Here is a 72,089-nt window from a genome sequence, read left to right as displayed (position 1 = left end):
TCACATGGCCCTCTTTCCAAGCCTATTTTGGCACCGGGGATCCCATTGATCAGGGCCTCTAGTTTAAATAGGTGGATGGCTTGATGCCAACTTGGGGCACCCACCAAGCACCACATTTCGACCAGCAGGGGGAGCCCAGGACCCCTGCCAGCTCCCTGTATAGTGCTGGAGAAGGTATTGCTCCCAATTACAAGAAGCAGTTATTTATGCTGCTCCCTCCAGGTGGAAGCAATCTGTTGATCTGTTTCCCTGCCCACATCAGGGCAGGCAGGGAAACAAATCTGAAGTCTGCTTCCAGCTGGTGGGAGAATTTCTAAAGCTACCGCCCACTGGGAGCAGACTGAGTTTGCTTCTGTTTTGTTTCCCTGCCTGCTATGGTATGGACAGGGAAACTGCTGTGTCCCGGGGGTGGGCTCCCTGGGACACAGCAAGTAAGCCAGTCCTAGGGGGTGGATTCCTCGAGGACAATAAAGGCCCAAGGATGGGGGCAACATGCCCGCCGTCCCAATTTCGAAAAGAGACAGCTCAGAGGGATTGGGTCCCCAGGACCTTTTAAAGGGCCTTAACAATAAATTGGACCTTGGGGATGAGGTACCTGGGACCAAATACAGCTCTGGGAGGGGAACTGTGCAACCTCCTCCCCTTATTCAGTAACTATAGTCCCAGGGTCCCTGGTCCCTGGGGATGAATATGGCTTGGGGAAGGGGCCTATCCCCGAGACCCAATTTAATAAATATGAAGATGGGGGCATGGCTCCCTCCCCGAGCTGGAACCTGGCTGGGTCGAGGGGGCCACCAAATGTGTTTATTGTGGGTGCCCCAAGTGGGCAGGGGAGGCATCAACTTATAGTAAAGACCGGTCCCGGTAGTGGGATCCCCGGGGTCATAATATTTTGGAGGAGGCAATGTCGTCAATGATGTCATTGATGACATCATCAATTATATCATAAATCATGCAGCTCTTGATATCATTATTCCATAAACACCCTTTCACATTATCTGGGTAATCTTTATTCATAGTGTCTTTTCTTTCGATCCACCTTACGTATTGCTATCTGCAAACCTTAAACAAATATGCCAGGGACACTTTTAGTATCAAAACACTGGTTTAAAACAGATTAAAACCCATACAATCTAATAAAGGCTGGATAGATCTGGCTGTTGAACAGAATCATAAATGTATATACATTGCTTCCTCCTGGTTTAAACCTTTCGGTTCCATGCAATCCATTATTAAAATGTAACAAGATTCTAATCTGCACAGTTGTTTTTCATGGTCTCACTCTCCTCTATTATTAGGGATACTGTCTACCACCTTGTATTTGAGTAACTCAGTTGCCCCGCCATGAGCATCAAGCAAACGTCTAGAGACATTTTAACTGCTGCCCTTATTTCTGATTGCTGTGAGATGTTGGAGGATTCTCTTGTGAGCTGGTAGGTTTGTGCTCCTTATATAGATCTTGGAACAGGGGCATTTCAGCATATACACCACAAAAATCACTGTTACCTGTAAGATGTTTCTTGATCTTCACCACTTTGCTGTATAGGGTGATAAGTTCATTTAGATTAAGCCCTTGCCTACACACCCTACATTTACTTTGTTCAAAAAAGGGTTTCAATCACTTAGTATCTTTCTTTTCTGTCACAATTTTACTCTTCACTAAAGTTTCTCTAATAGAGCATGCTCTCCTTAATGTAATCAATGGTCTTCTAGATATCAATGAATCTATAACTGAATCGCTCTCAGCGGGTGCCAATGTTTCCCTAGTATCGAGCTAATGTACATGGTGTATGTGAAAATCCATAATAAATCTACACTCTGCCTCATTCTTATTACTGTTGTTCTTCCTGTTGGGTCTGAAGAAAATATCATCCCTTTGTCTCTTTGCCACCCTACTTACTGCCCCATCCAGTAAGGCTTCTGTATAGCCTCTCCTTTTGAATATGGCCACATGTTCCTTTTCATTACACCTATATTCCTGATCTATGCTTCATACTCTCTTCATTCTCAAGAGTTCTCCATACAGTATACTTGCTTTCAAAGGTTTTGGGTGACAGCTGCATGTGCGTAGCAGGTTGTTTCTTGATATTTGTTTCTGCAACATTGTTGCAATCAATTTCTTTGTTCTAAAATTATCTTCAAATATATGCATTCTATGGCCTTAGAACTGATAATACAGGCACAATTCAGATTCAGATAATTAATGTCCTGAACAAAACCCTCAAGTTGTTCCTTAGTACCTCTCCAAATGATAAAAAATCTCATTGATGTAATATATCCATAACAAACTGTGGCCCACCCATTATCTCTTACCCATTCCATTGAGCGCCTACTCCTCCCACCAGACCATATGCAAATTCACATAGCTAGCAGCAAAGTATTTACCCATCACAGTCCCTAATTAAAGAATCATTGTTCAAGAGAAAACGTTTTTTATTAGACTCCACTAATTCATCTTTCAAAGCATACATGTGTGTGCATTAAATTTGATGGGTCTCACCTTAAAAAATGTCTGACAGCTTGCAAGCTGCCCCTTTGTTGTATGGTAATGCATAAAGCAGAAAACACCTAGCGTCACACAAAGCATGTCTTGTCCCTAATCAATATCAAATACCCTTTTGAGGAAACCCATGGGTTATTTAATCTATGATGGTTAAACTGATACCATGATCAGGTCCTCTAGTTTAAATAGGTGGATGGCTTGATGCCAACTTGGGGGACCCACCAAGCACCACATTTCGACCAGCAGGGGGAGCCCAGGACCCCTGCCAGCTCCCTGTATAGTGCTGGAGAAGGTATTGCTCCCAATTACAAGAAGCAGTTATTTATGCTGCTCCCTCCAGGTGGAAGCAATCTGTTGATCTGTTTCCCTGCCCACATCAGGGCAGGCAGGGAAACAAATCTCAAGTCTGCTTCCAGCTGGTGGGAGAATTTCTAAAGCTACCGCCCACTGGGAGCAGACTGCGTTTGCTTCAGTTTTGTTTCCCTGCCTGCTATGGTATGGACAGGGAAACTGCTGTGTCCCGGGGGTGGGCTCCCTGGGACACAGCAAGTAAGCCAGTCCTAGGGGGTGGATTCCTCGAGGACAATAAAGGCTCAAGGATGGGGGCAACATGCCCCCCCTTCCCAATTTCAAAAAGAGACAGCTCAGAGGGATTGGGTCCCCAGGACCTTTTAAAGGGCCTTAACAATAAATTGGACCTTGGGGATGAGGTACCTGGCACCAAATACAGCTCTGGGAGGGGAACTGTGCATCCTCCTCCCCTTATTCAGTAACTATAGCCCCAGGGACCCTGGTCCCTGGGGATGAATATGGCTTGGGGAAGGGGCCTATCCCCGTGACCCAATTTAATAAATATGAGGATGGGGGCATGGCTCCCTCCCCGAGCTGGAACCTGGCTGGGTCGAGGGGGCCACCAAATGCGTTTATTGTGGGTGCCCCAAGTGGGCAGGGGAGGCATCAACTTATAGTAAAGACCGGTCCCGGTAGTGGGATCCCCGGGGTCATAATATTTTGGAGGAGGCAATGTCATCAATGATGTCATTGATGACATCATCAATTATATCATAAATCATGCAGCTCTTGATATAATTATTCCATAAACACCCTTTCACATTATCTGGGTAATCTTTATTCATAGTGTCTTTTCTTTCGATCCACCTTACGTATTGCAATCTGCAAACCTTAAACAAATATGCCAGGGACACTTTTAGTATCAAAACACTGGTTTAAAACAGATTAAAAACCATACAATCTAATAAAGGCTGGATAGATCTGGCTGTTGAACAGAATCATAAATGTATATACATTGCTCCCTCCTGGTTTAAACCTTTCGGTTCCATGCAATCCATTATTAAAATGTAACAAGATTCTAATCTGCACAGTTGTTTTTCATGTTGTCACCCTCCTCTATTACTAGGGATACTGTCTACCACCTTGTATTTGAGTAACTCAGTTGCCCCGCCATGAGCCTCAAGCAAACGTCTAGAGACATTTTAACTGCTGCCCTTATTTCTGATTGCTGTGAGATGTTGGAGGATTCTCTTGTGAGCTGGTAGGTTTGTGCTTCTTATATAGATCTTGGAACAGGGGTATTTCAGCACGTACACCACAAAAATCACTGTTACATGTAAGATGTTTCTTGATCTTCACCACTTTGCTGTATAGGGTGATAAGTTCATTTAGATTAAGCCCTTGCCTACACACCCTACATTTACTTTGTTCAAAAAAGGGTTTCAATCACTTAGTATCTTTCTTTTCTGTCACAATTTTACTCTTCACTAAAGTTTCTCTAATAGAGCATGCTCTCCTTAATGTAATCAATGGTATTCTAGATATCAATGAATCTATAACTGGATCGCTCTCAGCGGGTGCCAATGTTTCCCTAGTATCGAGCTAATGTACATGGTGTATGTGAAAATCCATAATAAATCTACACTCTGCCTCATTCTTATTACTGTTGTTCTTCCTGTTGGGTCTGAAGAAAATATCATCCCTTTGTCTCTTTGCCACCCTACTTACTGCCCCATCCAGTAAGGCTTCTGTATAGCCTCTCCTTTTGAATATGGCCACATGTTCCTTCTCATTACACCTATATTCCTAATCTATGCTTCATACTCTCTTCATTCTCAAGAGTTCTCCATACAGTATACTTGCTTTCAAAGGTTTTGGGTGACAGCTGCATGTGCGGAGCAGGTTGTTTCTTGATATTTGTTTCTGCAACATTGTTGCAATCAATTTCCTTGTTCTAAAATTATCTTCAAATATATGCATTCTATGGCCTTAGAACTGATAATACAGGCACAATTCAGATTCAGATAATTAATGTCCTGAACAAAACCCTCAAGTTGTTCCTTAGTACCTCTCCAAATGATAAAAAATCTCATTGATGTAATATATCCATAACAAACTGTGGCCCACCCATTATCTCTTACCCATTCCATTGAGCGCCTACTCCTCCCACCAGACCATATGCAAATTCACATAGCTAGCAGCAAAGTATTTACCCATCACAGTCCCTAATTAAAGAATCATTGTTCAAGAGAAAACGTTTTTTATTAGACTCCACTAATTCATCTTTCAAAGCATACATGTGTGTGCATTAAATTTGATGGGTCTCACCTTAAAAAATGTCTGACAGCTTGCAAGCTGCCCCTTTGTTGTATGGTAATGCATAAAGCAGAAAACACCTAGCGTCACACAAAGCATGTCTTGTCCCTAATCAATATCAAATACCCTTTTGAGGAAACCCATGGGTTATTTAATCTATGATGGTTAAACTGATACCAAACGTCTGAAAAAAATTCATCTACTTATCTTGAAGTTTTTTCAAATAGGCTTTTCTTAACCTGCTATAATAGGTCTACCCAGTGGTACTTTAATTGTTAGAAACTGGGTCTTTGGTTGGCAGTCAGGTTACCCCCGTCCAAGTAAGGACCCTCACTCTAGTCAGGGTAAAGGAGAATCACCCTCAGTTAACCCCCGCTCCCCCTTTGGTAGCTTGGCACAAGCAGGCAGGCTTAACTTCAGATATCTAGATGTAAAGTATTTGTACCAACACACACTGTAACTCAGTGAAAACACTACAAATGGCATAACCCTGGTTTAGAAAAATAGGAAATATTTATCTAAACAAAACAAGACCAAAACAACAAAAATCCAACATACACAAGTCAAGTTATTAATGTTAAAAGCAAAAGAGTCTTAAATCCTTTAGTAAACATTAAAAACACTGTTAGCGTTGAAAAGTACCTGGGTAGAGTAAAAATAACATGCACGGGAGAGTGTGCGTCGAAAAAGGCTAGCGATGCACTGATTTCTCATCCGCAATCGAGACCGTGCGTCGTTTCTCCTTCTCCGGTCGGGTCAGCGTGCGTCGGTTTTCCTCTCTGCAGGAGAGCGATGAGTCGATGCGGGCAGCACTTGGGTCCAGGCAGGCATTGCATTGTTTTTCCACGCCCAGCAACGTTTGCGTCAAAAATCCTACTGCATGGTATCAGCAAAACCGTGCAATGTGGATTGTGACGTTATCAGCCTCCGTCAGTGGGTGTTGCACATCGTTCTTCCAGCTATGTGTGTCTATTTTCCAGCCAGTATGCCGGTGGAGCGTCGATTTCTGGTGCGAAGCTGGCGTAGCATCGTTTTCCAGCTGTGTCTCGGATGGCGTGTCAATATTTTCCCCGCACCGCAGTCTGTGCGTGAATTTTCAGTCTTGGTCTGCCAGCTTTACCTTCCAAGGCCCCAGGAACTGGATAGGGCACCACTTGGCAGGGCAGGAGTCTCAGCAGAGAGTCCAGGTGCTGGTAGAAAAAGTCTTTGATGGCCCTGAGACTTCAATAACAGGAGGCAAGCTCAGGATAAGCCCTTGGAGATTTCTTCACAAGCAGGAAGGCACACAAAGTCCAGTCTTTGTCCCCTTACACAGGCAGAAGCAACAACTGCAGGATAGCTCCACAAAGCACAGTCACAGGCAGGGCAGCACTTCTCCTCCGCTCTTCAGCTCTTCTCCAGGCAGAGGTTCCTCTTGATGTCCAGAAGTGATCTAAAGTCTGTAGTTTTGGGTGCTCTTCTTATGCCCATTTTGGCCTTTGAAGAAGGCCTACTTCAAATGAAAGTCTCTCTTGTTTGTGAAATCCCAGGCCAGGCCCCAGACACACACCAGGGGTTGGAGACTGCATTGTGTGAGGGCAGGCACAGCCCTTTTAAGTGTAAGTGACCAATCCTCCCCTCCCTCCTAGCACAGGTGGCTCATCAGGATATGCAGTTTACACCCCAGCTTCCTTTGTGTCACTGTCTAGAGAGAGGTGCAAACAGCCTAACTGTCAAACTGACCCAGACAGGGAATCCACAAACAGGCAGTCACAGAATGGTTTAAGCAAGAAAATGCCCACTTTCTAAAAATGGCATTCTCAAACACACAATCATAAAACCAACTTTACTAAAAGATGTATTTTAAAATTGTGAGCTCAGAGACCCCAAATTCTACATGTCTATCTGCTCTCAAAGGAGCATCTAATCTACCCTTTAATCAAATTTAAAGGTAGCCCCCAGGGTAACCTATGAGAGAGATAGGCCTTGCAACAGTGAAAACCAAATTTGGCAGTATTTTACTGTCAGGACATATAAAACACATTAGTATATGTCCTACCTTAAACATACACTGCACCCTGCCCAGGGGGTTACCTAGGGCCTACCTTAGGGGTGTCTTACATGTCAGAAAAGGGAAGGTTTAGGCCTGGCAAGTGGGTACACTTGCCAAGCAGAATTGGCAGTTTAAAACTGCACACACAGACACGGCAGTGGCAGGTCTGAGCCATGTTTACAGAGCTACTAGTGTGGGTGCAGCAGGCCCACTAGTAAGATTTGATTGACAGGTCCTGGGCACCTCTAGTGCACTGTACTAGGGACTTAGTTGTAAATAAAATTTACCAATCATGGACAGCCTATTACATACACATTTTATACAGAAGCACTTGCACTTTGGCACTTGATAGCAGGGGTAAAGTGCCCAGAGTAACAAAAACAGCAAAAACAGAGTCCAGCACACATCAACAACCTGGAAAACAGAGGCAAAAAGTTAGGGGAGACCATGCCAAGGATGAAAAGTCTAATAGGCATCCTTAATAATTTGGGAGTTGCCAGGAGGTAGTTACAGTTAGGACTCAGATTCCATAGAAGAAACATTTTTTGTTTTGCTAATAACTTTTCGTTGTTTGAAAATCTTCATAAAAGTTTCAAAACTAGTTTGTCACTCACTTACGCTGCTGTCTGGAAAGTTTTGGAGTCATTCGTCAAGCGAGGCCTGAGAAAAAAGGGTTTCAGAAACTTGTTTTCACCAAGCAATTTCCCATAGAGATTTTAGACATGACTATAGCCTGAACCGCTGAGCGCATTTACACCAAATATGGCACAAAGGTATATCTTGGTCAAGAAAGAATGTTTTTTGTAATTTGGTGTAAATCTGACCAGAAGTGTTGGAGTTATTAAATAGAAAATATTTAGGTAATTAAATAAAAAATAAGCATGTTTTCCCAAGCTTGTTTGTTTCTATGCCCCCCCTCCGTTGGGCCAGGTCATGGTTGGGGGGAATATTTGTATTTGCAGGCCCCTACCCAGCAAATTTTATCACCGGGACCCCATCCCTCAGGACTCGGCTATGCATGAAATGGGAGGTCGGCCACGCAGCCCTCTAAGCCATTACTCATGCACTGCATGCCCCTCCCCCTTTAGAATATGGCTAGGCCCTGGGAGATGGGGACCCAGGACCAAATGTGGCCCAGAGAGGTCAGCTACAACCCCTTCCCCCATAAATATAGTGGTGGGTCCCAGGGGATGAGGTCCCAGGAGCCAAAAACAGCCCAAGTAGAGGGGGCCACGTACCTCCTCTCCTAAAAAAAATGCACTGCAGGATGGGGGACCCAGGGCAAAAAGCAGCTTGGGGATAAGAGCCACATACTCTCCCCCGTAAAATATGATCTGGGGGATCAGGGGCATATGGAGGGGGGTGTGTGGTGGCTGCCTTTGGGGGGTAGCTGCTGGGCCCAGCCACTTCGGCCATGTGTGGCGTGGGGTTGGCTTCATGTGGGGGGTTGGCTGCAGGGCCTCACACCCAGAGAGACAGGCCCTGTGGCTAACTCTCGCTGTGCCCAGAGTGTGTTTGGCGTGGGTGGTTAGGTGGTTGGCCGCTGGGACTGGTAGCCACGCCCGAAGCACACGGCTTTTCGCATAGGAAAAATGCCTGATCAGTTCATCCATAGAGCATTGCTTATGGATTGTTGGTGCAGAAACCAGGAGGAGAAGCTTGGGCATTTTGTGTTTTCGGTGGTGGAGAAGAGGTCTATGTTCAGAAACCGCCACTGACGGAAGTTGGACCTGTAAGTGGAGCTCCCACTCATGAACTTGTTGCTGCATCCTCCTGAATAAGTCACAAAGTAATTGTCCACCCCCTATAGGTTCTTCGCCTGTAGATTAACTTTGTGATGGCATGCCCCCCACCAAAAGCCCTGTGCTAATGCCAACAACTATGGCAAGTGTGTGCCGCCCTGCTCCTATAGCTAGAACATGTTGATCTTGTTGTCTATGCCAGCGAGAACCACCTTGTGCTGAATGTGACAGATGAGCGCTTTGAGTCTGAATTGGATATCCAGTAGCTCCAGGTGTTTGATGTAGATACCCTCTAGTTGGCATGGCCACATACACCAAACAATCAAATTCTGTAACCTGGCATTGACAACTATAGTAGTGCAGGAGACCACCATGCCAAGGAAGTGCATGACCATCCTGACTGTTGTTTGGGGATATGGCTGAAAAAGGGGGACCAACGATCAAAAAGCTTGAACCTGTGTAGGACTGAGCTAGGCATTCCCTGTGACTGAGCTGAGAAAAGCCCTCAAGAAGGGCTGGATATCAAGAGGCTGGAGGTAGTATTTTGTGGTATTGTTGGTGAACCCTCGATCATGCAGTAAGTCTATGATGATTTGAGTCTGAGCCAAGAGCTGCTGTTTGGTTGCACCAGTCATCTAAGTAAGGGGAGTGGTGGATGCCAGTCCTCCTGACATTGATGGCTATCATGGCAAGACACTTTGTGAACACCCTGGGGGAGGTGTTGACCCTGAATGACAGCTCTTTGAATTGGTAATGCTGGCTACTTACCATGAACTGGAGGTACTATTGTGCAGGGTCGATTGGCATGTGAAAGTAGGCGTCCTTCAGGTCGACGGTGGTCATGCTGCAGTACTGGAGTGACATCTTGGAGTGTCACATCACATCATAGTCAAGTCAAAGGTCATCCAAAGGCTCTGGGTTGAAAGGGGCCTCAGAGGGGTCCAGTGGATAGGAAGGACTCTGCCCCCACTTCAGTGAGGAGTGTGGGGAACCCCCAGGTGAGTCTTGTGAGGAGTGACCCTGAAGTGGAGGAGAAGGTGGAGGAGGAGAAGATGGGAGTGGTGGAGGAGGGAAAGGAGAAGGAGGAGAACAAGGAGTAAGACTGGGTCTGGCTGGAAGCAGGCTAGTGGTCTGGTCCTGGAGCTTCTTGGCCTTCAGCCATGTTTTGGCCGCCTTGTCGACAGCCTCTTTGAAAGTGTGCTTCCTCTTGCGAGGAACAAAGCCTTAGGGGGAGGTTGTATGAGGATTCTGCCAGTTTGTTGAAAATTAGGGTCTGATTTTGATTGGTGTCAAGCTCCTGCTGCAAGCACTGTAGAATCGGATGCTACTGTCATTGGAGGCCTAGGAGGACTGAGCTTTCGGCATTAGCTTTTTTTAGCACCAAAGATGGTTTCTACCCCACTGGAACCAATGGGTTATTGGTGGCAATGGAGTTTCCAGAGCCGAGGGCAACATGGAGTGCAGTTTTGATGCCATAGGAGCTGGCGGAGGAAAGAGTGCTGCTGGTGCCAGATGCTGGGTAGTGCGGTTTTGGTGCTGAAGGCTAAATTTGTGTTGGATCTGAAGCCTTCTGCCAGTACAGACCATGGCCCTCGGCTCGAAGCCAGATCGCTTAAGGGCAGGCTCGATACCTGACCACTTTGAGGGCAGTGTTCAGCCATAGAGAGATGCTGGAGTAGGGGTGGAGGAGTGGTAGTAATGCTCATGGTGAACGTGTTCCTCAGATTGACTTCAATAACCTGAGGTTCTTGCACCTCTGACTCAGATTGTGAGCTGGCTTCAGGGTTGAAGTGAATGGTCTGCTTACCCGAAGGTCGAAGTAGTTCTTTGCTCTCAACGTCGACGGCTCTGAAGAGGTCAGGGGTATCGTTCTCTTAATGCTGAGTCATGGTAGGCCGAGTGACGCATCAATCGTGTTGGTACCGCAAGGACTTTTTGGATTAGAAGGTGAAACAAGAAGCTCAGGAGGCCTTATCGAGAGGTTGCATACCTGATGGAGGGCTAAGCAGGAGTACCTCATTCTATACCGTGGGCAGTGCTGCAGAGGGGTTATTTCAATTACAGTGTACACATTTGCAAAGACCCAAGAAAGAGGGCAAGGGCCCTGAAGGGTGCAGGCACCGAATGGGTGTCAAGAAGGATCTGGCCACCAAGCCCATCGGAAGTTGCGATGATGTCGAAAATTTTGCAGAAATATCATCTTTTTGCCTACGAGAATGGTGACACTCGAAGACGAAAGACACCATACACCAAGGGACATCAGCCAAGAGCTCTATTCAAACAGCAACAATTTAATTACCAGTGATAGGTGGAGTCGCTATAATTTGTGACTCTAAGGCCCTGATTTATACTTTTTTATGCTCCGCATTACCGTCATTTTTTGACGCAAAAGCGGCGCAAACTTACAAAATTCAATTGTATTTTGTAAGTTTGCGCCACTTTTACGTCAATAAATGACAGTAACGCGGCGCAAAAAAAGTCTAAATCAGGGCCAAGGACTTCTTAGAAACATCCAAGTCAACACTAGATGGCAGGATTATGCCCAGCATGTGTATCTGAAGCTACACATGCCACAAACATATTATCCACCAAAATTGGCCCTCATTTACCAACCTCAGAATGATGAAAGGCAGAGCCAGCGTTTGTCAGGATTTCAACCTGCTGATCACAGACAGCTATTTCAGTAAAATGCTCACCTAGTTTTCCTACACTTTTAAAAACGATAATCGCAGAAAGTGTAAATAGGTACCAATATAACAGTATCATGTATTTTTGATTTTAGAAAGGTTACATTTCTGCAACAAAGACAAATGCAATGCGCCCTACAGCTGCTTTTCAAAAGCTGTAAGGCCGAGTTGGAAAGAAAGAGAACTGAACAATTTTCAAGTGGGAGATTTAAATTCCTGAGGATTTCTTTCTTTCAAACCCGCTCCTTAAAGCCGATTAGCATTCATGGTTCTTAGAAGTTCGCCAACGGCTAGACAGATTGAGTTTTTAGAGCACAGTAGCTCTCTGGAGGGCGCTGGAAGGGGCTAACACCGTGGGCGATACTTTCAAATATTATGATTAACCATGCATGTCATTTCGTTTTAATTGCGCAATTAAAGTATGTTAAGTAAATGTCATACAGCTTACTTTTAAGTATAGGTTTGCTCATCTGCATTCTAAATACGATTGCGTAAGCCACATATGTGAGGTGAGTTCTTCATTCTACAGCACGAAGAGATGTTTCCTAAGTATTAATATATATAAACAGCAGGCAGCTCTTTCTGTAGCCCCCACGGTTTGTTCCTAATGTAGTCATCACTTACGATACATTTATTTAACCAATTTGTTCTCTCGTTCATATAAACCATTTCAACTTAACCTAGAATGTGTTTCTCTATGCTAACCAAGGTTGGTCTGGCCACTCTGGCTTCTACATAGTGGGCTCCAGGTTCGGAGCTACTTTCGTGGCTGGAAAGACACATTTATTCTGCTGCACTGAAAGCACCAAGGTTCACATTTCGCGACATCTGCCTGACAGTACATGCACCCAACCAGCAGGTTTCTTGTTCCTCTGACACAAAGCAGAATCTTCTGCAAGATGCTTGTTCTTGTGGCCAGGAGAATTAACCACTTTTAACGGTAAATGCGCTGCAGAAGGTGTCATCCACTGACGTGAGGCTGGAGAAGCAGAGGAAAGGCACAGAAAAAGAAGTACCGCAGAGAAACAAGGATGCGCCGTTTCTACCCCTCTCTTCAGCAGGATACTAAGCAACTGACCTTCTGCTATGAACTTATGTGGACAGCTATGCAGCTCGAAGGGGGTGCAGCCACTGCTTCCAGCACACGATGTCGCAGAGACCCCTCTGAGCAGGAGCAGGTCGTTAGGAGGAGGAAAATGGAGCAGCGTGTGAGATGGGGTCTTCGACATATTGAAAATGGTGGTCAGATTAACATGGGTCTGAGAGAGCATAAAGGAGTCTCACGGAATGCAAAATAAAGGAGTGGTAATTTTCCTATATAAACGTGTGAAAATGTTTTTTGATATAATGTGGTGCACTGAAATTCATACAAGTAAAGTGCACGTTTGAATATAATTTATTATGTAAACCATATTTATTCATCGTTTTGCAAGTATGTTAATGTTATAGTATTTTAGGAATGTTATTTTCATAATTATTTATATATTCGCTATGAGAAACGTGTGGAAAATCCTTTAAACTAAAAGTGCGTTCATGCTTATTTTAGCTTGGCCCGAGTGAAGGCCCGAGTTTTTTTCTTCATAAGCTGCAGGTGCTAGGGTACCAGTCTTTTGCTAAAAATGATACCATTGTGTAAAAAAGATATGAAGGCCTAAAAAGATCCGTTACAGAGAGGAGTAACTTGGAGATGGCAGCCGAACTCCCATCTGAAATTCCAGAGCATAGGAGTAAAGCAAGGCTGAACTGATTTTATTTCAAAGGCTCAACTGGCAAATGATTTACAGAACTGTTGCTCAGTAGAAGGTTTTGGCTGTGATGTCAGCTTCTGCAAGAATCAAGATGTAAGTGTGGTGTAGATAGTTATAGATTCAGATTCCATCATGGCTTCCAGAAGGCCTAGCTTGAAAGAGCCAGTCTGAGGGTCATCTAGACAGCCCAACAGTCCAATCGAACACTGAACGACATGTGTAGTATGCCATATTGAAGTATTGTTTCCAACAGTGTAAAACCGAATGGAAGTCTTCCATATTTGTTAGGCATTTTCAAATAATGTTTACACTTTTAAACTTTTAGGTTTTGAGAAAGCACATTAATGAAAATTATAGCATAACATGCCATTGTTTAGTTGCTAGATAACAGTAGGATATAACACATCCTAATAAAAAAAGATATAATGGCATAACAAAATAGCATCACATAACACAGAATAATTTAAGGTACCATAACATAATGCAACATAAATAATATTAAAAAAATGTAAACATGAAATATGTACCAAAAACATAATTGTAAAATAACATCACACTTTAAAATCATATAGGATTGGAATTAAGGTTATTGGTTAGTACACCATACACCTGGAGGTTTATCGGTGCCATTGTGGTCAAAGTGGAAAGACAAGTTAGATGTTATTTAAATAGTAATGTTTAGAATGTTGGAGAGTTCCTCTCCGTATATGTACTCGGCAGTTTCCAACTGACATTCCACTGACATTACCCTTCCAAATAGGAATACATACAACCCAGGGCTACGCTGATATCCGCGACGTCCTCTTTTAGAGAACCCCGTACTTTTGTGTGTATTTTGAATTATAGGGAGCTAAGTACGGAGTGTTCCTCCATATTTATCCCCCCTCCTCCCTCTTCCTCTCTCCATGTGTAATGATAGTTGAGCAGCTGCTAGCTGCGAGAGTCCCCTCTAGTGAGTAATTATTGCTCCTTTGTCCAGGACCACACACCAACACTAAGGTTGTTTGTCTTCTTCCTTTTTTTTCCCCTCTCCCCCTACTGCCTCATACCGGTGTTCTTTCTTCCCCAGTATGGCGGAAGGACTCTCCTTCAGTGATGAGGATCTGACAGCCATTCTGTCGGCCCCCTCACTTCTTGGTGATACAACCCTCTCCAAGAGTTTATCCCAGTTGGGCGACTGGGACACACTAGTAGAACTAAAACGATCTCATGTCAAAACTATTCTCCACGGGGCCGTTCTGACTGAATACCTCCGGAGCAATACAGCACCAAACGGATTGTTGGTCACCAATGCCCCACGTATATTCCTTGAAGATCTAGAATTTAGAAAGGATTGGGCTTTGATAGCATGGAAGTGTACCAGAGATTGGCTCATCCTGATCATAAAAACAGCGACAAGGTTATCCGAGGCACTTCTAATTCAGATAAAAACGAGTGAGAATAACCTAAAATCAGGGATGAGCATTCTCTCCTTTAAAAAGAAACTAGAGGAGGTAAACAAAAATATGAACGAGCATAAGGAATATCTCACTCAGCGAAAGATTTCTAAATTCCAAAAAGATCTCGATCGGTTCTCCCACGAGAAGATATACCCTTACACCAAATCGGATTATGTAGCAAAAACTAACAACATATCCAACACTTCATCTGGTGGTAACACCAGTTCAGATAATGATAGTTCATCATCAGATAATATGCGGCAACGTCGTGGACGACGTGGGCAACGCCGGGGAAGGTGGAATCACCCACCTATGTTACCCCCCTGCCCACCATACCATAATCAACAATGGGGTTGGCCTTCCCAATATGGACTCCCACCTCAATACCAGGCGCCCTTTTTCCAACACCCTGCACAATGGTCTTTTCCTGAGCCACCGCAGCCTTTTTTAGACAGAGGCAACAGGAGGGGAAAAGGAAAAAGGAAAGAGGTACATTGGAGGCCAAGAGAGGACACCCCAGAGAATACTGCACAAAGGGAACCCCTCCCAGGGACAAGCAAAACACTGTAACGAGCCTGACGGATAATCAAACAGATAACATTATCAATCTGAGTGAAATTGAAACTAAGGCACTAAACAAGGGCTTAAACTTTGTGCCCACGCCCAAAATTGACTTATTTAAAACCCGAACAGAACTAGCGGGTTTGTTCCGAAAAATACGCTTGAAAACGTTCTTTTTGGGTAAACATTACGAGGCCTCAGAAAAAAACACTGGTCTACGCCCCAAGTCCACTTTCTGCCCAACCACGGGACAGATGCCCCCCGAGGTCCTGGCTTTTGAGAAATCAGTATCCCTAAAGGTCAACGCACTTACTGGGACCACCAAAAAAACATACCATAATATGAGTACGGCCGAACTTTCAGCTCTGAAAGGCCTAACATCTGACCCCATGATAATCATTAAACCAGCAGACAAAGGGGGAGCAACGGTAATTTCTCCACTTAAAATATATAGAGATGAGTGCGAACGTCTGTTGGGTAATACCCACCATTATAAACGCTTATCTCGAGACCCCACACCTGATATTCAAGACGAAATTTCCTTTTTCGTGATGAAAGGCATGGAGAACGACTGGATTACTCGACATGAGGCAGACTTCCTGATACAGGCTAACCCTAGGATTCCCTATTTTTATATTCTCCCAAAAATGCATAAAGGGAAAATTCCCCCACCAGGGAGACCTATTGTATCCGGGATCGGATCGGTTCTAGAACCCCTGTCTCAATTTGTGGATTTCTTCCTTCAGCCATTGGTCAGAAGAATTCCTACTTACCTAAAAGATACGACGGATGTGTTAGTCTTATTAGACTCTGTGGCTTTTGACACAACTAGAGAACTGTTGATCACCCTAGATGTGGAATCCCTGTACACCAACATTCCCCAGGAGGCCACTCTGCAGGTCATTAGCGACCTTTTGGAAGCCAATAGAGGAGAGTCACGTACACCCCCTGACTTCATACTGGACCTGGCACATTTGGCTCTCACAAGGAACTATTTCAAGTTTGAGGATAACTTTTTCTTGCAAATACAGGGTACATCTATGGGTAGCACTTTCGCACCTAGCTTGGCATGTCTCTATGTTGATCACTTTGAGAGACAGGTAGTCAACCACGATGATACCCCATTTTTCCAGCAGATTAAACTCTGGAAACGATATATAGATGATATTCTATTGGTCTGGACAGGAACTAGAGATGAGGCTATGAATTTTGTAAATTGGTTGAATACAGCTAACCCTTTCCTGAACTTCACCATGACCATAGGTGACAACCAACTAGCATTTCTTGACTTATCAATCTATGAAAGCAATGGGGCTCTAGCCACAGAGGTCTATTATAAACCCACAGACCGGAATAACCTGCTCCAATTCCAAAGCTTCCACCCAAGGTCCCTGAGGGAGAATCTCCCTGTTGGTCAATTTTTACGTCTGCGATGGAATTGTTCCACCCTCACAGACTACCGTAAACACGCTGAGAAATTGGCTAGTAAGCTGCAAACCAAGGATTATCCTACACATCTGGTGAAGAGAGCATACAAAAGAGCAAGGAATAATAATAGGGATCAACTACTACAACCACGCACTAGGACGTCTGACACTGAACAAATTGTGTGTGTGACTACTTTTAACCCACTATCCAATAAGATTCAGAAAATCATCAAAGATGAGTGGAAAATCCTTATATCTGGGGGTTTACCTTTTCAGCAGCCACTACATGCGTTTAAAAGAGCCACAAACATACGGGACATGGTTGTCCACACAATACCCAAAGAAAAAAACAATTCCCTAACGACACAAACCACACTATGGGGCCTCCCACCACCAAGAGGACACTACCCATGTGGCAACTGCAGTGTCTGCTGTTTCACTAAAAAATCAACCACAATAGACCTAGACCTTAAGACTCCATGGGCTCAAAGATCCCTAACCAACTGTAACAGCAAAAACGTGATCTATTTGATTAGATGCCCCTGTAACCTTAAATACGTGGGAATGACATCTAGAAAGGTCGCCACAAGAATCTGTGAACATAGGAGTACGATCCGTTGTAAACGAGAGGCTACTAAATTGACTAACCACTTCCTTCTGGAAAAACATTCTGCAGATGACTTAAACTGGACGGTCATTGAGCAACTACCTCCATCGTCCTCCAATATGACACAGAGACTGCTCCAGACCGAACAACGTTGGGTCTGGAGATTACACACGGACACCAATGGTCTTAATGATGAGATCCCCTGGTTCACACTCAATAAATGATTTCTCTTACTAATCTATGAGTCCTCCCTTCCGTCCGCTTCTGCCCTATCTTTTTCTCCCCCCCCTCCTTCTTTTCCTTCCCCACCCCCTCCCCTGATCCTTCACGGGACTTTGCCCTGGGACCACTCTGTTCTTTTACCCCCTACTTTGTTTCTATCCCCCTCACTCCCGTCATCTTGCCATTTCTGCCTCCCCTTCCTTGTACTACATATCTATTTCTTTCCCTCTTCTTCGTTTCCCCCTCCCGATTTGCCCCTTTCATCTCCTGTTCTCTTCCCCAAAACCCTCCCCTCTCTCTTTTTCTTTTCTTGGCTTTTTTATTTTTCTCCCCTTCCCCCCCCTTTTTCTACTGCCCCCCCCCTGGTTGTCACCCCCTCCCTCCCTCCCTTTTCCTTTTCTTCCCGTTCTGTCTCTCCCCCCCCGGTTGCATTTCTTTAACCACACCCAACCCCCCCCCGTTCGTTTTTTTCCCACTTCCCCCTCCTCCCTTTCTTTTGTCCCCCCTTTCCCCCCCCCACCTTTCTTTCCTTCGTCCTTTCCTTCTTTTTTCTTTTTTGGCCCTTAGGGCCACGGGACCGCTGGGAACTACATTTCCCAGCGGCCACTGGAAACGCGAGGCTTCCGCTGGTGGCGCTCAGGCCGGAATCTTCCGGCTCGGGCTCCACCATTGCACTCGCCCGCATTCATGCCGGCGCCCCGGCTCAGCTGGGGCACCCGCGGGTGCGGTAAAGCACATCGAGGCCAGCAACGTAAAGAGGCCCGCCCCTGCACTCGATCACATTCATGCCGGCGCCCCGGCTTTGCCGGTGCGCCCGCCATTACGGCAATCATATCGAGGCTAGCAACGCAACGAGGCCCGCGGCGGTGATTAACCTCAAATGAACTCCAATTAACGCGCAAACATGGCGCACCTGGAATATCTTACAGCCATAAATAGACCGTTCTCCCTCAGCCACTTGTCTCAAGCGGTCCAAGAAGAGGACGAAATAGGCGCACGGCGAGCGTCCCCTTTGATGTAGTGAGTGGCATACCGGATCACAGGCAGCACAGATAAGCCCTTATTGCTTTTAATCTTACTTTTTATGTCTATTGTCTATAGCCACTTCGGTTTCTCTTAACCAGTATTTTCTACCAGCAATAGTGGGTTCCTAATGGGAACTTGCTCCCCCCTAATGCTCCCTCTGTATCTATTCTGCCTACTTCTGTTCCTCTCCTCACTTCGTCTTTATGTTCATCTCTTTCCCTTAGTGTGTGACTATAAGGGGACACTCCCCCTCCTGGATACCAGAGGCTAGCAGCCTCTAAGAAAAGGGTAAGAACTATAATTCCCTGCAGTGATAGGACTGTCCACTTGTGTAGATATACCCACTCAGTCACTCCACGCATGTATTTTACCTTTTTGAACATATGTGTTTCGTGCATGAATGCATCCCCTTGACACGTGTTAAATTGGTTGGTTTTGCAGTGCTGTGTGCCACCAGTGTGCTAATTATTTGTTTATCCCCCATAGGCCGCCTCAAGGTAATTCCTTGGGTAAGGTAGATCTTTCATTTTTCATTTTTTCACTCTTTGATTTCCACATAGAGTATTTTCCTCCAACGTGAGACGTAGGGATCCTAGGCCCTGACGAATGCCCCGAGACCTTCATTGGCTCACTTCTGAGGGCAGAAACATGTTGGCTATTAATTAGTTAGGTGACCCTGTGAGTCCTTGTCCTCACAGAGGTGTCCCAACCCCCCTTTTTAACTACACCAGTCAGACACCACTATTAAATTTGTTGCTCTTCACAGGTGTCTGCTTAGGTGTTTTTAGTTTTTTCAGTAGATTAGCTGGATCCCGATCTTTCCAGAAACAAGTTTATTTACGCACTCCCTCCTGTTCCTTTAACAGTGAGGTTGAGTCCGCCCAGGTGGCACTGTCCTACCTGGGTGGGTCTAGGTGGTCAAATGATGAAGCATGACACTATATAGTGTGTGAGACCACCTAGTCCGTAAAAGGAAATCCCTTTTTCCCCCCCCCCCCGTTGTTCCTCTCCGTATATGTACTCGGCAGTTTCCAACTGACATTCCACTGACATTACCCTTCCAAATAGGAATACATACAACCCAGGGCTACGCTGATATCCGCGACGTCCTCTTTTAGAGAACCCCGTACTTTCGTGTGTATTTTGAATTATAGGGAGCTAAGTACGGAGTGTTCCTCCATATTTATCCCCCCTCCTCCATCTTCCTCTCTCCATGTGTAATGGGAGTAGAGAAAGGTTCAGGACGCTATGCAGTGACTTTGGTAAAGTGTTCCACAGTTCTGCTGTGGGAATGGAGAAAGCCTGAAGTGATCTCACAGAACACATCACAGCCTTCTCCTCTCCTTTTGATTTTTGGAAGAAGGCAAAGATCTGGCTTTTCGAATAAGACCCCCAGGGCCTGCCTCACACACTTGCTGGATACCCTCATCTTTGATTAGTGCGCTATAAAAACACCATCAACATAACATAACAAAACTTAACATAACATAACATGCAACCAACGAAAGTGTCTTTAATTGGGAGAAATTATTTCAAATTTCTTTATATCACAGAGCTAAAGGGCACCACTGTTCTGCTATAGTTGTAACAGGGAGAGTAAGCGTTTTGGGCAGCAAGGAAGCAGATTTTATCATTTTCGAAAACAATACAAATAACATTAACATGCAGAATTTCCATGTGGGGCTCATAAGAAAGGTGAGCGCTTTAAGCTGCAAAATTAATATAATACAATCACAGTTAACCGTATTTAGGGCCTGATTCTGACCCTGGCGGTCTATGACCGCCAGGGTGGAGGCCGGGGGTAGCACCGCCAACAGGCTGGCGGTGCTACATGGGCAATTCTGACCGCGGCGGGAAAGCCGCGGTCAGAAAAGGGCAACCGGCGGTTTCCCGCCGGTTTACCCCTGCCCAAAAGAATCCTCCATGGCGGCGCTGCAAGCAGCGCCGCCATGGGGATTCCGACCCCCTTCCCGCCAGCCTGGTTCTGGCGGTTTTAACTGCCAGAACCTGGCTGGCGGGAACGGGTGTCTTGGGGCCCATGGCATGGGCACTGCAGGGGCCCCCTAACAGGGCCCCACAAAGATTGCATAGCAGACACTGAAAATCGCGACGGGTGCAACTGCACCAGTCGCACCCCAGCAAATCCGCCGGCTCCATTCGGAGCCGGCTTCATCTTTGCTGGGGCTTTCCCGCTGGGCCGGCGGGCGATCTTTTGAAGATCGCCCGCCGGCCCAGCGGGAAAGTTAAAATGGTCCCTGCGGTCATTTGACTGCGTGGCGGTGTTTGGGCGGTTTCCGCCCGGCGGGCGGCGCCCACCGCTCGCCGGGGACGGAATAACCCCCTTAGTTTGAATAGCAAACAGCTGCATTTATTTTTTCCTGACAGCTGATCTAGTTTGAGAATGTGAAATGTAATGTTTCCTGACTTAAAAAATATGCATGTTTCAATACTATGTATTAACTTGAGTAAATCGCTGACATGTAACCTGGCAAATGTTTCTGATTTATTCAATAAGTATTGTGGAATGATGAATAAAGACCTTCGATATTAATGAGGTTATGTAGAAGCTTAAACATGAGACACAAACTCCTGAAGCAAATGAATGGTGAGAACTAGACGCAGAATTGTCCGAAGTATTGTGAAGAATGTTATCTTCCTAACAGACAATACCTATCCCTTGATAATATGAATAGGAGTAGTTATTTAGTAGATTAGCCAAGAGTGTTCATGTTAGACCTGACAGTCTTAGGGTGGTCTTTTCGAACTTTATGCCTGCTTTCCCTCATTTTTGCTGAATGTGTTTTTGTTTGCTTTAGAACTCTGGGCACTTTCACACTGCCAACTAGTGCTAAGGTGCATGAGCTCTTTCCCTAAAACATGGTAGCATTGGCTTATCCACAATTGGCATATTTAAGTTGCTTATAAATACCTAGTAAAGTACACTACCTGTGCCCAAGGCCTGTAAATTAAATTTTACTAGTGGGCAGGCAGCACTGATTGTGCCACCCACTTAAGTAGCCCTTTAAACATGTCTCAGGCCTGCCACTGCAGAGCCTGTATGTGCAGTTTCACTGCAATGTCAACTTGGCATTTAAAAACCCTTGCCAAAGCTCAAACCCTCCTTTTATTACGCATAGGACACCCCTAACGTAGTCCTTAGGTAGCCCGTAGGGCAGGGTACTGCGAAAGTAAGAGGTAGGACATATACATTTTAGTTTTACATGTCCTGATAGTGAAAAATGCCCAAATTCATTTTTCACTATTGTGAAGCCCACCTCCTCATAGGACAAAAATGGGGATTCCTTAATAGATTTATTAGGTGTAATTCCTGATTGGAAGGAGGTAAAGCCCTTATGTTTAGTACCTATGGAACTGTAATGATAATTTCTCCTTAATGGTAAAGTTGAATTTATCATTACAAAATAAAAAATGCCCCTTCTAAGAAGTTGGCATTTTTCTGCTCTTAGTCCTTTGTGCCTGCCCCTGGCTCCAATACACGTTTTGGGGTGGGTGACTGCTACGTCTTGTGCATTCCCTCTAGACAGCCACACACAAAGGAAGATTAGGTGTGACTTGATTGGCATTAGTGGGCCATTAATTGGCTTGATGGAGGGCACAGCTTAGCAGTGCCTCACTTACACCTGAATAGACTTGTCTTGGCCACCCACAATAGGGCTTAATAACCCTGTATTGTCACTCAAGCCAACTAGGAGCCAGGACAGGGGATCCGTGCATTTGTGCACTTCGAAGGCATGCCTCAAGAAGCTTCTCCCACCTTCCAGGGCACCAAAGTAGAAATATTGGACCTCAGACACCACCACTTTACTCTGCCAGGAAAAAGGACTGCTGTGCTTCTAAAAAGACTGACACTGCTACTGATACTTTGCTGGACTCCTGCTTTGCTCTGCTGACCTGTGCCTGCTGCCCTCTTGCCTGGGAGTGAGAAGGATTTGACATGCATCTCTACAACCCAGAGTGACTCAAAGGACCAGCTGACTGGCCCCCAGTTTTCTGAAATCTCTGGGGCACAAAAGACTTCCAACCAAACTGCTCCTGAACCTGGACTCTGCTATCTGTGAGTCTGTCCTGCCAAGTGATACTACCCTAGTCCTGGACTCTTGGAAGTGGGCCTAAAGAGCTCTGGCCTCTGTGGTCCTCACCGGAACTGCTGTGAAGCCTTGCAGTACAATGCTGCACAGACTGTGCACCAGGATTTAAGTTACTGTGTTCAGTGGACCTAAGTGGGACCCTGTATCCAGCCCGTGCTCTTTTGCGGTCAATCCGGTTTTTTTACTTTGTCCTGGTCCGGCGCAGCCAGATAACCACAGTTGGCACTTTGCGCTTTTATATGCTAGTCTCACCTAAATCTTTAAATTTGCATATCTCCGAATCTACTTATTGAATTTTTGTTGTTTTGGTCTTGTTTTACTCACATAAATATCCTCTATTTTGCTAAGTTAGTTTGGAGTCTTTATGTGGTATCTTTCACTGAGTTACTGTAATTTAAGTATTGTACAACTACTTTACACATTGCATCTTAAGTTAAGCCTGACTGCTCTGTGCCAAGCTACCAGAAGGTGAGCACAGGTTAATTTAGGGAGTGTAACTGGCTTACACTGATCAGGATTGTGGTCCCTACTTGGACAGGGAGCATACCACTGCCAACTAGAGACCCAGGGGCATATTTTCAAGCCCTGTACACCGGGATCACTTTATCTGACCCTCCGGCATTGTAGTGTGCAGACGCATAAATCTACAAGACCACACAAAGTCACATTTCGTAGTTTAACATGGCCTCATAAATATGGTAAGGCAACGCAGCACAAGTTGCTGCATTGCGTCAGGGTGGCGTACCATGGGTGTTGCTGTGGGTCTCCCATGCAACATTCTAAGGTTTTGATGCCCCAGATTTACAAGAATCTGTAAACCTGGAAATGATTCAAAACTGTATTCCTCCTAAGGGCAGGCACAATGAAGATAAAGAGCTTTATTTCTCCTCGTTGTTTCCTTTTTCTATAAATGCTGCATTCTGCATCACACACAGAAAGAGGAAAGTGCGTCTGTGGATTGTTTTTGTGAAGGAAGGTGTCCCTTCCTGCACAAAAACAATCCTGGTGACAACACAGACACCCTTGCACCATAGTGCAAGGGAACCTGCATTGGTGCAAGGCAGCAATTTGTGCAGGAGGAAACAACAGAAATGCACCATATCTTAAAAATACTGTGCATTTCTCCCCTTTCAAATTGATGTAGGGCAGCACAGCAATAATACTTATGGTGCTGTCCTACACCAATTCGTTGAATATATGCCCCTAATGTCTACCAGTTCACATAGGCAAAAGGTAGAAATTGAATCAAATCATATGAAGAATACAAACACTTGACGATAAGAGGTGACTGTGGTTACACATGCTTGATTTTAGCAGTATTTTATCACGGCAAAGAGACAAAGGAGTGTTCCGTTCCCAAGACCTCACAAGTTGATTAGATGACTAAAGATTGGAAGAAGAAACATGTTGCAGAAGCATAAGATTGTAATGTTTAGGGGAGTGCCCTGCAAGATTGCTGACTCGCTGCATTTCTTGCTGGCTCCGCCGACTTCAACAAAATCGTGTCTTTATCCTGATGACTGCCTGCCATCGGAACCCCGTTTGTGGCCACTGAAGTGTGGGTAATTGGATACGATGCTTGTGAGGGGTCTTAAGGCACCCTGGCTGTGACCTGATGCCGGTGTACTACGGAGGGAAAATACAGGCCGTTTAAGTCAAGATGTCGGCAGTGGACGACTGAGAAGGGGCTGTGCGGGCCCAACTGACAGCAAGAGGAGGTGTCTGTCGCCTTGGGAACCCCGGAGGATGGCACAACATCGAACACCTCGGCACCACGGGGTTCCAACTTCGGAGGTGTAGGTGGCTGCTATTGGACCCTGGCCTGCCTGGATACTGACGGAGGAGTGGTGGCTGCGGATACATTGCCATGGCAACAGATGTTGTCCGCAAGCCAGAGCTGCCGCTCCTGACCCCCTGCATAGAAGTGAGACCCAGGTGCCGCACTAGGCCTAGGGCAGCTGATCCAGGCAATAGGGCAGCAGAGGGGGACAAAGAGAGGGGGTCATACAGGCCATGCAGGCAGTAAGAGACAGTGCTGGTCATTCAAAGGCAGTGATGGGTGAAACACTGAGGTGCCCCACACACAAGATTGCTCAGCGGCACATCAACTCCTGGGGAGGGGAGCTGACACTGGTCTGTGGACCTTAGCCCACCCAGGCACTGGAGGAAAGACAGAGGCTTGGGGTGCTGACCTGTTACAGCGAACGTGCTGTAGAAGCCTGAGTTGCTGCTCCTGACCCACCTTGGAGGTGAGAGATTGCTGTGGAAATGTTTTAGAATCATACTGCTACACAACGAGGCCTGATATGACCGAGGGAAGCAGCATGGTCAGAATGTAGCTATCCCGGTTCAATGACCCACTTCATTTCTGCAACACTTAGGAGAGCACATGTATACCCGTCTTAGCAAACTCTGCAGTGTACAAAGTCTCCGGTGCTAGTGAGGGAGAACAAGGAGAACTGGGAAATACAATACAGTCTTGAGCTGCAAATTACCCCCAGCAGATATTGGCTGCACCGGAGAGACGAACTGGGCACTTAGGCTATGAGGGGGAGTGCTGAAATCGCCAGGGGGACCACCCAATGAGAGGGGTGGACAGAAGGGCCTGGTGTTGACCACCTCCTGCACTTTGCCTGGAGGGAGAATGAATAAGAGAGTTCCTTATTGGGCCTGAAGAAGAGCCCATACCAGGCTCACAGATGGGCCACCCAGCCAATCTAAACTGGTGCTCAGCAATTGTTTGTCTCTGACACACGGGTACACCAGCTGTGCTGTGGCAGAATCCCTCCAAATAGCCTGGGACAAAGGCCCACACTGATGGGAACCAATCAATGAAAGCGCACTACCTGCATCACAGAAGCCCCCCCTCATCCTTCCCCACCCTATAGGGAAGTTCAGCACCACTGGATACTATGGGCGATACGCTCCCTGCACCACATCTTATGATCTCTTCACATTAATAGCAATTCAAACATTTGGGGAAACAGCACTGAATACCTCACCATCCTTTGCGGTGGGGAACACACTGGACTGGGCTTCCCATAGGTGAATAGCCCATAGGTGCAGTAGGCCAGATACTATTTGAGACCGGACGTACAACTGGCATGAACACAATTGGAGAGACCGATTATTGCAGAGGCCCCTGTGCTGCTACGGCTCACTGCAGTGCTGGACCAGGCCTGCCACTCTGGACAGTGCTGCCCCCCTGTCAAAGCCCAGCTCACCTGAGTTCTTGTTCAGTTCTGATGGAGGTTGAAGACAATCCGACCCCACCCTGAAACTGCTTGTTCCAGCACACTAGTCTTTAAAACAGTGCACTAAGAACAGAAGCTCAAGGGAAGGGGGGAAGTGGATAAAATAAAAAAAAGAGAGACAACACCGTTCTTGCGTTTCCACTGTTGAAGTGCTGCACAAATCTGCGGCCCTTTCTGACTTCTGTAGAAACTGGTGCCTAATGAAACATAAACAAAGAACAGATAAGTGCAACCTATTCCTAAATGGGTTCCTGACTATCCCTTTATTTATTGGAAATTCTCTTCTAAAAGTACCTCTTGGATCCTGGTCTCTAGTTTCCAGGTTTGGAATGTGTTACTGCTCTGGGATGTGTTTTCTATTACTGTTAAGCTTCTAAAAAATTAAACAAATACCGTTATCAGAATTACCAATATCAAACATTCATCATAATATAACTAAAGCCTAAATTCCCAATAGAAGACTCACTTTTCACATATTTCCAGAATCTTTTATAAAACAAATACTGTACTTTTACATCAAAATACAGCATGTAATTTGTGCAAGTCCTTGATTTACTGTTTTCCTTGCTGTCAATGGTTTCCACTGTTCGATTCCCAAAAGTTCCATGAAAAAAAACAATGTCTGCTTCACAAAGTCCTGCAAAATAATCCTGCAACAAATAGCCTTAATCACAATGCTCGTGGAAGGCACTTCGCCTCAAACTGTCTATACACGAATCCAGAAATTGCCGTCAAAGCTCCCTCAGGTAATAAAAAGTTTTGCACTTACTTGTTGCTGGCAAGAGATACTGATCAGTCTAACCTTGTCTTCTTTCTCTTTTGCAGGTTACTCGTAGGAGAGAGGCTGAGGCAAGGAGGAACCGGAAACCGGAAGAAGGAAGAGCCAGCAGCTGCGCCAATTGAAGTCAAAGAAAGTCTGTAAAGAGCAGGAGTGCCAGCGCCGAGGGATCTGTTCTCAGGTAAGCGGGAGGTAGACGAGCACAAGCACTGGGTGAGGCTCGGGGGATGCCTTTTATAGACAGGGCTGTGTGTGGTTCGAAGAGCTGGGTGTGGTTTAAAGGGCTGGGTGTGGTCCTCACATGCTGCACATGTTCTTGGAAGGTGTGCAGAGCTGGGTGTGGTTTGAAGAGCTGGGTGTGGTCCTCACATGCTGCACATGTTCTTGAAAGGTGTGCAGACTTTCAGTTATTATGCAAATGAGTTGGATTAACACATGGCCTAGGGAGGAGTGTTTTAAAGAAGCCTTGGTAAAAGCAAGGCCCAATGTGTAAACAAAACAGCACATTAAACAACATACACAGAAGCCTAGGGGGGGGGGGAGGTGAGATAACAAGAAAGGCTTTGAATAGTAAGTTTAAAAGGGAGCTATTACAGAACCCACTAGTGCAGTGAGAGGGGACATGCTCTTTGCTGTGTACAAACCCTAACAGTTGCCCCCCTCAAAGGCCCTCCTACAGGACGGGGTTTTCCTGGATTTTTTAAATAAAACCGTCTAATCAGCTGTGGGGCATGTACATATGATGCTGGTTCCCATGAATTCTCAGATTCATCATATCCTTTCCATTCTACTAAATAAAACAGACGTCCACTAATTCTTTTTGAGTCTTTTATGCTTTTCACTTCATATTCCAGATTTCCTTTAATTGGTATGGGTGGAGGTGGTGGTTCAGGTCGGGTTTTTGAGTTGTACGGCTTAAGCAAGGACACATGGAATGTAGTATGTACTGGATATTCTTTTGGTAAATCTAATTTTACTGTTACCGGGTTTACTATGGCAGTTATACTAAAGGGTCCAATGAAACGTGGTTGCAGCTTTCGGGATCCCTCTATGTTTAGGTTTTTTGTGGAGAGCCATACCTTGTCACCAATTTTATACATTGGGGCCTCAGACCTGTGTTTGTCTGCTTGTCTTTTCATGCTTTCCTTGTACTTTAATAAATGTTTCCTGGCTTTGTCTTGTATGTCACCTAACCTCGTTAGTCTATCCGTTACTGTAGGCAACAGGGAATCTTCTAACAAAATGGGTATAGCTCTTGGATGATACCCCTGCAAGAAATAGAATGGTGAGCAAAGTAGAGCTGAATGCTCAGTATTATTATAAACAAACTCTGCTACAGGAAGAGCTTCCAACCATTCACTAGAATAATCAGCCAATAAACAACGTAGCGTTTGAAGTAAGGTTTGGTTCAGTCGTTCAGTCTGTCCATCTGTCTCTGGGTGGAAAGCAGTGGATAAGGCCACATCTATTTTCAGTTTTTCACATAATTTTTTCCAAAATCTGGAGTTGAACTGACTCCCTCGGTCTGACACCACTTTGCTTGGCAAACCATGTAAACGCACAATTTCCCTTATAAAAATATCGGCAAATTCTGCCGCCATGGGTAATTTCCGTAATGGTACAAAATGTGCCATTTTAGATAAAAAATCCACTATAACCAACACTGTTGTGAAGGATTTTACAGGTGGTAAACCTACAATAAAGTCTACGCTCACAGTGTGCCAAGGTTGTTTGGGTGTTGGCATTGGTATTAACAAGCCGTCAGGAGCCTTATGAGAAGATTTATGTCTTGCACAAATTGGACAGGTAGTGACAAATTGCTTAATGTCCTTTCTTATAGTGTCCCACCAAAAGTGTTTTTGCACATTTTCCAGGGTTTTTACCCAACCAGGATGACCTGCCAACGGTGAGGCGTGATGCCAAATTATCACCTGTGTTTGTAATTCAGAGGTGGGCACTAACAGCATGTTGTCGTGATACAATAAACCTCGTTGTATTGTGTTATGGGAATCCTTTAACCAATCCTGAGGTGCTATTTGCATGTGTGCATTATATAGATCTGTGATGAAATCCTTCTGTTGTACTGGTGCCAACAACTTTTGGGGAGGAATAATGGGTTCTCCTATTTTATCTTGTTTCATGTCTGAGGTATGTCTGTATCTAGATAACACATCAGATTGAATTTGTTGTGCACCTGGTCTATAGGTTATAACAAAGTCAAATGTGCTAAAACAATTTAACCAGCGCATCTGACGTGGTGTTAGTGCTTTAAGTGATCCAAAAAACTGTAGGTTCTTATGGTCAGAAAAGATTGTAACTGGGTACTTGGCTCCCATTAAATGGTGCCTCCATTCTGAAAAGGCTACTTTGATAGCTAGTAGTTCCCTTTCAGCCACAGTGTAATTTTGTTCAGCTGGTAATAACTTTTTGGAATAGAAGGCTATAGGATGTAACTGGCCATCTACTGCATCTCGTTGAGAGAGAACTCCTCCTAAAGCTACTTGTGAAGCATCCGCTTCAACAAAAAAGGGCAAGTCAGGATCAGGATGTTTCAGAATTGGGGCTGAAGTGAACTTTTGTTTTAGGAGTTGAAAGGCGTGTGCCGCCTCATCAGTCCAAAGAAATCGTTGCCCTTTCCGCAACAAGGTAGTTATTGGGGCTGCAATGTCTGCAAAATGTGCAATAAACCTCCTATAAAAATTGGCGAAACCCAGAAATTTCTGAATATCTTTTACAGAGGATGGTTCTGGCCAATCAGCAATAGCACTGATTTTCTTTACATCCATAGTTATTCCTTGAGGTGACAGGCAGTATCCTAAAAAGTCCACCTTGTTGACATTAAAAGTACACTTTTCTAACTTAGCAAAAAGATGATTTTCTTTTAACTTTGATAATACTGCACGAACATGTTGGGTATGTTCTTCTGAGTTCTTAGAGTAAATGAGGATGTCGTCTATGTATACTATGACACAAACGTCCAGGAATTCGTGTAGGACCTCATTTATAAAGAACTGAAAGGCCGCAGGGGCATTACATAACCCAAAGGGCATTACTGTGTACTCAAATAAACCAAACTTTGTCTTGAAAGCTGTCTTCCACTCATCCCCCTCTTTTACTCGGACCAGGTGGTAAGCTCCCCGCAGATCTAGTTTAGTGTATACAGTAGAATGTCTTAATTGATCCAACAACACAGTTATTAGAGGAAGAGGATATTTATTCTTTATTGTAGCCTTATTTAGTCCTCTATAATCGATACACGCGCGCAGGGATTTATCCGGCTTCGGGATAAAAAAGAGTGGAGATGACACTGGAGATGTGGAATGACGGATGAACCCAGACTGTAGTAGGTCATCTAGGTAGGTTCTTAAGTATTTGGTTTCTTCGTCAGTCAAAGCATATACTCTGTTATTAGGTAAAGGGGCCCCTGGGATAAGATCTATACGGCAGTCATAAGACCGATGTGGGGGCAGCACACTAGCCTTTACTGGATCAAAGACGTCTTTAAAGTCAGAATATTCAGGAGGGAGACTTGGTTCATCTTGTGTAACACTAGCACAGTGTAATACTGTGCTCTGTTCTGTACCTGCTTCTTGATAGCAATTGGTTCTACAGAAAGAGGAATCCAAAGTAACAGTTCTATTCACCCAATCAATTTTTGGGTTATGAGTTGTTAACCAGGGTACCCCGAGAATCAAACCAAAATTAGGAGTATCTATCAGATCAAAGCTAATCACCTCTGTGTGCCCGTTCTGACAGACCATAACAAGTGGACTTGTTTGTTTTGTGATTAATCCAGAGGTCAATTCTGACCCATCCACTGCACATACTGCTTCTGGACAAGGCTTTAGGCACATAGGAAGTCCTAAGATTTCAGCTAACTTATTATCCACAAAATTTCCTGTCGCGCCTGAGTCCAGTAGGACAGGGAGAGAATGCCTCACTTGGGTAGTAACAATTAAAACGACCTGAATTATGAAATGTCTAGGTATGTGCGGTACCCTGAAGGCTGCAGCATTAGAGGTTTGATTAAGATGTTTTCTCGAACAAGTAACCTCTCCCCTTGTCGAGCTTAATCGTTTCCCGATTCAGTTGAGGAGGTGGAGGAAACAGCACCCTTTCGTGGAGTTTTAGGCTTTACTGGACATTCTCTGGCAAAGTGACCTGCCCTGCCACAATATAAACATAATTGAAATGTTCTCCTTCTTTCTTTTTCCTCTGATGTGAGTGGACCTCTGAGTGTCCCTATTTGCATAGGCTCTGGTTCAGGGAGTTTATTATCTGTGTCTTTCTTCTCGTGTCTAATAAAAGTTAACTGTGATTCCAGTTTGTATTTATTTCTCTTTCTTTCTCCTAGTCTATGTTCTAATTTCACAACTAAATCTACAAAGTCTGAATAGTCTTTTGGCAAATCAACGATATGAGCCAGCGCGTCTTTTAACTCGTCTCTCAAACCTTTATAAAAAAGGGAGACACGCTTTTCTTCTGGCCACTGTGTCTCGGTGAGTAAACGATTAAAACTAGTGAGATAGGTCAATAAATCCTTGTTACCTTGTTTAAGATTTAAAAGCTCATTATCACTTGCCTGCATGAAAGTGTGTTTTGCAAAAAGGCTGGTCATGGTACGTTTAAATTGATTCCAATTATGGAGGATGGGATCATCTCTATCCATGAAAGGAATTGACCGATTGGCTGCTGTGCCACCCAAATAAGACAAGACGAATGCCACTTTCGTATCATCAGTAGGGAACTGTTGTGGCTTACAAATGAAGTGTAATTGACATTGATTGATAAAAACATGGAATTTGTTACTATCTCCATGAAAACGTTCAGGTGCTGCTAAGGGCACAACATTAGGAACATTAACAGTAACCTCAACTGGGGAAGGCAAAGTTGTATGTTTTGATGGCGCCCCTGTCTCTGAGGAGGTTTTAAACAAAGGCGTAGAAGCTGTGTTCCACTGAGATCCCCTAAATTTATACCTGCTTAAATCCTGTTTTAAAGAGGTATTCTCCATCTTTAATCTCTCTATTTCCTCTTGCATATGTTGCAAGATGCCAGACACTGATTCATTATGAGCCAAGTCCTCATTTAGGGCCTGCGCCATATCCGTGACGTCAATGCCCTCTATTTCTTCCCCGGTATTCATCGTCCACCAGAACTGATTTTTTTTTTTAAGGCTTGTGCTTCTGTCAAAGCCCAGCTCACCTGAGTTCTTGTTCAGTTCTGATGGAGGTTGAAGACAATCCGACCCCACCCTGAAACTGCTTGTTCCAGCACACTAGTCTTTAAAACAGTGCACTAAGAACAGAAGCTCAAGGGAAGGGGGGAAGTGGATAAAATAAAAAAAAGAGAGACAACACCGTTCTTGCGTTTCCACTGTTGAAGTGCTGCACAAATCTGCGGCCCTTTCTGACTTCTGTAGAAACTGGTGCCTAATGAAACATAAACAAAGAACAGATAAGTGAACCTATTCCTAAATGGGTTCCTGACTATCCCTTTATTTATTGGAAATTCTCTTCTAAAAGTACCTCTTGGATCCTGGTCTCTAGTTTCCAGGTTTGGAATGTGTTACTGCTCTGGGATGTGTTTTCTATTACTGTTAAGCTTCTAAAAAATTAAACAAATACCTTTATCAGAATTACCAATATCAAACATTCATCATAATATAACTAAAGCCTAAATTCCCAATAGCAGACTCACTTTTCACATATTTCCAGAATCTTTTATAAAACAAATACTGTACTTTTACATCAAAATACAGCATGTAATTTGTGCAAGTCCTTGATTTACTGTTTTCCTTGCTGTCAATGGTTTCCACTGTTCGATTCCCAAAAGTTCCATGAAAAAAAACAATGTCTGCTTCACAAAGTCCTGCAAAATAATCCTGCAACAAAGAGCCTTAATCACAATGCTCGTGGAAGGCACTTCGCCTCAAACTGTCCATACACGAATCCAGAAATTGCCGTCAAAGCTCCCTCAGGTAATAAAAAGTTTTGCACTTACTTGTTGCTGGCAAGAGATACTGATCAGTCTAACCTTGTCTTCTTTCTCTTTTGCAGGTTACTCGTAGGAGAGAGGCTGAGGCAAGGAGGAACCGGAAACCGGAAGAAGGAAGAGCCAGCAGCTGCGCCAATTGAAGTCAAAGAAAGTCTGTAAAGAGCAGGAGTGCCAGCGCCGAGGGATCTGTTCTCAGGTAAGCGGGAGGTAGACGAGCACAAGCACTGGGTGAGGCTCGGGGGATGCCTTTTATAGACAGGGCTGTGTGTGGTTCGAAGAGCTGGGTGTGGTTTGAAGGGCTGGGTGTGGTCCTCACATGCTGCACATGTTCTTGGAAGGTGTGCAGAGCTGGGTGTGGTTTGAAGAGCTGGGTGTGGTCCTCACATGCTGCACATGTTCTTGAAAGGTGTGCAGACTTTCAGTTATTATGCAAATGAGTTGGATTAACACATGGCCTAGGGAGGAGTGTTTTAAAGAAGCCTTGGTAAAAGCAAGGCCCAATGTGTAAACAAAACAGCACATTAAACAACATACACAGAAGCCTAGGGGGGGGGGAGGTGAGATAACAAGAAAGGCTTTGAATAGTAAGTTTAAAAGGGAGCTATTACAGAACCCACTAGTGCAGTGAGAGGGGACATGCTCTTTGCTGTGTACAAACCCTAACACCCCCTTCCCTCTTTCACTCTGCAACATGGCATAAGATAAGGACCCCAAACAGCCCAAACAGGGCAAGATGGACTGTTACACCAAGGTGATGCCTATATAAGCTGAGACAGGAGGTGAACAACCTGGTATGCCTGACAATGCAGCGCTTCTTCAGGCCATTCAAACTTCGAGAGACTCCCTAGAGGATAGAATTGGTGTAGTTCAATCCAAAGTCATACTTCTCAGACAAGACTTGAGTAAGGTCTCCGACAGGGTGACCGTGGCCGAGACGTGGATAACAGAGGTGGAAGACACTATGCATGCTCTTCCTTGTTATGTCAATGAACTCCATGCCACGATGAAGGAACTGCTATGAAGGGTGGCCGATGGGGAAAATCGTGCAAGACGGAACAATCTGCACATTGTGGGTTTACCCGAGGGAGTCGAAGGACAAAATATGGGGGCCTTCCTGGAGACCTAGTTAAAAGCCTCCAGGCCCCAGTAGAACATTTCTACTTGTTTTATCATAGAACACACTCATAGGGTACTGAAAGCGAAACCTACAGTAGGGTTCCCCCCCCCACATAGGACTAATGATCGCCTCCTTTATGAACTTTAAGGACAGAGACATGATATTGCGTGAGGTGCGATGTATGGGGGAAATTCACCACGAAAACTCTAAGATAATGGTGTTCCCAGATTACTCCTGAGAAGTGCAGAAACAGCAACACACATTTGAATCCATCAAACAAACACTGAGGAATCTCCACCTCCAGTATATGTTACTCCTTCCTGCGAAACTCAAAGTTCTACTGAGTAGGGACCCTGTGGCCTACCTGGACAAAAGGCTCTAGATCCGACAGGTCCTCAACACAGACTACGAACCAGTACAGAAATCGAAGGTAATTAACACCTGTTAGAAATGGGGTCTTTGGTTGGCAGTCAGGTTACCCCCTGTCCAAGCAAGGACCATCACTCTAGTCAGGGTAAGTCACAAACAATCCAAATTATCCTGTGCCCACCCTCTGGTAGCTTGGCACTGAGCAGTCAGGCTTAACTTAGAAGGCAATGTGTAAAGTATTTGTGCAATAAATCATACAATAACACAATATAGCACCACAAAAATACACCACACAGTGTTTAGAAAAATATAGAATATTTGTCTGGATATTTGCAGGTCAAAACGATAAAAGATGCAATAAGAAAATGTGAAGATATCACTGGAAAGTGATATAAAGTGTCTTAAGTCTTTTAAAAGCAAACAAAGGGGGTGATTCTGACCGCGGCGGACGGCGGTCGCCGCCCGCCAAGCGGTTCTCGCCGAAAGACCGCTCCGCGGTCAAAAGACCGCGGCGGTCATTCTGGCTTTCCCACTGGGCTGGCGGGCGACCGCCGAAAGTCCGCCCGCCAGCCCAGCGGGAAACACCCTTCCCACGAGGAAGCCAGCTCAGAATGGAGCCGGCGGAGTGGGAAGGTGCGACGGGTGCAGTGCAAAGCAGACACTGAAATTCTTTGTGGGGCCCTCTTACGGGGGCCCCTGCAGTGCCCATGCCAGGGGCCCCACGACACCCCATACCGCCATCCTGTTCCTGGCGGGTGAACCGCCAGGAACAGGATGGCGGTATGGGCTGTCAGAATCCCCATGGCGGATTCCCATGGGCAGCGGAAAGTACCTGGTTTGAGTGAAAAATCTCCGCAAAGGGGCCGCAGAGGAGGAGATGCGTGGAAAATGGTGTGTGCGTCGGTTTCGCCCCTTCACACACAGACTTGCGTCGTTATTTTTCACACGGGGAAGACTTTGCGTCGATTTCTGGCGCACGGATGGGTCTCCTCTTCGGATTGCTGGGTTTTCACACGCCCCGGGGTCTGTGCGTGGAATCCTGGGCTTGTTGACCAGCTCTGCGTCGTTCCGGTGGGCGATGCGGGGAAATTTCTCCCTCACGGCAGGCGCTGCGTTGATTTCCCCTCTGGAAGTCGGGCGGCGTTGTCCCAGGTGGGCCGTGCATTGAAGTTCCAGTCACACCACAGGTGCTGCGTTGATTTTTTCCTCGCGATGTCGAGCGCCGTCGTTCCGGTTCGGCGAGCAGTGAATGTTTCACCGCAGCACAAGCTGTGCGTCGAATTTTTCACTGCATAAGGAGTCCAGTTGCAAGAGAGAAGTCTTTTTGGTCGTGAGACTTCAGGGAACAGGAGGCAAGCTCTATCCAAGCCCTTGGAGAGCACTTCTGCAGCAAAGCAAGAGAGCAGCAAGACAGCAGGGCAACAGCAAGGCAGCAGTCCTCAGCAGAAAGCAGTCAGGTGAGTCCTTTAGGCAGCCAGCAGTTCTTCTTGTCAGGGTGCAGGTTCTGGTTCAGGTTTACTCTCCAGGAAGTGTCTGAGGGGGTAGGGCAGAGGCCCTGTTTTATACCCAAATGTGCCTTTGAAGTGGGGGAGACTTCAAAGAGTGGCTTAGAAGTGCACCAGGTCCCTTTTCAGTTCAATCCTGTCTGCCAGGGTCCCAGTAGGGGGTGTGGCAGTCCTTTGTGTGAGAGCAGGCCCTACACCCTCCCATCCCAGGAAGACCCATTCAAAATGCAGATGTATGCAAGTGAGGCTGAGTACCCTGTGTTTGGGGTGTGTCTGAGTGAATGCACAAGGAGCTGTCAACTAAACCCAGCCAGACGTGGATTGTAAGGCACAGAAAGATTTAAGTGCAGAGAAATGCTCACTTTCTAAAAGTGGCATTTCTAAAATAGTAATAATTAATCCAACTTCACCAGTCAGCAGGATTTTGTATTACCATTCTAGCAATACTAAATATGACCTTCCTACTCCTTTCAGATCAGCAGCTACCACTTCAAAAATGTATGAGGGCAGCACCAATGTTAGCCTATGAAGGGAGCAGGCCTCACAGTAGTGTAGAAAACAATTTAGGAGTTTTACACTACCAGGACATGTAAACTACACAGGTACATGTCCTGCCTTTTACCCACACAGCACTCTGCTCTAGGAGTTAGCTAGGGCACACATTAGGGGTGACTTATATGTAGAAAAAGGGGAGTTTTAGGCTTGGCAAGTACTTTTAAATGCCAAGTCGCAGTGACAGTGAAACTGCACACACAGGCCTTGCAATGGCAAGCCTGAGACAAGGTAAAGGGGCTACTAAAGTGGGTGGCACAACCAGTGCTGCTGGTCCACTAGTAGCATTTAATCTACAGGCCTTGGGCACATATAGTTTCACTCTACTAGGGACTTATAAGTACATCAAATAATCCAATTTGGTGTGATCCAAGGTTACCCTGTTTAAAGGGAGAGAGCATATGCACTTTAGCACTGGTTAGCAGTAGTAAAGTGCGCAGAGTCTAAAAAACAGCAAAAACAGTGTCCAAAAAGTGGAGGGAGGCAGGCAAAAAGTTAGGGGTGACCACCCTAAGGCTGTCAGGTCTAACAACACCAATGACCTACTCGGCGCCACCTCTCCAGACCCTTCAGAGCAGGCCCGCACATCAGGTTCCCAATCTGACCACCCACTCCTGCACAAGATCACAAACACGGAACAAGATGTTCAGGATGAACCTGAGGTGGACCACCACCTGAAAATCACGGCAACTGAAGATGTGGAGTCCTTAAGCGGAATCCCCATAAGAGACAGTAAGAGAGATGCCAAACGTTTGTGTGGATAACCCTCTTCCAGGGACACATCAGGACTACCTTGTGAGAGTGAAGGGTGCTGCCCTGCAGCCCCTGAACTGTTGTTCTCTCTTGCTAGTCTGTTTTGCTTTTCCCTGTTTTATTTTCTCTTATCTTCAAGTTGGTTTGTTAAGTTGAGCACAGTTATTTAGGGGTCATACGTTATATCACTTCAAGGGCTACAGACCTCTCGGGTTCTCCTTTTGCTCTGATTTGGTGAGAAGGATGAGTTATGGAGTGAGGGAGAGTCACGTGGGTGTGGGAAGTGGGGGTATGTTGGGGGGAAGGGTGTTTGTTTGTCTCTTGGTTTGATTTTCAACATTTTACCATGCACTTTGATTTCCAGGGGCACTAATAAACATTGCGGAGGTAATGGATGGTGGCACCACTTTGTTCGCCTCCGGGGGACAATGGTATTACGGAAGGAGCACAGATGCTTGTGTGTCCTCTTTTACAATACTGATAACGCTGGCACACATGTGAGGGCCTTCCCTCAATTGCATGGGATCGTGAGGCCATGCAAATTAGGGAATCTCTTTGTCTCTGCACCCATGGTGTATTATAGATGGGGCGGACATAGAAAAAGGCCCTTAGGAGGCACACTCACAATGCGCCATAAAAAGGTGGTGCACTGTCAGTGCGCCTCCTGAAGGCAGCCCTCTGGAGGGAAGAAAAAGTGTATCATGGATTTAACAGGCATCAGGCATCCTGCAAGAGGATGAAGTCCCCCACAGCACCCACCTGCAATGAGATCTTTCTACCTTCCTTAACGTGCAGGTGGGTTGTCACGGTGAAGAGAGGAGCGCCTTTGAAGCAGCCGCTCCAGGCACCGCAAATTTATGTTTGCCATGGGCAGCACATTCTTTCTAATAGGCGCACAGTCCCTTTTTGTGCCGAGCACACCTGTTCACAGGTTGTACATCCCGGTCCCTCCTGACCAGACACTTAGCCTTCCCCACTGCATTTTTTAAATAAACCTGTGACAAAACCTTCCTCCAATGAATGTAGTGCCCTCTCATATTTGGTCCGGATATAATATATCCATTTATGTTATTGTGTTAGTTATTTTAGGTTGGTTGTTTGCCCATGGGGCTTCAATGCAAAGCAGCTTCCCTCGTGGACGTTTTGTTTACCTATATGGCTTCAAGGAACTACGATAAATAAAGATCTATTCGTTGTTCAGTTGATGATTCCGGTATGATTGATCCTGGCTAGCAATATCTTTTTCATCCTTCTGTTCGTTTGCAACACAATCTCAGGCTCAAGATGTAGGAATATATCCATATGATGCACTTGATACATTAAAAAGTCTTACTTTTGTTGGGATGCAACTTGATGAACATTTTTTTTTATTATTCTGTTCAGTGGTGGACAGAGGTTAAGGTTTGATATTAAGGAGAAATTGCTTCCTGTTTTTTAGAGTGGGCTACGCTGAACATTTTAAGATGCAATAAAAAAGCTTATGCTGATAAAAGGTGACATTTAAGAAGCTGTGATGGTGGCTTGCAAAAATAGCTGTAAAAGCTTGCTTTATCAATATGAAAATAGTGAACACAATCGTTTGTTGATCCTCAATGTATTTGAATGGATATATCGATATGCGGGAGAAACAAATCTCAGAACGATTTGACTCTCCATATCTCTGTCTCACACTGTCTCAATTATCTCTGTCTCTGTATCACTCACACATACAGGCAGTCATTACAACATTGGCGGTAAAAGCCGCTTACCGCCGTGCAGAAGACCGCCAACACACCACCGCGGAAATCCACCACAGCTATCATGACCCACAACACGGAATCCGCCAATATTCAGACACCCACACAAGTCCGCCACACCAAAGGTCAGTGATAAACTGACGAAAACAAAACCTCCACTGTCACGCCAACAGAAATACGCCCACACCATCATGACCCACGAATCCACGCGGCGGTCTTTCAACCGCGGTATTCCATTGGCGGTACACACCGCTGCGCTCAAAATACACACACATCTCCAAAACACAGCCACATTGGACAAATTGAAATACACACACCTGATACACACACCACTCCCACACACCCAATACAATATAAAACACACACCCACATCACCCACAAACCCCTATGACCACAATTACTGAGAGAAGGCCAGAGAGAGACACCACCATCAACAATACAAGCATGCACAGGCACACAACACCATCACCCACAAAACTACCACGCACCTCACACTACACACCACTACATATCAGCACACTTATCACCCCACACACCACCCCACACATCACCTACACCACCCCATGGCACGTCAAAGACACCCCAGGTTCTCGGAGGAGGAGCTCAGGGTCATGGTGGAGGAAATCGTCCGGGTAGAACCACAGCTATTCAGAGCACAGGTGCAGCACACCTCCATTGCAAGGAAGATGGAGCTATGGCGAAGAATAGTGGACAGGGTCAACGCAGTGGGACAGCACCCAAGAAATTGGGAGGACATCAGGAAGAGGTGGAACGACCTACAGGGGAAGGTGCGTTCCGTGGTCTCAAGACACCACCTTGCGGTTCAGCGGACTGGCGGCGGACCCCCACCTCCTCCCCCACAACTAACAACATGGGAGGAGCAGGTCTTGGTGATTCTGCATCCTGAGGGCCTCGCAGGAGTAGGTGGAGGAATGGACTCTGGTAAGTCAAATCTTAACTATTACATCCCCCACCGTACCTGCATGCCAGCACATACCCCCACCCTCACCCCCATCACTCTAACTCCTCACAAATGTCCCAACATCACAAACCACACATCCTAACACCAAGCCCTGCATGCAACAACAAAGCATGGACACCCATCACTAAAGCATGGCCACTGCACATACCCATACACCCCCTAAACCATCATCACACAAGGTCCCACACAGGAATGCAAGCACTGGGGTACACGGTCACCCACCCATTGCACACCATGCCACACACAGATGTAATAAACATCCTTTTATACCCCTGCAGGACCCCTACCCAACATTACCGGACAGGAGGGTCCACACATGTCCACACCACCAACAGAAGAGGCCCACATTGATGACAGCACCTCTGTCCAACTGGATCTAGATGACCAGCCCGGCCCATCGGGGACCTCAGGACAGTCGGTTCCCCTCACACTGGCACAGGCCACCACAGACCTTCCCCCTCTAGAAACACCAGCACAGCACCCACCCAGCGGGCCCATACCTCCGACCCCAGGACACGTCAATCAGCAGTATGTCCACCACTACAGGGAACCCAGGCTAACCCACCACCCCAACAACAACAGGGACCTGGGGGCAGTGGTAGTGGGCACACGGTCCAGGGGACGGTGGCCCAGGAACACAGGGGAACTGGGAGGGCTGCTGTGCGACGGGGAGGACAGGCCAAGGGAACCCACTCTCCACGAGGCCCTCTCCAACATCATGGGAGCCTACCACCACTCCCAGGAGACGATGGCAACAGTACTGGCCAAGTTTCAGGAGACCCAGCACCTGCAGGAGGAACAGCATTTGGGCTTCAGGGAGGAACTCAGATCCATCAATTCCACCCTGGGCACCATAGTAGGGGTGCTGAAGGAAGTACTCAACACCAGGAGGGACACTGTGGCACTACAAGGGGCCCCTGACACTAGCCTGGACGATGAAGTGCCCACCACCTCCGCTGGCGCTAGTGGACAGGAGGCACAGCCACGGGACCACCACACCAGCACCCCACCCCCTGCAGAGGGGGAACCACCTCGCAAACGGTCCCTGAGATCCAGGGCAAAGACAGAAAACTATGCCAAGACCCCGCCAAGAAATTAGACCACCCTGAATGTCATCCTTCAGTCCCACTTTGTCACCCTGTCCATCCTTAAACTGCCCCAGCTCCACTTCCTATGCCCATTTGAGCAATGCACCTGTGAGACTAATAGACTGGACTCTGCCATGGACATTCCAGCACCGCCTTCCCAGCAGCCCCTCAGCCTTTGCCGTGTGCCCACTCACCGACGAGGGTGGGCATCACCTTCGCCCAGGCACCTCAGGCCCTGCCTCAGTCACCCCTGCTGCCCTCAGTGAGGAGGCCATTGACCTCCTCAGGTCCCTCACTGTTGGGCAGTCTACCATTTTGAATGCTATCCAGGGTGTAGAAAGGCAGTTGCAACATACAAATGCATTCCTGGAGGGCATTCATTCTGGTCAGGCGGCCCTTCAGCGAGCTTTTCAGACTCTGGCCTCAGCACTGACGGCAGCCATTGTCCGAGTCTCTAGCCTCCCCCCCCAACTTCCTCCACCAAGACCCAATCCCCTGTACCTCTGCCTATCCCAAGCACACCATCAGACCAGCCTGCACACACCTCAACACACAAGGGAAGCTCAGGCAAACATAAGCACCACACATCCCACAGGCACTCACGGAAGCATCAAACACATGCAGACACACCAACATCCACTGCCTCCACTGTGTCCCCCTCCTCCTCGGCTCCCTCCTCCCTCCCAGTCTCATCCCCACTCACACCTGCATGCACTACATCAACAGCCACTACTGCCATCACCAGCACACACACCACCACACCCCGCTCACGTGCAGTCACCACCCCCACTACCATTCACATACCTGTGTCCTCTCCCAGTGTGTCTGTGACGCCCCCTCCCAAGATACACAAACGCAGGCACACACCCACCCAGCAGCCATCCACCTCGCGACAGCCTCCAGCGCATGCACCTTCACCCAAAGTCAGCAAACAAACACCTCCTACAACCACAACCTCTTCCTCCACTCCCAAACCCCCTCCAGCTACCCATCCCAGTGTCTCCCAAAAACTTTTCCTGTATAACATTGACCTGTTTCCCACACCTCCCCCACCCCATCGTCTCCTAGGTCCCGAACTAGCACCTCAGCCACAACATCACCGGGACCAGTGGTGCCTGCAGTCACCGGAATCTGGAATGCACCGGCCACCAGGGCAGCTAGTGTGGCACGGAGCCACAGCACAGACAGTCCCCCACCTGTGAAGCATCAAAGGTTGGCCAGCCACCAAAGCCGCTCCCAGGGGTCCCGGTGGGAGTGTGGAGTCAGCTGCGACACCTTCCAAGGTGGGGAAGGGACACAAGAAACCAGGAAAGTCTGGGAAGAGCAGCACAGCGGAGGAGACCGCCATCATCCCCGCTGCCCAGGAGGCCACAGCCGTTATCCCCGCTGGCCAGGAGGCCACAGCCATCATCCCCGCTGCCCAGGAGGCCACAGCCATCATCCCCGCTGCCCAGGAGGCCACAGCCATCATCCCCGCTGCCCAGGAGGCCACCGCCATCATCCCCGCTGGGCCAGAGAGAACCGCCAGCAGAAGCCCCGCTGGGCCAGAGAGGACCGCCAGCACAAGCCCCGCTGGGCTAGAGAGGACCACCAGCACAAGCCCCGCTGGGCTAGAGAGGACCACCAGCACAAGCCCCGCTGGGCCAGAGAGGACTGCCAGCACAAGCCCCGCTGGGCTAGAGAGGACCGCCAGCACAAGCCCCGCTGGGCCAGAGAGGACCGCCAGCACAAGCCCCGCTGGGCTAGAGAGGACCGCCAGCACAAGCCCCGCTGGGCCAGAGAGGACCGCCAGCACAAGCCCCGCTGGGCTAGAGAGGACCGCCAGCACAAGCCTCGCTGGGCCAGAGAGGACCGCCAGCACAAGCCCCGCTGGGCTAGAGAGGACCGCCAGCAGCTGAGTCACTGCAAAGGAGCCCGCCGCTCCAAGCACCGCTGAACAGGGCACCGCCGCCTCAAGCACCGCTGAACAGGGCACCGCCGCCTCAAGCACCTCTGAACAGGGCGCCACCGCCTCAAGCACTGCTGAACAGGGCACCTCCGCATCAAGCACCTCTGAACAGGGCACCGCCGTCTCAAGCACCGCTGAACAGGGCACCGCCGCCTCAAGCAACGCTGAACAGGGCACCGCCGCCTCAAGCACCGCTGAACAGGGCACCGCCGCTCCAAGCACCGCTGAACAGGGCACCACCGCCTCAAGCACTGCTGAACAGGGCACCGTCACCTCAAGCACCGCTGAACAGGGCACCGCCGCCTCAAGCACCGCTGGCCCATGAGCGCCAAGGGCACTGACGCTACTGAGTCCGTCACGGGCAGGATGAAGCACTCTGGGTACAAAGCCCCCTCCAGAACCAGTGGAGAGATACATCCACTACCTCTGTCCTTAGCAGGATGAAGCACTCTGGGCACAAAGCCCCCTCCAGAACCAGTGGAGAGATACATCCACTACCTCTGTCCTTAGCAGGATGAAGCACTCTGGGCACAATGCCCCCTCCAGAACCAGTGGAGAGATACATGCACTACATCTGTCCTTACCAGGATGAAGTACTCTGGGCACAATGCCTCCTCCAGAACCAGTGGAGACTGTTATCCACTTGAGAGACTGTGGCTTTGCACTCCCCAGGATTGAACAGTGGGCAACCCACCCACTGTAGAGACTTGAGAGACTGTGGCTTTGCACTCCCCAGGATTGAACAGTGGGCAACCCACCCACTGTATAGACTTGAGAGACTGTGGCTTTGCACTCCCCAGGATGGAACAGTGGGCATGTGGCCCTCTCGTGGATTTGGCGTTGTGCACTCAACCGGCTAAGGTGCCCCCCCTTTCCCTCCCCCTGAGGGGCCTGTTTTCTTGCTTTCTGATGCCCCTGCAGTGTTTTCTCCGTCATGGTCGGGGATCTTGTGTGGGCCTCGCCCATACCGTGTGGGCCCAGTGTTCCACTGACCTAATTGGAGCACTACCTGGACTACTATGCTTGGTGTATATTTTGTTTATGGTGTATATATATTTTTGCCTACTTGATTTTAATATAACCACTAATTTCCTTTTGTCTTTGCATTCTTCCGGGGGGGTTGGGGGGTGTGACTATCATGTATTAATATGAATTAGTGTGTGTGTTCTAGTGGGTGAGGGTGGGGGTGAGGGTGTTGCGTGTGTGTGTCCCTGTTTTTTCCCTCCCCCCTCCCCTGTGTCATAGGTGCAGTAGTCACGGTGGTCTTCGCCGCTGGCGTTCGTGCTCCTGGTAGAGGAGCAGGAAGACTACCGCAGGGAGAATTTGGTGTTCCGGCTCCACGACCGAACACCAGAGAACCACACAGCCCTCAAGAGCACCACCCGCACTTTCGTACGGTCACCCTATGAAGAGTGGATATCACATAGTGGCAGAGTAAGTGAGTTGAAATCCCCGACGGTTTCTTCAACTCCCATTGTGTAAAGGCTGCGCACAGTTAATATCAATCAGGGGGTTTTGCAACCTCCCCAGGACATTAGCAGTAGCCTTTTAAGCCTCAGTCTGTTGTTTTTAGGGGATTTAAGAGTGTCTTGGGATAGTGACCTGCCAAAACCTCACCCCCTAGGATAGAAGTGGGCTCAAAGTTTGACCATTCTCCAGGACCTTCCTGGTCTCTTCCTTTCACACAGGAAGGTTTTTTTTTGGAGATTGGCAAGTTGGTCTCTATCGTTCATGTATGCACAAGGTCCTATCTACTTTGCTCCCTCTCGCTCTGTCTCTTACAGTATCTTATGTCTCTACTGCCACTTAGAGTGACCACCTGTCCGTAATTTTCAAGCATTACACTTAATCTAGCCCTACTGTCCATTGTCCGTGATGAAAGGCTTATCGGTAGTATTTGTCTGTAATTTTAGCCTTTCAGCTAAAGTACAAAATGTAATTAGGACAGATCAGTTTCCCTAGCTGGATTGAAAGACAAGTAGTCTCCTGTGCTCTGAGGGAGGGAGGGGCAGACAGATAAGAAACAGGCCTTCTTGCCAGGGTGTCTCCATTCATACAGAAATGCAAATGTGCCCAACTGGTAAATCTGCAAATGCAAAGTGGCTTGGAAACCTGCATTGACTTTAATCAAAGGAGTCACTTGAAGCTTTCAGATGACAAAGATATTTTCATTTAGAGAGGTACTGTAAGGATGTTCCAAGGTGAGCTTTGGAGAGTGTGGTTTTAATGGACTGTTATAACATGTTTTAGTACTAGGTATAAACTGTATATTATTCAAATCTGTATTTTATAAGGACTTTTTTTTGTTAACCGAAATGTATTTGCATATTTTGTAGCTGCCTATATTGTGATGTGTGTTATGCATGTTTAAAATAAGGACTTACACATTCAAAATTCTTTCATGTACCTTGGTACCTCATAGTACTAACAAACATTGGCGAAGCTAATAGGTCTCGTCTACGCAAGATTTATTGGCTTTGTCAATTTGTTTTAGCCATGTTATACACCGGAGTGGCTCCTGTTCAGCATGGCTAAAAGTTAGTGGCATAGTGGTGTAGAGTGGAATGGAGTACAGTGATGCAGAGTAGAGTGCAGTGGTGTACAGTGCAGTTGTTACGAGTGCATTGGAGTAGAGTGCAGTGGTTTAGAGTGCAGTGGCATGGAGTGGCGAGGGCAGAGTAGAGGGACATAGAGTGCAGTGGAGTAGAGTGGCATACAATAGAGTGGCAGAGAGTGCAGTAGTGTAGAGTGGTGCAGTGACATAAAGTGCAGAGCGGACTCGAGTGGCATAGAATGCCGTGGTATAGAGTAGTGCAGAGTACAGTAGTGTAGAGTGGTGCAGTGCAGTGTAAAGTGCTGGAGAGTGCAGTGGCGTAGAGTGGAGTTATGCAGAGTAGAGTGGCATAGAGTGCAGTGGTTTAGAGTGTATTAGCATAGAATGCAGTAGTACAAGTAGGGTGGTGTAGAGTACAGTGGTGGAGAGGGCAATGTTGCAGAGTAGTGTCAGTGCAGTGATGTAGAGTGGAGTAGAGTGGCACAAAGGGCACTTGCGTAGAGTACAGTGGTGCAGAGTAGAGGGAAGTGGCATAGAGTGCAGGTGTTTAGAGCACATAGGCATAGAGTGCAGTGGCATAGAGTGGCATGGGACAGAGTAGAGTGGCATAGAGTACAGTGGAGTACAGTGGCATGAAATAGAGTGTCAGAGAGTGCAGTAGTGTAGAGTGGTGCAGTGGCATAGAGTGCAGAGTAGACTCAGTTGGCATAGAGTGCAGTGGCGTAGAGTGGTGCAGAGTGGAGTAGTCTAGAGTGGTGCAGAGTAGACAATAGTGGTGTAAAACAATGCAGTGGCATAGAGAGAAGTTATGCTGAGTAGAGTGGTATGGAGTACAGTGGAATAGATTGTATTGGTGCAGAATGCAGTAGTACAGAGTAGAGTATAGTGGCGACCAGTGCATTGTTGCAAAGTAAAGTGTCAGAGTGCAGTAGTGTATAGTGGAGTAGAGTGCAGTGGCATACAGTATAGTGCATTAGTATAGAGTGCATTGAGGTAGGGTGCAGCGATTTAGAGTGCAGTGGGTCAGAGTGGCATAGAGTGCAGTGGCATAGAATAGATTGTTTCAGAGTAGAGTGCAGTGGCATAGAGTGGAGAGGTGCAGTGCCATAAAATGCAGTGGTGCAGAGTACAGTGGTGTAAAGTAGATTGTTTCACAGTTAAGTGTAGTGGCGTGGAGTGGTGCAGGGTAGAGTGGAGTTGCGTATATGGCATAGAGTGGGATGACATAGAGTAAAGTGCTGTGGCATAGAGTGCAGTGGTGCAGAGTAGATTAGAGTGACATACAGTGATTTGATGTAGAGTGCAGGGGTATAGAGTTGAGTGTTACAGAGTAAAGTGCACTAGCATAGACTGTATTAGCATAGAGTGCAGTGGCGTACAGTGCAGTGTTGTAGAGTGGCATAGTGTGGAGTTGTGCAGAGTAGATTGCTGTTGCCTAGGCTGGAGTGGTATAGCATGCAGAGGTTCAGAGCGCAGTGGTGTAGAGAGGCGTAAAGTGCATTGGCATAGAGTAGAGTGGTACAGAGTAGAGAGGCAGAGGCATTGTGTGAAGTAGAATAGAGTGCAATGGCATGGAGTGGAGAAGAGTGCAGTGTCCCACAGGGCAGTGGCATGGAATGGCATAACATCAATCAATCAATCAATCAATCACTGCATTTGTAAAGCGCGCTACATACCCGCGAGGGTCTCAAGGCGCTGGGGAGGGGGTGTAATACTGGTCGAAGAGCCAGGTCTTGAGGAGTCTTCTGAAGGCCAGCAGGTCCTGGGTCTGTCGTAGGATGGTGGGGAGAGTGTTCCAGGTCTTGGCGGCGAGGTAGGAGAAGGATCTGCCGCCGCCGGTGGTTTTTCGGATGCGGGGGACTGTGGCGAGGGCGAGGTTGGCTGAGCGGAGGCTTAGGGTGGGGGTGTGGAAGCTGAGTCGGTTGTTGAGGTAGGTGGGTCCGGTTTTGTGCAGTGCTTTGTGTGTGTGGATCAGGAGCTTGAAGGTGATACTTTTGTTGACGGGGAGCCAGTGCAGGCCTCTCAGGTGGAGTGTGATGTGGCTGCGGCGGGGGACATCGAGGATGAGTCGGGCCGAGGCGTTCTGGATGCGTTGGAGTCGTCTCAGGAGCTTGTTTGTAGTTCCTGAGTAGAGGGTGTTCCCGTAGTCGAGTCTGTTGGTGATGAGGGCCTGGGTAACATTTTTTCTCGTGTCGAGGGGGATCCATTTGAAGATCCTGCGGAGCATACGGAGGGTGTTGAAGCAGGACGCGGAGACGGCGTTGACTTGCCTGGTCATGGAGAGAGTGGAGTCGAGGATGACCCCCAGGTTGGGTGCGTGGTCCGTGGGTTCCGGGTCTGTGCCTGGTGACGTGGGCCCCCAAGAGTCGTCCCAGGCTGATGGGGTGGGTCCGAGAATGAGGACCTCCGTCTTGTCTGAGTTCAGCTTCAGTCTGCTGTCCTTCATCCAGTCGGCTACGGCCTTCATTCCTCGGTGGAGGTTAGCTTTGGCGGTGTGGGGATCTTCGGTGAGGGATATGATCAGCTGGGTGTCATCGGCGTAGGAGATGATGTTGAGGCTGTGTTGTCGTGCGATGTGGGTGAGGGGGCAATGTAGATATTGAACAGTGTCGGGCTGAGGGAGGATCCCTGTGGGACGCCGCAGATGATCTCGGTGGTTTTGGAGCAGAAGGGTAGGAGGCGGACGCTCTGGGTTCTGCCGGAGAGTAAGGATGTGGTCCAGTCCAGGGCCTTCTCTTGGATACCGGCGTCATGGAGGCGTGCTGATCGGGTGCGGTGGCAGACCGTGTCAAAGGCTGCTGATAGGTCCAGGAGGATGAGGGCCGCTGTTTCTCCTTTGTTCATCAGGGTCCGGATGTCGTCAGTGGCGGCGATGAGGGAGGTCTCGGTGCTGTGGTTACTGCGAAAACCGGATTGGGAAGGGTCCAGGATGTTGTTAACTTCGAGGTAGCGGGTCAGCTGTTTGTTGACAATCTTCTCAGTCACTTTTGCCGGGAAAGGGAGCAGGGAGATGGGCCGGGAGATCTTGAGGTCCTTGGGGTCCGCCTTGGGCTTCTTCAGAAGGGCGTTGATCTCGGCGTGCTTCCAGCTTTCTGGGAAGGTTGCTGTCTCGAAGGAACAGTTGATTGTTTTCTGGAGGTGGGGCGCGATGGTTGCGCTGCCTTTGTTGAAGACGTGGTGAGGGCAGGGGTCCGATGGGGATCCGGAGTGGATGGAGTTCATGGTTTTGATGGTGTCTTCGTTGCTGACGCTGGACCAGACGGTCAGGCGACTGTTGCGAGTGGTAGTCGCAGGGGTGGTGGACTCGGTGGTGGGTGCTGGGGGGTCGGAGTTGAAGCTGACGTGGATGTTGGTGATCTTGCGGTGGAAGAAGGTGGCCAGGGAGTCGCACAGGTCTTGAGATGGCGGGATGTTGTTGGTGTTGGAGCTGGGGTTGGGGAGTTCTTTCACGATGCTGAAGAGCTCTTTGGTGTTGTGTGCGTTGTTGTCTAGGCGGTCCTTGAAGGCGGTCTTCTTGGTGGTCCTGATGAGTTGGTGGTGTCTGCGGGTGGTGCGGGTGGTAGCTGTTGGGTGCGGTGGTGTGTGGTGGGTTTTCTGAAGGTGAAGTGGACGCATCTGTGGTCGGTCCAGTGTGGTTTGGTGGTGTGGTTGAAGGAGACGTGGGGGCTTGCGAAGAAGATGGGGTCGAGCGTGTGTCCAGCGGCGTGAGTAGGTGTCGTTACGAGCTGTTTGAGTCCGAGGTTGTCGATCAGGGCGGTGGAGTTGGCGTCGTTGTTGTTCTCGAGGTGGAAGTTCAGGTCCCCGAGGAGGATGTAGTCCGTGGAAGCGAGGGCGTGGGCGCTGATGAGGTCGGCGATGGTGTCACTGAACTGTGGGCGGGGTCTGAGAGGCCTGTAGATGAGAGTTCCTCTGAGGGTGGTGTTGGGGTCGGTGTGGATCTGGAAGTGCATGTGCTCGGCGGTGGTGAGGGTGTCATCGGTGTTCGTTGAGATTTTGATGGAGTCTTTGTGGATGATGGCGATTCCTCCTCCTACTTCGTTGGTGCGTCTCTGCGGGAGATCTTGTAGCCCTGTGGTATGGCTATGGCGACGTCTGGTGCTGAGGTGGCGTTCAGCCAGGTCTCCGTCAGGAAGGCGATGTCGGGGGCGGTGGAGTCAAGGAGGTCCCAGAGTTCGATGGAGTGCTTGCGAGCGGAGCGGGTGTTGAGGAGGATGCAGCGGAGGTGGTTGGGTTCTCTGGCTGGTGGTGTGGAGGGTTGGATGCTGGTGAATCTGCAGTTCCGGCAGGTGAAAGGCCCCTGGGTGCGTTTCGGGGTGGCCCGGTAGCAGGGGTGGTCTTGTCTGGTGTGGAGTGCGTGGTGGGTGCTTGCGTCATAGTGCAGTCTGGCGTTGAGGGGGGTGCGGGTTCCAGGGGTTCTGGTGCTGGGTGCGGTCCAGGCACGGACGAGTGCAGACGGGCTTGCCTTAGGCGCGCCTGCTGCACGCGGCCACTTTGCAGCCTCCATATGAGGGCAGAGGGAGGGAGGAGCAGCTGGGAGGTGGGAGCGGGGCGGCCAATGGGAGTGAAGGGGGCGGGGCAGCAGGGGCTCAGCAGCGAGGGAAAAACCCGAGGAAAACCTGGGGACAAAACGGCGGGAAAAGACAGCGGGACAGGGACAACAGAGCACAGGGGTACAGAAAGCAAAACACAGGGACACAGAATGAAAAAACAAAGTGGCACAGAAGCCAAGCGCAGGGGTACAGAATAGAAAAGGGAGCGAGTAGTCAGGCGGCAAAAGCGACAACGGAGGTTCAACCCACAGGGGGCTGCGTGGCAGATGGGGGGAGCGACCTGCCTGGTGACATGGAGTGGTGCAGAGTAGGGTGCAGTGGTGTGGAGTGGTGCAGAGCAGAGTGGAGTGGAATATGCATGGTGTGGTACCACACTACCATTACAGATAACATGGTTTTGATTGAAACAACCATTACATTTGTACAGACATACAGTTTTTCAAATAAAAATATACATTGCACAGATGATGATGTGTGGAAATTGTATCACCTAATGCAATGATTTGTTTTAATCATTAAAGGTATTTGTTTCCAGCACAGTTCAGAATTAACAAAAATGTTCTTTATTTGTACTGCTAATTTTGACATGTTCTGAAGTTTATTTAAATGTTATCATGTGATAGAAAAAAACAATTTCTTCCTCCAGTACCAAGCAAGATTGTCACATTAATTCTCTCACTCTGAAGTCAGAGAAAGAAAAGTAAACACTAAGGGGGTGATTTTAACCTTGGCGGACGGCGGAGGCCGTCCGCCAAGTTTCCGCCGTGAAATGACCGCACCGCGGTCAAAAGACCGCGGCGGCCATTTAAACATTTCCGCTGGGCCGGCGGGCGCTCTCCGAAAGAGCGCCCGCCGGCCCAGCAGAAATGCCCCTGCAACGAGAACGCCGGCTCAGAATTGAGCCGGCGTAGTTGCAGGGGTGCGACGGGTGCACTTGCACCCGTCGCGTATTTCAGTGTCTGCAAAGCAGACACTGAAATACTTTGCGGGGCCCTCTTACGGGGGCCCCTGCAGTGCCCATGCCATTGGCATGGGCACTGCAGGGGCCCCCAGGGGCCCCGCGGCACCCCCTACCGCCATCCTGTTCATGGCGGGTTTCCCGCCATGAACAGGATGGCGGTAGGGGGTGTCTGAATCCCCATGGCGGCGGAGCGCGCTCCGCCGCCATGGAGGATTCAATGGGGCAGCGGTAAACCGCCGGGAGACCGCCGGTTTACCCTTTCTGACCGCGGCTGAACCGCCGCGGTCAGAATGCCCTCGGGAGCACCGCCAGCCTGTTGGCGGTGCTCCCGTGGTCGGTGACCCTGGCGGTCACCGGCCGCCAGGGTCAGAATGACCCCCAAAGTTTCCACCGAAGACAGAGCCTGACATTTGCCACTGTTCTTTGAATGCACAGCAAATGTGATGAGATAAGAACAAGATTTACAGGCCTGTTTACAGAAAGGAAGCACTCCGAAGGATACTGTAAATAAGGTTTGGGCAAGGGAAGGGACAAACTCAAGCTGGATAGCCGAAAACAAATAAGGCCAGAAAATTGAAAGCAACTAAAGGTGAGTTACAAACCACAAAGCCGATGGCAAGCAACAGGCAGAATGCATTCCCAAGAAAACTCTATGAATGTACTTAAAGTAACAGCCGTGGGATACTTTGTGGAGAAAGTCCAGTATTTCAGTCCAGTCTGTATCTTGCAGAGGTTTGGCCACATCAATCACACGGGTAGTATGACGAGAAGACCCGAAGTTGTGTCCCTGTTGCAAGAATAGCCTGTACACCCATCTTATCAGTTTGCCACCAGTTCCTGTGGTGTAGAGCTTCTGGCACACCTCATGTTGGGTTAGTGCTAGGTGGCAGACATGAAATAGTGCATTTAATAATTGTTTAAGGTGGTTGTAAGGAAGGACTTGACCGGGTGAAAATGGTAGACTGCCACAATGGTTTGAAAATTTAGTAGCTCGCCATCCAGAAACAAATCCCTCAATATTAAGACTCCTGCAGCATGCCACTGATCAAGCTGCTCTCAGCACATCTGTTGTGTACGAGTGGGAAGGCTTAGCAAAGGTAGTGCAGGAGCACAGGGTTTCTTTGTGTCAGTGAGTTTACAGGTTCTAGCAAGGCAAGAGAAAGCTGTGCATGATAACCTTGGATAGTGATCCATAGAGTTGTCAGTAGGAAACAATGAGCAGTGCAGTAAGCCCTCTTTTAAAGTCTTTACAGATAAACCCCATCTCATGCAGGGGGCGGGCAGAAAGCCACGCATTGGAGCTGTGCAGCTGAATAATAGCGTTCTACGTCCAGAAATCCTAATCCACCCAGAGTTACGGGTAGCTTTAGAGTGGAAAGAGCTACCCGACAGCGCCCCAGTGACCAAATCAGATGTGTGGCATGTCTGAATAAGGAATGAAGGATGAGCAGGGGAAAATTTGCAAAATTATACTATAATCAGGGTAGCATACCATCTTCACTAGTGCCATATGGCCCACTACAGAAAGCAGAAGAGAAGACCAAAAAGCAAAATGGGCTCAGAGGATCCGTGACGCTCTGCTGAGATTTCCATCCTGCAAATCAGAGGGGGAATGGTAGATATTAATTACTAGGTATCAAAAGGTAACTGGTTCCAGTTCAATCTGGGTTCTAATTGTATGTAAAGGGGAAAACAGTACCATATGTTAAAGAAACACTAACTACATTTGAAAACATTAGCATTTTGTTTGCACAATTTAAATTTCAAATATTTTGAAGATTCTATGTGTACTTGACACTTAGAGATAACCCAGACCACTAGTTTGGCTTTTGCTCAATTGCAAAACCATTTTCAGACATGGACAAAGCGTGCAATTGCCGTGCAGAACCTTTCAAGGGGTCTGGCACCTGCTCACCCATCACAAGCATGAACAGCGGACTTTTGCACCAGAAGAGTTTGCCAAGGGGGGTGGGTGCTGCTTGTTCAACAACTTGACATTCCCTAGTCTGTTTCTCTCCTGTCTGCAGAGACAACTCCCCAGGTAAGCAATGTTAGTGGACCAATTTTGTCTGATTTTAGGAATTGTCCCACCTTGTTCTTCTCTTCCCAATTTATCCAGTTCTTAGCAACAACCCTTTGAATCAGTTGCTGTGGATCTCCCATTTCATCTCGATTTCATCCTCCTCTTTTATTATCTATGATCGGTAGTCCGGGCTCCAAGTTCTGAGATAAATGTAGAGTCTCAGACATACACTCTAGTGCTGTGAGACTACAGACAAGTTGTGGGTACCTCACATCCTGATATTAGGTGTGAGACTGTCGCCCACACCATCTGCCCTGCCTCATTCAGGTTGAAAGTCCATGGGTGGTTGGGGTGAACCAGATGTTTTTGTTCAATTTTTTGAACTAGCATATGGTTAATTAACTTAATGTTTGCCAAACTGTTTGCCAGGGGTTTTAAAATGTTTAGAAACATAATAGAAATGTTGCTGCTACTTTCTCTTCAAGAAAAATTGGGTAGATTTGGGTAGGGGTGATGGCCTTGACACAGTGGTGAAGGGCATTCATTTACTACTGAGCAAGGATGTAATGTGACACCTGAATGTAGCATACCAGGAGGCAATCAAAAAAGACCACATTGAATAAACAGTGCTATGTTAAAAAAAAGTAAATAAATGCACTGATAACACAGTGTTATGGACTCTCTTGGGTGTGTCTGCAAAACTAACATTTGTACTTGATTTTTTGCCCTGAATTTTGACACTTGGTTCTGAATTTGTGTCCTAAATTTTGACCCTTTGTCCTGAATTTTTTACAGTGCTGTCCAGGATTTGCTTCGATGCTAGGTGGTCACCCTACTGCCACTGTAGCTCTTCTATTTGTCTCTCACACACCCCTTTTCATTTTATCCAACTTTCTCTGTCTCGAGCACACTGTCTCTATTTTTTCTCTTTCTCCTTCCCCTAAAACAAATTCTCTGCCAGACCCTCACTCCAAAGCACTCTCTCACACATACAATCCACACACATTTGGATCAATAGTCATTCCAGAATGCTGCTTATTGTAGCGCTCGATTGCTTGCTTCCCTCTGTTGTCTTTCAATACAATATGCCATTCGTCTTTCTTATCTCCTTTGTTACCCTCGCACTACTTTTCTTTATTTTCGCTTTGTTTTTCTGCCCGAGTTATTCCGCACAGATGCTGCCAGAAAGTCTGTCTCAGGACAGCCTTGAGGCACAGGTGCCTCCATCCTTTTTCTGTGCAGTAGTCGGATATTGTTATTCTATTTGCGGTTCAGTTTAGCAGCGTTTTTATCTACTTCATGGAGTGTTACTGGTTTACAGGGCAATCTCACATGTTGGCTTTATGGTCTAGTGAGACGGGTTTACGGTTGATTTCTCTGATATTACCACAAATATTTCCTGAACAAATACATGCAGTCTCTTACTTTGCAAAACACCAGGGTGTCTGCTCAAGGTAAAAACTGCCCTGATTTGCACATGTAGTCCACCTTTTTAAGCTATCTGAATCACTAATGGGGGACACTTTTATTTGATGCCCAGGTCTATTTTCTGTCCAAGTATGACCTTGGTGGGACGGCTCCTCCCCTATGGCCGAGTAGCGTCATTGCGTCCCCACCACCCCCCTGCCAGCAACAGCAAACGTTTACAGTAAAAGCATAATAAACTACGTTTAGTATGCTTTTACTGTAAAAGGGGCGGTACCATGGGCAAGATAGGGACAAAGGGCAAGTGCATAGCACTCCCCCTCAGTGTGCATGTATGTTTGGCCAGTCATCTCGGTCTGGCCAAACATACATGAGCACTAGGATCTTTCCAACCCTGCAACGCAGTGCCGTGTTGGAAGGAACAAGTAGAGGCTCCCACTCTGCCTTGGATCGCCCTGGCTGGCACTCCATCCAATCCTAATGATGCTTTCATGCTGCTAGCAGCATGAAAGCAGCTGTCTGATTGGATGCAGGGCAGGCTTGAATCCTGTGCCTGCACTGCAAGACCGGAGCAGAGCGGCACAGGAAAAAAGGTAAGGTTTTTGGAGGTTTTTTTTGTCCCCCTCACCACGCATCGCCTTTTCCCTCCCGCAAGATGAGACTGGACCCTACAGGTCTAAGGTGGGTGTGTACAGCAGCTGCAGTTGTAAAAGGCCTAAGGAGAATGCTTTATGAAAAGAAAGTAGATTCCGTTTATAGGAGGTTCATTAGGAGACAAAGTATATTGAATGAAAATGTTCAACACTCACCATTATGTGATCAAACTATTTGTTAAAAAAATATGGATCACTTTAAACATGGGCCCAGATTTACCAACAGCTTTCACATGTTTACCTCACTTTGTTGTACTGGGACCTGGCAACTTTAACCCCCAAGAGCTTACTTTGAGTCAGGACCAGAGTCCAAGTAACAGAACAAATATGCTTCTGAATAGGGCCTGGTGCCTCTGGGGATTCAAGATGGCAGGAGCACGCAGCAGACAAGGAGGCTCAGGAACTGAGGAAGCCCTGCAGTGGCAGCAGGTTGCACATGGTGGCTGGCAGGGTGCATTGCAGCCTATCTGGAGACCTGAGGCATGGCCGCAACCAGAAGCACTGCTCTGTTGGGCGACTTGCTTTTCGTTGTCTTTGTGGAGAGGCAGGGATTAGAGGCCAGTGACTTGCGAGGGTGACACATTGGGCCTGGAGGAGCTACATTGTGGCCCAGCCTGGACCTTATGGGAGACTAGCTCTCTGTGCCAAGGCTGGTAGGAGGTTGAGGATCGTGACAAAAAGAGCTCCAAAGTCCTTCCCTACAATGACACCAAGGTACAGTGGCTTGAATGGGAATCACAAGCACCCTTTAGGGCCTGATTTGGTGACATGCTGCCTTGTGATGCTCTAGTTCCCAGGGATGGGTCTCGGGGAATACTGTGCAATGCCTGATCAGTGGGCCATCTATGGAATGAACTGGGGGTCTGAGGATGTTGGATGTGGATGGCAGCTGCTACCGGTGTGAAGCTTGGAATCCCTGGGGATCTCAGACTGCACTCCCCTCTCATGCCTGAGAAGATTCAAATCCAGTACTGCTGGAAGTAAGCGGCAGAGGGACAGTTTCACTGGACTGCTGTTGTGGGAAGCTATCAGCTATCACACACATCCTATCTCTCTCTCCAGGACCCACAGTGTTTATCACAACTTCTGACAAGGCAAATTTAACAAAAACATCTTCCACTAAAGAGATGCTCTACCTGTACCATAAGGCTGACGAGTCGGGTCCAGGACTCGACGTGAGCCCCACCTCGCTCAGACCCCACACCCGGTGCTCAGGACTTGCAGTCATCATGAACTAAAGCAGACATCCATTTGTTAATCTCAGAATTTAAAAAGGACGTGCCTTACTCCAAAATGATTTTTTTAAATCAAATCTTTGGCTGGACAAACCGGAAATATGTCAGGCATGCCTGGAGGAGAAACTGCAGGACCATGAGAACAGGTTGTGATGGAATAAGATGCGGATCAGAGGCCTTAACAAAGATGTACCTAATGATGCAATTGAGTCGCACATCCAAGACCTGTTCCATCAGTCACTTCAACTCCCCACGGCCTCGGAGATGATGCTTGACCTTATCCATTGTGTGTTTTTTCCCTTCTAGCAAAAATTGAATCTAACCCCAAATGTGCAGACACAAGTCCATTTTTTTAAGGTCATAGTTTCCATTATGACTGTGACTAGGTCTCAAGACACAATACGATTTTGAGGCAAGCAGCTTTTGATTTTTCGGGTTGTTTGCTCTGTGACTTTGGCTCGCCACCGTGATTTCAAGGATATCATGGCACATCTCAGACAGGAGAGGATTCCATTCTGCTGGGGCTACCCCTTCCAACTGTGCTTCACTCAGCTAAAACCCCCGAGGAGACTTGGTATCTTCTTCGTCTATCACAGCAGACGATGACCAGGGACCAGACACTGGACCATTTGCCAGGGCCTCCGGTGCTGAAAGGACTACCCGATGATCAAAAAAAGCACCGCGCCGGACACACCAACTTTAATGGCGAGCTGAGAGGGACACTTGGCCACACTCATCAGAGAAAGCTTGGAAGGTGCGGGTGACGACAGTACATAGCATTGGCAGTCATGGATTGGGCCATGGCCTTGTTGGATACAAAGATGCACCTGGCTCCTAAACCAGTGTTACAGGTAACTTATGGTTGCTTAAACAGACGGTCACCAATATTCCCATATACATTGCCAACATTTTCTTTTACTGCATAGATTGCAGCTGCCTGGGATGTTTGAGGTTTTCCTGGTAGCTGCCCCATTACCTTTCACTTTTTGTTACCCAAATGTGCACATCTTTGTGATTGATGCTTGTTTATTGCTCTTTCCTTTGTCATTGTTATGGTTGTTTTTTTTCTGTCATTTAAAATACAAAAACACTACAAGGATGTTACATGATCCACATTATCACACACATAGCACCATTCTCCTTATTGCAGCTTACATCAAAATTTGCATGACAATCTGTATAGAACCAGGAGGAAAGAATAGCTGATTTAGTAGCCATCACATACAGTAGGCAACCTTTAGGCACTCTAGGGATGCCCAGTCAAGGCTGCATTATTTGCCACGCTTTACATGCAGGGGATGAACTCCCTCCATGAAATGGAGGGTGTTACTCAAGTAGGCCCAACATAAATAAATTGATGTGCTGCTGCTACAAGAATCACAACTTCTGGCAATGGACACCTCTAGACTATGGTACCATACCATGCTGTGGCTCCAAAACCACACAATACCATGCTGCTGCTCCTAAGAAGACTAGAGAAGTGATCTTCCTCAGGCGAGGACTGTCTTTCAGCTTTCATGATAAATTGGTAGCCAAGGGAGGTAGAGCTTTGTGGCTTGATTGCACAGTCAGGGTATCAGAATGTCACTCTTTTAGCATGTTAACCCCAATGTTTTTGACTGATACTGATGGTAGCTGACTCCGACTGTGCCCTTGGCTCTGCTTAACTGGCCAAGGGCCAGTGCTCTGAATAAAAGGTATATGGTTAAATGGTACAGTGTGATAATTCCAGTTGGCAATGTTGTGCCCTGTATGTCCCTAGTAGATAATAGAGCAATGGAGATTCAAACTACCCTAGTATATAATAGGGCAGGGAAGTTTGTAAGCCCAGTAGATTTCCTGCACTGGAGTGTGCACTGCTGTGTGCCTGCTGGCATTTTTAAAGGCAGCCCTGCCTTGCAGACTGTCTTTAAAATGTGAAATATATGCAAATTAGACTTTGGAAATGAAGGTACTTTTAAAGTAATAATCTACCTTATCTTTACATATACATCACCCCAAGGGCTCCCCTAGATGCCCCAGGTGTGGGGTACTATGTAACTATAAGTAGGGACATTATAAAAGTTGTTTTATGTGCCATGGCGAGGGAAAAACTGCACCTTTTATGTTCCCCTACTGTAGAATGTTAGCACTATAAGCTTAAATGGAAATATTTTTCATAAACCTAAATATTAGAAAGGAGATAAAATACCATAAAATTACTCAAATGAATGGTAATGATAACTGCAACAATTTACAATTGTTGAATTTATCATAGCTCATACAGAACAGCAATTATAAGTCTTTACTGTAAGCCAAATTCCAGCTTGCTAGTGGTCTCTCCTGATCGGTCAGCCCTAACTGGAATAGCCAGGCTGCTTTGATGATGTGATAAGTGGCCTTCACTGAGCAGAGGTTATCTGATGGGGGAGGGAGGCAGATGGTGAATCCAGGCCAGGAAGAGGGCTGGGTAAATGAAGACGCAGCTTCAATAGGAAGCCAGTCAAAAAGGAATGCAGCCAGACCTGCCCTCCCACTACTGTATCCCACAGATAGATGGTGGGCTTAGGAAAGGAATTTGAAGATGTCCAGAGGAGGAGGTAATGGAAATGAGCTGCACCAGGGGGTTGGTTTAGCCAGATCTTACTCCTCTGGAGGAAGATCATCGATCTTGGAATGGTAAATTGCAGTGCTTGATGGGACAAGAAGATGCCACACTTTGGAGAAAGTTGTCATACTTCTGTGTGGCACGCTGCAGCTCACTGGACAAGGATGCCCACTGATTGTCCCCCAAGATGACTTAAATAAAAGTGACTGATCTGTATTGGAATTCAGATCTGCTGACTGAAACCACAAGAGGAAGAAGGACTTGCATGCTGAAACTCTTGTTTGCAAACCACAGGCCTGCACACTTAAGAACTGCACGTGTTGCACACTGCAGCCACAGCCCAAAGGACTTTGCCTTGCTTCAAAAACGACTCAGGAGGAGACTCCCCGAAGCAACGGGTCAAAAGATCTTCCCTACGCCAACTTCCACAAAAGTCCCCAGCTTGGAGTGCGACCAGTGGACTTGCAAGTATTTGGCCAGATGCATTATGGAAATTGTAGTCCCATTGTTTCATGGAGCAGCTCAGAGATTCTGGAACCTTGAATTGAGGTTGTGGATTACTTTCCTGCATCAAGAAACTCTTCTGGAAGGAAGTGTAAAAGTGTTGATTGAGGATGCCTGGAACTATTGACTGTGCAGTGGTCCAGTGCAACCTTCCCTTTGAGTACTATTTGCTTCTAAGCACTAGTTTTACTTTTAATCTTTAAAAATTCATATCTTTGTTTCCCTATATTGGATTTTCATTCTTTAGGTGTCATTTTAAAGATAAGAATATTTACTATTTTCTAAAATTGTTGTGGGATCTTTATTGTGTGTTGTGTCTTAAATATTTACTGTATTGCTGTATTTAGATGCTTTAGATACCTATCTCCTGATTTATGTCTGACTGCTCACTGCCAAGCTACCAGGGGTTGAAACAGGGGCTACTTTGTGGGACCTTCCCTAGGCACAACACTGTGTTGGAGGTGTATTGCTAGTCGTAGGCAAGTACTTACGCCTACCAATACCCAGCCTCTAACACAAGGGCCACACAGCTCGTCACGATCTCAATATATATGCCCCTAATGACAATAAAAACTAATTTTATGATGATCTATTCCCCAGGGTTGCAGCATTTCAGAAAGTTGGGGAGAGACTTGAATATTGCCCTGAACATGACATATGACTGGTCCACTCCAGGAGATGTGGGCACACAAGTACCACTCTCTCTTTAAAATGGCCTAGACAATCTGTCTCTAGTTGATAAAAGGTGAGCCCAACATGAGGGAAAACAAGATCATAACTTTTTTTCCAATGTCCGTAGGACTTTTTCGAGGCTGGGTTACTTCTTATTTGATAACCGTTTTGCCCCAGGTGCTTGACACAAACGTTTGCACCAAAGTCCTATCTGACCATTTTGTTGTCACAATGCACCTTGATTGCGCTCCTGCCACGACCTATGCATAACAGATGGGCTGTCAATGAGCTCTCCTTCAGAGTCCATTCATGAGAGCACGTTACGTTTAGAGACAATGATAATGGGGAGGTGGAGTGAGCCTCAATATGCTACTAAGGCTGCTGTTCAAGGTGAACTGATCTCTCACACGGCCCATGTCAAAACAGAGTTGGAAGGCCGGTTATGGAACCTAGAACTATAACATAAGCAGGGGGTTCCTAGAGAGTTTGTCACAATCTACAGGTGGTGAGAGGTGAGCTACAGTAGCTCTAATTGAAGAAAACAACAAAGATAATGTTGTACACCAACCAGCGATACTATGAGAAGTGCAATACGGCAAACAGGCTGCTGGCCTTTAAACTGCATAAGCTGCAAACTAGAAGTGCTATCACCTCCATTAAGGAGGAGGAAGGAGTCACTCATTCCGAGACTTCTGATATTTTAAGGACATTTCACTGATACCATTCTTCTCTATATACTGCCTAACACTTTTGATGCAGCTCAAGATTGGTACATGCAGTCTCTAACCTTCCCCAATGGCAAAAATCTTGACTTCCTGCTTGTAGTTGGACCTACTTTGACCGGTCAGGGCTGTGAACAAACAACTTTAAAACAACCCAGAATCCTTGTACAAAGCTTAAATTAACATACTGGTCCAGCCACTCACAGCCCTCTATAGGTCCTTCCTCCAAACCTGGTGGGCTCACATAGACAACGGTGAAATCTAATATAATATCACTGCTGAAACCAGGGAAGAAATCTACTGCTCGTGGTTCGCACTGGCTGACTGCACTGCTAAGTCTTGATGTGAAGATCTTCACGTCTACCCATGTATCACATATCCATAAACCTGCCGCTGATGGTATCCCCAGAACAAACAGGCTTCATCAAATAGGCATGTGGTGGATAACACCAGACTAGCATTCAGTCTGATCAGTGCCTCAGAAATACAGACTACATAAATGATCCTTCTCTTGTTTGACGCAGAGAAGGCTTTTGATAGGGTGGATTGGAGGTTCTTAAGGAAGGTCCTGGCAGGACAGGTGTGGGCCCCAACCTTCTTACTATTATAATGCGAACTTTGCTCATCCCACATCTCACCTAAAGGTCCATGGTGAATTATTGGAGCCAATGGAGTTGGCAAGAGGCATGGGGCAGGGATGTCCTCTGTCCCAATTGGTGTTTGCTCTTTCCATGGAACCACTGGTTCAAAAACAAATCTCCAATCCCATCATCTGGGGTCTCCCCCTTGGGCCTAAAGAATACAAAATAGCTCTTTTCGCGGATGACATGCTATGGTTCGTAACTGCACCAGAGGAGTTGATTCAGGCACTGGTGCAGGGATCTGAGGGGTTTGCAGTGGTCTAAGGATTCAAGGTGAACTATGCTAAATCATCTGGAGAAGTGGCTTGGACTGGTCTTGGGGATCACTTCATGAAATTTCAGGTTCAGATAGGATGACAGCCGCTCCAGTACCAGGGAATTGTCTACACAAGGGAAACAGAACACACGTATGGGCTAATACCCCACCCATGATTGATGTCCTACTTAAATACTTGTATAGATGGCGGAGGGTGGAAGTTTCTTGTTTGGAATTGGTGGCCAGTATAAAGATGAACTTCCTTTCCAGATGACTTTACGTCCTCCAGGCACTCCTATTTTACAAACTACCAGCAATATTGCAGCAGATTCAGACCAAGTTACCTGCTTTTGTTTGAGGCAATAAATCTTTCAGAATATCTATGCTTACACTCTTTAGGAATCCAGCAGACAATTGGGTGGGTCTCTCAAACATCGCTAGATATGCAATGGCCACCAAACTGCAGCCAGAGCTGGATTTGCATCATACTCCTGCTACCACATTAAGCTCTGATGTGGAACAACACTTTTCTCAGATTCCCTTATGTCACTTACTATGGCTGCAACATAAACACAGACCAAAACAGACTACCCTGCTTCAGTACACTACCACACTATTGAGCTACTGGGAGGCAGTATCCTGTAGATTAAACATAAATATATACTCATCTTCCATGACTGAGATTAGTCATAATCTGGACCTTTTGCTTGGAACAATGGATCCAAGCTTCTCCCACTGGAATGACATGAATTTTCTATATTTGGGAGACTTTTGTAAGGAGGGAGCGGTGTTGGATAGGAACATTTGTTTGGAACAATTTTACATTTGCCAATAGAGATATAACACCACTGGAGCAGAGTTTAAAGCTCCTTTACATCACCTTCATGCGCATTAGGATAAGGTGCCACATGGTGAGAATTTTATATGCACTTTCCTTATGCTGCACACGGATGGAGGTCTTTGCTACCCTAATACACACCTTTTCCCAGGTCTCATCCAATATCTCCTGACCCACATCTCTACTCCAGGCTGCCATATAGGGGGGAGGATGTTCTGTGTGTGATTGGTTCATTCCCATATAAAGCAAGGAGGTCCCCTTTTTCCTAACTTTCCAGTGGTGTTCTATCTCTATTGGCAAACGTAAAATTTTATGAATGGTTACAGGTGGATGTGTATGTGCTTTGGTGCTTGTGGATGATAGATGCATGCAGATGGGTTGATAGGCAGAGGCACTGGTAGAAGCGTATGGAGGGGTGGACTAAAGGATAAATAGGTGAGTATCTAACTGGATAAGGATGAGTAGAAAGGTAGATGTCTAGAACACTCTGGGTGGATAGATGGATGTGTAGGTGAGTGTAGAAGGATGCATAGATGTCATTGCATGTAACACGCACATTCCAATCACATTTATCTGCAAGGAAATGATAAGAATTTTATGAACAAGAAATTCAGATGTGCTGTTACTCAAGGTTTGACAATTATTAGCTTACCACATGCCTCTCTGAACCCTGCATAGACAGCACTCCACATCTAAACTATAGACATCTTATGGGAGCAACACCAGACAGGTCTACGTCAGTTAATTTTTCTAACAACCTGTACTTCTCATCACAAGGGTCCACAGCTGTGGAGGCAAAGAGTACAGAGTATAATCTTACTAACCTGCCAATTGTATTTCATTAGTTTTTATTTTACATCTTGATCTTAATATAGACACACCAATAATAATGTTGTTAGGTGGATATACTGGACACTTTTTTCAAATGTGTGAACATGTTTTATCAGTATTGTGGGGCTTTTAGGGCACCACACTAAGGCAAGGGATGAGCATTGGACAGTGCTTATAGCATAAGTCACCAGTACCATCTAGCACTGGTTAGGCAGGGACAGAATTAAGGATGTAGTGAGGAGCTCAAGAGTAGCAGTATTTCCTGTTAGGTTTCCCATGAGGTGTTATATTACTACCCTGCATCCGTTGTTTTTAATGGGAGTGGGCTCCAGTACTGGTGAGTAGCCACATGTGGTGCTTGACTTATGGCAAGGCTGGGATGGAGAATATTTGAGCCTGTTCTGATACTTTTAGAGCTGTGCCACCTTTAGAGGTGTCGTTTTTGAATAGCAATTGTTAGAAATGGGGTATTTGGTTGACAGTCAGGTTACCCCCTGTTCAAGCAAGGACCCTCACTCTAGTCAGGGTAAAAGAGAATCACCCTCAGCTAACCCCTGCTTACCCCCTTGGTAGCTTGGCAGAGAAGTAGGCTTAACTTCAGAGTGCTAGGTGTAAAGTATTTGTACCAACACACACAGTAACTTAATGAAAACACTACAAAATGACACAACACCAGTTTAGAACAATAGGAAATATTTATCTAAACAAGACAAGACCAAAACGACAAAAATCCAACATACACAAGTCAAGTTACGAATTTTTAAAGATTAAACTAAAAAATAGCGCTTAGAAACACAAAATGCTTCGATGAGGTGTTAGCACGGCGTCGTGACTGAGTCGTTCCCAACAAGTCGACACCAGCGGCGCCGGACACGGAGTCGCGTAAACCCCCAAGTACAGTACCTTTGGTGAAGAGTGAAAACAAGTCGATGTGTGAAGTCGGGGATGGCGGCGTCAGTGCGAAACATTGAATCCACGCACTTCAAGTGGCGTCAGTCACGACGTGGTGCGGCGTCACCGGATTCAGCAGCAGCGTCGGTCCGAAGTCGTCCGAAGTCGATTTCCTTGGATTTCCACCAGCTTTCCTTTCAAGGACCAAGGGACTGGATAGGGCACCACTTGTCAAAGCAGGAGTCTCTCCAGAGACTCCAGGTCCTGGCAGAGAGAAGTCTTTGCTGTCCCTCAGACTTCAAACAACAGGAGGCAAGCTCTAAATCAAGCCCTTGGAGATTTCTTCAAAAGATGGAAGGTACACAAAGTCCAGTCTTTGCCCTCTTACTCTGGCAGAAGCAGCAACTGCAGGATAGCTCCACAAAGCACAGTCACAGGCAGGGCAGCACTTCTCCTCAGCTCTTCAGCTCTTCTCTATGCAGAGGTTCCTCTTGTTCCCAGAAGTGTTCTAAAGTCTGTGGTTTTGGGTGCCCTTCTTATACCCAGTTTCTCCTTTGAAGTAGGCCTACTTCAAAGTAAAGTCTCATTGGAATGTGAAATCCTGCCTTGCCCAGGCCAGGTCCCAGACACTCACCAGGGGGTTGGAGACTGCATTGTGTGAGGGCAGGCACAGCCCTTTCAGGTGCGAGTGACCACTCCTCCCCTACCTCCTAGCACAGATGGCTCATCAGGATATGCAGGCTACACCCCAGCTTCCTTTGTGTCACTGTCTAGTGTGAGGTGCAACCAGCCCAACTGTCAAACTGGCCCAGACAGGGAATCCACAAACAGGCAGAGTCACAGAAATGGTATAAGCAAGTAAATGCTCACTTTCTAAAAGTGGCATTTTCAAACGCACAATCTTAAAATCAACTTTACTAAAAGATGTATTTTTAAATTGTGAGCTCAGAGACCCCAAACTCCACATGTCCATCCGCTTCCAAAGGGAATCTACACTTTAATCAGATTTAAAGGTAGCCCCCATGTTAACCTATGAGAGGGACAGGCCTTGCAACAGTGAAAAATAAATTTAGCAACATTTCACTGTTAGGAAATATAAAACACTTTACTATATGTCCTACCTTAACCATACACTGCACCCTTCCCTTGGGGCTACCTAGGGCCTACCTTAGAGGTGTCTGACATGTAAGAAAAGGGAAGGTTTAGGCCTGGCAAGTGGGTACACTTGCCAAGTCGAATTTACAGGTAAAACTGCACACACAGACACTGCAACGGAAGGTCTGAGTCATGATTACAGAGCTACTTATGTGGGTGGCACAACCAGTGTTGCAGGCCCACTAGTTGCATTTCATTTACAGGCCCTGGCACCTCTAGTGCACTTTACTAGGGACTTACTAGTAAATCAAATATGCCAATCATGGATAAACCAATCACATACACATTTTGTAAAGGAGCACTTGCACTTTAGCACTGGTTAGCAGTGGTAAAGTGCCCAGAGTAACAAAAACAGCAAAATCAGAGTCCAGCACACATCAACAACCTTGGGAACAGAGGCAACAAGTTAAGGGAGACCACGCCAAGGATGAAAAGTCTAACAGCAATGGTCTTACTCTTTTGTGAGTTTGTATTGTTTTTTACAAACTACAAATTTCAGATGTAAAGTGTACCACACATGCATTTACCATGCATGCCTTTACAACACGGTCACTACAACGCATGGTCATTACCACTCATTCATTTTCAACAAACGTTTTTACCACACAAATGCCTTTACCATGCATGCCTTAACCACGAACATTTTGTTGTAAATGCATGGTTGGTAAAGGCATATGCGTGGTAAAAAATAAAGTGGTATATCCCTTATCCATGTATAAAGACAAAAATTACCTAGTGGCTGTTGCCACTTGATAGTTATAGTTAGGACCTCGTTTCTACAGAAAAGGCAGTTTTTTTACATGCCAATATCTTTGGAGCCGCTTGACGAATCTACACAAAATTTGCCTCACAAATTTAACAGTCATGTCAGCTGCTGTCTGTGAAGTTTCAGGGTGATCTGTCAAGTGTGGGTTGAGAAAAAGGGGGGTCAAAAAAGGAGCATTTTGAATAATAATTCCCACAACAGCAATAGCGCCCGAACAACTAGACAGAATTACATCATATTTGCCAGAAAGGTAGCTCATGGTCCAGAAAGAGCACTTTTTAGGGTTAAGCGTTTAAGTGATTTGGCCAATTGTAATCTCTCTGTGGGCTTTTAACCATGCCCACTATTGCTATTCATTCTTTGTACTCCTTGTTTTAAATGCTTCATTTTTATTGGTGAATTTTGTGAAATGCCACTCCTTTGTGTGCTGAGTTCCCTCCCAGGTGATTTCACTAAGTGAACATTTGCCCCAGCACTACATCCCGCTTCCTTCTGTTACAGTGTGAAATGGCCCCTCCTCCAGTTTCGGTTTGCCTTTCATCACAGCCGCGATCCTTTCTAGACATTCATGCAGGGAGCCAAAAACTCTTGCGCTCTCGCTCATGGCGGCCGTGGCGCTTTGAATTTACTGGCTTATGTTTTACTGTTTTACTTTTCATTTTAGATTTATGTGGTAAGAAAAGTCCAGTTAGAAATTTACAATGGTAATAGCTCTAACTCGAGCAAACGTGAGACCTATTGCATTGCAAATGCTTGTTGTTATTTGGTGTACATTTGTTCAGTAGCTTTTGAGAAATTGAAGAAAATCCAAATTTGTATATCTAGGGACGCGAAGGCTTTGCAACCCCTCCTGATCTTGTGCTGAGATCTGATTGGCTGCCAACAATTTAACAAGGAAGTGTTGGCAGTCATCTTGGGCCTCTGCTTCAGCCATCCCAGAAAAAAATGTAAAAAAGAAGAAAAGGGGCCAGACTAGGGACACTATGACCCCTTAGCTCTACTGTTGGGGTCCCAGTGGGCCCCCCAGGGCTAACAAGCATGTTTTAAAGATGCGGATCCACTGAAATCTTTAAAAAAATAAGCACAGGCTCCCGCGCTTTGTTATTTTGAGGCCCCCAGGTGGGCAAGTCCAGTGGGCATTTTTTATTTAACTGCGGGCCATTGCAGCCCCAGGGACTGTCACCTCCTCTGGGCATTAATAAGAATGAATGCAGGGTGCCCGCCCGGCCTACTCACAGCCCCCGGGGCTATGTATGCTGGAGGGGGGCCATGTAGCTCCCTCATGAAGCCACTTATGGCCCTGGGGACCACCACCCCTAGGGCCGGCTCCTGCTATGTCCTGGGGTGCCCCCCTGGGCATAGCTGTTTGCTGTGGCTTGGTGGCAGCTTTGACAGCTGCCACCAAGCCACAGCAAACACTCTGCTCCAATGAAGGGAGAGCTGACAGAGGAAATAATTGCTTTCACAGAGAGGGAGCTGCTTTGACAGCTTTCGCAGGAGGCGGGGAGCCAGCTGGGATCCAGAAGGCCTTCAGGCTCCTCCCATGGTCCCCAACGTTGAGACTAGGTGCCCTGGGGGGCACTAAGGTCACATGGCCGGGCTTTGGGAGATCCAGTCCCAGGGGCCGAGATCAGCCCTGGGGCAGGGGCCACACATCCACCTCTCCCCCCAAAAAATTATAATTAGGCCAAGTCTCATGGGATGGGGTGCCCGTGGCCAAGATTGGCTAGGGAGTGGGGCCATGCAGCCCTCCTCACCCCCCCCCAAAAAAATTAGGCTAGGCCTTGTGGGATGGGGTCTCCGGGCTGAGATCGGCCGGGGGAGGGGGAACACGCAGCCCCCTCCTGCCCCAAAATTAAATATTTAGTCCACGCCCTGGGGATCAGCCAGGGGGACCACACAGCCACCCCCCCACCCCCTCAAAAAAATATATTTATGCTGGGCCCCAGGGGATGGTGTCCCAGGGTTGATATCAGCTTAGGAGAAGGGGCCATGCAGGGTTAAGTTGTTATAGGGGTTGGCAGCACCAAGGGTTTGGGTGAACATTAGGCCCTGCAGCTAACCCCAGCTGTGCACAGCAGTGGTTGGATTAACATAAAGTAATGAAAATTACTATACATTAAAAAAAAATAGAAATTCACTGAAAAAAACAAAGGTTACAGGTACGTTATAGTTAGGAAATAGAATTGAAAAAACATAGAAATGCACTTAAAAACCAAAGGTTCCAGGGTTGTTATAGTTAGGCTCACATTTTAAATGTATCAAACCATAGAAATTCACCAGTTATAGTTAGAGTTATCTCAAGTAACTATAACTTGTGCCCTAAGGTAACTATAACTCATGGCCTCACCTTGCACTGCTAATTACCCCACAAATTACAGCACTCAAGACATCTGTGATAACATCATTGATGATGCCACTGTAACATCTGCAGTAAAATTATTGATCGGATAGCTGTGTATGGCGGGGGCACCACCCAAATACCCATACCCACCCTAAAACCTAAAAATTCCCTTACCTAAAAACCCCTTACCACATTGGTCACAATATTACGAGCAACGCGTAATCAGGCCCTTAGGAGCAAAAATCACACCTAGCTGCTCAAAACCATTTGGTTGCAAAATCATACATGATCCTTAGGCAAAAAAACTCACTTTTGGGGCAAAATGACTCAATGCATATAATTGCACAGTACCCCCGTGGATGGGTACAAAATATGACTGGCACTTAAAAAAAGCAACGGCTGAAGGGGCAGACCCAAAGTTCGTTCTCTGTGCGTGTGTTGCTGATATGAGCTTCAGCAGAGCTCTAAAGCAGTCTGTACATAGGTATACATGACATTAAAACATACCTGTGCCAGGTATTCTTTCCGATCAGAGACGAGTGCGTACTTTTTGTCAATGTTTTTTGCCAAAAGAACACATTTTAGAAAGCCAATTCTAAATAAGAATAGAGGAACAAGAGATATAGATTAATTAATAAAGTAGTGTCGGAACGAACGTTCTCTACAAGGCTGAGAAAAACGATGCTATGTGTCCTGTTTGTTTTTCTGGCTTCCCATATAGTTTTCTTCCAATGAACTCGACAATATGCGAGCCCACAGATAATGCTTCTGTCTGAATTGCTGTTCCCCACCAGAAACAGGATTAAAGGACATCTCATGCCAATACTATCAGCTAAACTAAGTGACAATTTTACAGCCCTCTCATAACCGCTAGGTTAGGAGGTCATCGGCAACTGTAGGGCAGTAAAGGTTGTTATACTTTAGGAGTTGATGCCTTTTTTCCTACACATTTATTGTCTTTACATATCAACGAGAACAGTACTAAATATAACTCCAGCCTCATGGGCCGTACTTTCAAGCGCTGGGCATTGTGAATCTAAGCTACAATGATTTTTAAAGCTTAAAAAAAATACCCAATCCAGCATCATAAGCATACCAACATTGTCTAAAATGTATGTCCCTCCAATGCAATTGAGGCATGGTCAGTGCATGGACCCTTCGAAAGTGGTCCAGGGAGCCATATCCGCTCTTATTTCTGATGAACACCTCTTACTTTGAATACCAGTTTCATAGCAGCACAGCAGACCATGCCCCTAGCCCATTCCTACATTATCGGGGCTCGTTCTCTTCTCTAATGCCTGGCCGGTCTCTGTGGGCCACCAAGTAGGCCATAGCAAAGAATGCACGTGAGTACCCCTATTGTACCTATGATCCCCAGCAGTATTATTTTGGGGTCTAGAGCTAATGACCTGATTAATACACACGCAATCATTCAGCTGACCTCCTGCCAGTATACTTGCACAATAGGGGATTCCGAGGTTATATAATAGAGGAAGCTCCATGGGCCAATGTAGAGTCAGAGAGAGTAAATACGATTAAAGTGTTTAAATTGTATGAGGTGAAAACACATGGAGATAGCTGGGAGTCATTTTAGCTTCAATTCACTTCTTATCAACAAGGACACCAACATCCTCCTCACACCTTGCTCTAAGTGTCATTAGGGGTTGCAGGCTATTTGCGAATTTATATAGACGCAAGATGCCTCCCCTTACCAACTGTTACCAATTTGCATTTTAAGGGGTTGACTTTCGGGACAATGCTTACTTTCTCCTTATAGCCTTCCAGAGCTTGCAGCAGTTGGAGATACCGATAGAACTCAGAGGAGTGGAGATGTTATTCCGTCATTAGCTCCTGGAATGATCTTAGGTTCCCCTCTCCACCCAGAAGTCTTCCAATATAGACATACCTATGAGTTCCTAAGAATGGAACCCCGCTAGGCCTGCCATTTCCTACAGCTACATCCCGTGCCAGAGGGGTGTTGACCCTATGAGGGTACTTAACAATTTCATGTGGCTGATGGCTATATGCCAGCATCCGATAGGGACTAGCTTGACTAGTGGTTGTGTGCGTTGACCTGTATAGCAGTTTGAGGATGCCATATCAGTGTAGCAGCTCCAGTTCCTGTGAGGAGGGTCTCCTCTGTCCACTGGGATTCAGTCATTCATATTGACCAATTGTGAGGCCCAGTAGCATAGTTTAACGTCCGCCCACCCTAACCCTGCCTCCAATAGGGGGAGCCAACATTTTTCGAAGGATACCCTTAGTGTTTTTCCTCCCCAAAGGAAACTAGTAATTTGTTTCCTGTAAATCTGAACAAAAAGTAAGTGATAGGGGGTAGGGGCATAGCTGTAAGATGTACAGGAAACAGGGGAGGGACACCATCTTGAGAAGCCAACCCTTTCCCACCCTTCTGAGAGACAACCTTGCCCATTCCATCATGTCCCGTCGTGCCTACTAATGGGGCAATGTTGAGTTCCCAGTATCTCTGTTGGGTGAGAGCCATTGTCATGCCTTGGTAGCAGAAGATGTTGCCAGACACTGAGAATCTTTCACCTCCTGGTTTGCTGCACCTCGTACCAGTACCAGTGTCAACTTCGCCCAATAAACTCTGAGCCCTGATGCATCCTAATATATCATCAGGGTTTCCTTGAGCCACAGGATGGTGTCCCTGGGTGTCTGCATGAAGAAGAGCATATCATTTGTGCAGAAAGAGATGCAATCTTACTCTCCCCCTTCCACCCAGGGCTGCTAAGTCTAGGGTCCACCGGAGCAGAGCCTACCAGGCAGCAAGACGACTGCTTTTTGGAGGGCCCTGCCAGGCGATATTAAAATCGGTTAAACATCCTGCTCAAAGGGGCTCCCCCTTAGCCAACCACATGCTGTGGCTTGCCTGGGGTAGCTGTGAGACACTTATGTATTCTGCGGACCTCTTCACGCTTGGGAGACCCGTGCCTTGGTGAAGAACTCTACGGCTTGCACCAGACCCTGGATAAAAAATTACCCTTGCAACCGCACAGTGGCATATCTCTGTGCTGCAGACATCAGACCGAGTCCCCCGCAGGACACCAGGGAGGCGGGTGCTGAGGTCTGGTCTGAGGCCGTTATCCCTCACGCTCTGCCTGACCTTGAGCGTTGGTTCCACCCACTCCCATGCACATTGATTGCTGACTCTGGGGCATCCCGCCCGGCAATCAAGCACAGGGACACCGGCAGGGAGCATATCAAAAGCCTGCCTACCCTACCTATACTATGTGAAACAGCTGGGCATGGAATGAACTTCATGCAATGGCGAGATCCTTGCCGAGGCCCAGAGACACCACTTAAGGCCAGTATGCTGTACCAACTAGATACATGGTGAGTGAGTGGTGAGCAGCGCCATAAATCTCCCCTAGGATTGTGCCACCTTGACAACTGCCTCTGCCAAACACTGGGTTGGAGAGCGACCAGTCCAGTGCCCTACCTGCATACCCGTGTGGCGAGTGTGCATGCAATCAGGCCTCCTACTCGGAACACTTGTCATTGGGGCCTGACACACTTGCCACCCGGAGAGCCCTTGGTGCTGGCGGGGCTGTGTTTGTTCCAATTAAAGCAGCTACATGGGGCCACTGCACTGACCTCTTAGACTGCAACTGCCCCCCCAGACTAGCCACATCTTGGTCCCAGGCCTTCTCATGCCCCCTACTGTGCGTCTT

This window comes from Pleurodeles waltl, chromosome 6 (genome assembly GCF_031143425.1).
Source record: "Pleurodeles waltl isolate 20211129_DDA chromosome 6, aPleWal1.hap1.20221129, whole genome shotgun sequence".
In the NCBI taxonomy this organism is placed as follows: Eukaryota; Metazoa; Chordata; class Amphibia; order Caudata; family Salamandridae; genus Pleurodeles; species Pleurodeles waltl.
Note: the sequence above shows the minus strand (reverse complement) of the source record.